This window comes from Polypterus senegalus, chromosome 12 (genome assembly GCF_016835505.1).
Source record: "Polypterus senegalus isolate Bchr_013 chromosome 12, ASM1683550v1, whole genome shotgun sequence".
Lineage (NCBI taxonomy): Eukaryota > Metazoa > Chordata > Cladistia > Polypteriformes > Polypteridae > Polypterus > Polypterus senegalus.
In genome coordinates, this window is record NC_053165.1 from 49868711 (window position 1) to 49940799 (window position 72089).

At 37.7% G+C, this 72089-nt stretch overlaps 3 protein-coding genes across 3 annotated transcripts in view; 2 read left to right on the top strand and 1 right to left on the bottom strand.

The window, feature by feature from the left end:
• The first annotated feature begins 10391 nt into the window (after positions 1-10391).
• rpl32 (ribosomal protein L32) lies at positions 10392-15942 on the top strand. Its single transcript, XM_039771126.1, has 4 exons — positions 10392-10496; positions 14438-14538; positions 15159-15340; positions 15753-15942. Exons 2-4 carry the CDS (start codon positions 14443-14445, stop codon positions 15880-15882), a joined length of 408 nt encoding a protein of 135 aa, XP_039627060.1. The 5' UTR covers positions 10392-10496; positions 14438-14442; the 3' UTR covers positions 15883-15942.
• A 927-nt stretch (positions 15943-16869) lies between these two features.
• cand2 (cullin-associated and neddylation-dissociated 2 (putative)) lies at positions 16870-48192 on the bottom strand. The gene is made up of 15 exons (XM_039771125.1): positions 47829-48192; positions 43296-43439; positions 42635-42789; positions 41158-41281; positions 40262-40518; positions 36426-36531; positions 35861-36006; positions 32658-32950; positions 28195-28336; positions 26541-28031; positions 23365-23460; positions 19935-20104; positions 19083-19247; positions 18352-18459; positions 16870-17346 (listed from the first exon to the last, which is right to left on the bottom strand). The coding sequence occupies exons 1-15, from the start codon at positions 47894-47896 to the stop codon at positions 17119-17121; spliced, it is 3693 nt and encodes a 1230-aa protein (XP_039627059.1). The 5' UTR covers positions 47897-48192; the 3' UTR covers positions 16870-17118.
• Positions 48193-51009: 2817 nt separating this feature from the next.
• Positions 51010-72089, top strand: part of sec13 (SEC13 homolog, nuclear pore and COPII coat complex component) — a 22843-nt gene continuing 1763 nt past the window's right edge. Inside the window, exons 1-8 of the mRNA XM_039771710.1 lie at positions 51010-51211; positions 56725-56769; positions 57011-57126; positions 60701-60852; positions 63835-63968; positions 65997-66130; positions 67835-67955; positions 69695-69841. Of these exons, the coding sequence (XP_039627644.1) occupies positions 51209-51211; positions 56725-56769; positions 57011-57126; positions 60701-60852; positions 63835-63968; positions 65997-66130; positions 67835-67955; positions 69695-69841 (852 nt within the window). The 5' untranslated portion in view covers positions 51010-51208. The remainder of the gene's footprint in view (positions 51212-56724; positions 56770-57010; positions 57127-60700; positions 60853-63834; positions 63969-65996; positions 66131-67834; positions 67956-69694; positions 69842-72089) is intronic.

A 72089-nucleotide genomic window follows, 5' to 3' on the forward strand; every position in this document is an offset into this window, starting at 1 on the left:
TCAGCCAGCCACAACCCTAAACTGGATTAGCCATACTTGAGAATATTACGTTGTTACTATGCAATGCTGCTCTTCATTTGTTTGGTTGAAAGTGTGGCAGAGTGGCTAAAGAGTTGGACTGAAAAGCACCCATCTGAATGTTCTACTCTCACTATTTAATCATTGTGATACACTAAGCCTGACATGACTAGAATTGTCAAAATGTGGAAACACTGTAGATGGACCACATGGTTATTGCCACTATCTTACAGGTCCAGAGCACACTTCAGATGGATCAGTTATTACTTATGTATATTGCTGTGAATGACAAATAGTAATTAATACTTCATTATTCCTGCGTGTGTTTAATGTCAATTCTTCATTTTGTAGAATCCTTTTATGGCGCTTTTCCACTGCATAGTACGGCACGACACGGTTCAGTTCAGCTCACTTTTGGGGGGTTTTCCACTGGGAACAGTACCTGGTACCTGGTCCTTTTTTTAGTACCACCTCAGCCGAGGTTCCAAGCGCGCCGAACCGTTACCAAAATGTGACGTGTAAACTCTGCTGGTCACTGATTGGCCAGAGAAAATCGTCATTACTGTGTCACTGAACTTGCGACATGAGACACAACAGACCCGCTAGATTTTTAGCACAGCCAGCGAAGGTTCGGACGCACCATTTTGTTTTAACCTAAAATGGCTGTTTCGTGGTCTGTTGAGGAAGTACAGACATTCCTCTCGTTGGTAGCCGAGGAGCGGATCCAGCGAGAGCTGGATGGGGCGACGCGGAATGAAAAAGTTTTTCAGGAGGTCGCTAAGCTCTTGGGCGCACGGCTACCATCGGACTTACAAACAGTGTAGGGTCAAGTTAAAAAAAATAAGAGCGACTACAGGAGTATAAAGGACCACAACAGCCGGAGTGGTTCAAACAGGCGCTCGTGGAAGTGGTTCGACCGAATGGACGCAATCTACGGAGCTAAACCAGCGAACAATGGAAGGGATGGTGTCCTGGACTCGGCCACGCCATTGTTGGACTCGGCCACACCATTGTTGTTGGAGAACACGATCGAGGATGGTACGTTGTGTTAATATAACGTTTGAAATCTTAACTTTACTGATTTTATTGACCGTTGATTCTTATTTTATATCGCAATTTGACTGTAAAATCATGGCCTAATGAAGCACGAAGTCCTAGTAGTTAACATTTATCAGTGGTAGTGCTATTGTTCATGATGTTCATGTTTTTTTTTTTGGTGTGTTGCAGTAATTTGTGCTGATTAGACAAACTGCGTTTCAGACTCATTGTCCACGATCGATTCACTTGCACTTTTTTCTCCATGCAACGACGACTCCTCTTCCCAAGCGGTGCTAGCAGCATCTCCACCACACCCGCCAACACCATCACCGTCAACCTCCAGCGGCACGACGACACCACAGCGTGTGGTAACGGGTATGATACAAATTAGATATTTCATATATCATAGTATGTACAAATAGGATATCACAATATAGGATATATATCCTTATATACCGTGTCTCATGAATTCCTGTTGCTTACCATAAATAGTATAATATTACCATATAATGCCATAAATACTGTAAATTTAATTGAGTAAAATCAAAATAATTAAAAAAATAATTTCTCCCATTTTTACTCCAATTCTCTACGCTTTGGTCCAGGCAAGAGGAAACGGAGCCTGCACCATCAGGAACATCTTGCTGCATTGAGAGAGATGCAGGTGGCAGACATTCAGCGTTTTCTTTGGCTGCCATCAGCCTCTTTTGAAACAAACTCCTTCGTCTTGCTGTTAAAAACATCCACATGCCGAGAATGAAGAACACCATTCCGTCGATATGCTCCATTGTTGTGTGTTTGTTTGTGGCGCGTTTACGATGATGTCACGGCAGTAGAGGTGGCGCAACTATAACGACACGTGAATAATCCCGCCCACTCTAAAGCGGTACTAAACTGCAGTCGAAACGCAAACCAAGCCGAACTGAGCCGAACCAAGGTGAGCTGTACTGAACCATGCTGTGCCGTACTATGCAGTGGAAAAGCGCCTTTAGCAAGGAGTGGCTTCAGAGGGCTGAACAGCCTAAACACAGAGATGTAATAACATCACAGATGAAGATTTTCAAATATCTGTTAGAAGTTTCGAAAATATAATCCCAAAATGAATGAGTCCAGCTGTATAAATAGATTCTTTAAAGAAGACTGAACTAAAATCATAACCCTCTGTTTGGATTTTGAATGTTGTCCCATCATATGCCCATGTAGGTTTTTTCCCCAGGGGTACAAGATTTCTTTGCACCTCAGACACATGTAGATTAGATTTATTGCTGACTCTAAATGGGCCTGGTATTTGTGAGTCAAGATGTTTGTGAGTGGACCTTGTGGTGTTCTGGTGTCCCATCCAGAGTGTGATCAGTCAGGATGGACTCTGAACCGGATAGACTTAATCTTTCTAGAATCTCTGATACACCAGGTCAAGGACTGATAATCTAAATAATAAAGGCCATGTTATATTAGATTACTTTTCCTGCAATTTTCAGTGGTAGCCTTCATTTTCATAATCTTAGTGAGTTGGAGGAGGTCAGTGGTGTGCTCCTGTGAAGCAGTCATGTAATGTGACATACCCAGTGACCTGGGTTTGATTTTGTCTTTAGTCATAAGGGTTGGCTCTGCGTGCATGAGAGCTGACAACTAATGAATGCACAGCTGGAATTATACTGCATAGGATGAAGTAACAAGGAATGAGAAACATGGGTGTTTTGGAAAATATACAGAAGAGAAGCTCGTCTGTCTGATGTCTTGTGTTTTATGTACCATGACAGAATTGAAAAAGAACAAAAACAGCAGCATTTGGGGCTGAACTCTTGTTACCTGTTGAACCTGTTAACTCCTTGTAATGTGATGGCTCTGCCAAGCAGCATGTTATTGGCTTTCCATAAAAGTGCTGAACTGGATTGTGCTGGAAGATCAGGAGTCAGCTGGTAAAAGTGACATGCCCAATGATTTTCAGCCATTTAAATTAACATGCTCCAGTGATGAGATCAGCAAATCTGACAAACCCAACAACTAGAAGTTGCATAATGAGACATTAGTTTAACTTATATAAAAATGTGGCCCACAGAGCGGTTGAAAGAAGAATTTTCATGGACTGAACAGACAAATTAAGAATACAACCATCCATTTTCTAACACATTTCATCTAGACGAGGGTCAGTCAGGGGAATCAGTCAACTGCAGGACCTGCACATTAATACCAGGCCAATTTAATTTCTCCATTTCACCCACGATGTATGTCTTTGGGAGGTAAAAACTGAAAATCTACACAGATGTGGGAAGAATGTGCAAACTCCACACAGGCAGTGTCACTAGAATACCACTGGGCTAAATAAATAAGGAATTATTTGCCCACCCATTTACTGGACCCTCTTAAACCACATTCAGGATCATGGGGAGCCAAAGCAGATTAATGGAGAGACAGAATTGTTTTTGCGATTATTTTTGAAATCATGGATTTTAACCAGATTTGACTGAATTATGAAAAAGCAAACAGACAGGATTGCATTTTAAAACATGCAGACAAAATCGGAAGCAAAATAAACAATGTGGTGTGGGGGTCTAAATGAAGAATGTGGAAAATTATCTGCTTCATGAAAGTCAGGTTAGGTTGAGGAGCTTGCACTGCTACAGCGGGTTGCCTCACCCACCACATAACAAAATAGCTTGGAATCCCAGTTAGCAACCCCTCAGGCAGACACACAGTCCAGTCGCACCCTCCGGAAATTCATGAATGCTTCATAAATGACTTTGCCTTCAAATCTGACATACTAATTCTGTCTAATCCTATATATTATATTTAGCAATGGTATTCAATTGTTTCCTTCTTTTTTGACACACCTTGTGACAAAAACCTTTGACACACTTTGTGCACTGAGTGTGATGCTAATGTTTGTGTTTCTGTTAAACCAATCTATTAATCCGACAGTCTGTTCATTAATAAATTAACCAATTGCAGTCTCTAAACTAATTCAATTCATTTTACTTTATTCTTGCATGCACTTTTCATTGAATGCAGATTCATAATTTCATCATAACTGCACATAAAGATTTGAAAAATTGAAGAATATAGAAGAATGCTATATAATTGTAACTGTTTATCACAGAGTGTTTTATTCTAGTAGAAATTCAGTTGTTACTCAAGAAATAGCAAAGCTGACAAAGAGACAGAACACTGTGTCAGTAAGCCAGAGCCACATATTAAGAAAGAGGCTGAGCAGAAATGAGCACTGACAACAACCTAGTAAGTCTCCAGAGGAAATACAAACTGATACTCTTGGAGTTTATGAATCACATGTGTAATCATCTATCTGCTATATAATCAAACACTAAGGTCTGTGTCCAGTCCCTCTTTTGATCTCATTGGTCAGTTAGCTTTGTTGAAATGACAGTAAAAGAAGTGCGAGCATCAGACGCACAAGGAGTAAAGGCTTATTAGGCACACTAAGAGCATTGCTTTCAAAGATGGCAAGTATAAAACCAAACATGAGGTGAAGAAAAGTGACCTCGAAAATAATGAGAAACCAACTTTACAGGAATGCGCTCGAGAAAGGGAGTACCGGTTAAGAGATGGTCACACACATGCAAATACAGAGGAAAGGCGGTAAAGGCATAGAGTATAGGGCAACAGGTAGCAGATACATTATTTTTTATTCTATGCCCTGTCTTCAATAGATACCGTGGCTAGAAATATAATAGGATGTGCATAAAAGGAACTGCCAAAAAAGTGTAGGCTTCAGTAAAACCCGCAGGTGATTTAGGGAAGCGATCCACCAGAATACCCAAAAAAAAAAAATAACAAAATTAACCCATAATACATAGATAGTGTCACAAGTGTGTGCATAGGGAGCGTCTACAAGATTCTATCAGGTGACACCTCCACCTCAAGTGCCTGAGATATGAAGCAGTAATGCCTCATCTTTTTAATCTGCCGACCGTCAAGAGACGATTTTTGATGTTGCTTCTGGGCTTCACCTGGGAGTCCTGTCTCTTCTTCTTGAATTTAAAGAACAACAACACTGGAAGTCAGCATTCACTGATGAACCAACCACCCGAAAGAAACTTATCTAAATGAGGACCTTGAATTTGAAATGTGCTGGCTTGTATAGCCTAGAAATGGATAAATGAGGAGAGAGAGGTTGGGAGCATGCACTGATACAGCACATTGCCACACCCACCACACAACAAACCACCTCAGGATCCCAAATCAGACCCGAGTGCAGCTGGTGCCATCTCAGTACCACACTAGTTTGAATGCAACAGTGTGAGGTCTGTGCAGTGGATGGAGTTCCAGTCCTGCCACCAACCCCCAAATTTTCCCTTGTAAGTTGGAGGACCTGCTTGTAGGGCTGGATGCAGGTTAACATCGTACCCAGGACGGAGCAATTGCAGGTTAAGGGCCTTTCTCAGGGGACCAATGGAGTGGAATCACCTCTGGGATTCAAACCAACAACCTTCCGATTGCTGGAGCAGATCCCTCACCTCAGGACCACCATTCCGCCTTGAAATGGATAATAGATGGCCAATAATTTTGTTGGACTTTGCTTTCCTTTTCATCTTTTTTTTCTTTCACTAAAGGGGGTATCTGAACAACCCTTTATAATCTTCTGATCTTTTTTATTTTACTGTAGATAGATAGATAGATAGATAGATAGATAGATAGATAGATAGATAGATAGATAGATAGATAGATACTCACTATAAAGACACTTAAGACACTGCCCTCTGGTGGCACCTTGTGATACTGCCACTGTGAATACTCTATCCTTCATTTTTTTTATGTTTGTACAGTAATGGCTGAGAGAGATTTTTAATCTAATTTCTTCATGGAAAAGAAAGATAACAAGCTTTCTTCTAGAATGGCCATCTATGGAATCAACAGAAAACAATCTAAAAACCTCCATGAAAAAAATCTCACGTTTCGTGTGTTGCATAATCCACAATTCAAGTCACCCAGACGTATACTCACAACTGATAAAATGCATGTATTTTTTGTTAAAATACTGTTACTGGTTCGAGCATTTGAACAAAAGCCCTGCATATTCCCCTCATTCACTGGTCATAAATCCTCTCCTTAAGTCAAAAGCTTGACCCCATGTGAACGTGTTTCCTCCGTGTGCAATGCTATGATTTTCTGGAAGTATTTTTTAGCAATATTTTACCAAAAAAGAAAATGATTTTGGTCATCACTAAAGACTAAATGAGGTAAGTAACATATAGAAAAATCTAATTTTTGGGTGTAAAGCTCCTGTAAGTGTTCTGTTGTTGTCTTGAACAGGACCCCAAAATGGATGCTTCATCTTTAAGCATGGACCTAGCATAGATGAAATTTTGTTCAAATCATTAATGATAATGACAGTGTTATAATTTACAATAATAATTTCTGCATATATCCGAGAGTTCTTTTTAATTTTTGAAACATTTTCAGTTATTTATTTAGTGTTATGAAGCTATAAACACAGACGCTTGAAAGTTCTTATGTCTAATGTGAGAGTGGGACACTTCATACCAAGTTTCTTTGTTAAATCCTTGTCTTAAGTACAATGGAACTGTATACAGTATAATAATGTTTCATTGATAATGTATGTTTTCCATTAAAAAAAAAAAGACAAATATGTTTCATTTTTATATTTTTGATCGCAGCAAAACCTTACATGTCATTACAGGTTGAGGAACAAAAAAGGAGAAACTGCTTTAAACACTTCTTTCATTTGTCACCTTATACAGTATATATGAGTTTAGAATCAAGAAAGACAGCTAAAAACTCTTTGAGTAAAGTCCCTAGAACGGAGCAAAATGTTCATCACTCACCTTAGAAGTGGCTTTTTGTCCATCCTCAGCTTTGCACTAGATTGAGATAATGACAGAACAAAAATTAATTTCCTGTTGGTATTTTTATTTTTTTTTTTCTGGCCAGAAGTTCAAACCGCTGCAAGCCAGGGTGACAAACAGTTTTACGTAAGGAAGTGTGCTGAGAGAGAAGGTGTCACCTGACTTTGAGTAAATGATTAGCACCACGGTCTTTTTTATTGTTACCTTAGTTCTCATACACAACTGCCCATGCCAATTATGGCTTCAGCCTCTGCTCCTCCCTTCTTGCATTCCTGTTTCTTCATCTAGTGGCTGTACAGGTTCACTACTATAAGTACTTAGGGGTCCACATCAATGACTGGCTGGACTGGTCTTGTAACACAGAGGAACTGTAGAAGAAAGTGCAAAGCAGACTTTTGTTTTTCTAGGAGACTGTGCTCCTTTAATGTGGGTAGTGACATCCTTTACATCCTCTACAAATCTATGATGGCCAGTGAGATTATGAGCTAGGTATTGTCACATTTGCTTTGTTTCTATGCTTCACTGATTACCCTTCCCATGTACAATATGTGTTACTTCTCTAAAATAAAAGCCATTGTGAGTTTTATACCTGAACCACAGGCTCTGTGGTGTCCTTAATAATGCTTCACAGCTTTTACAACTTCTCTGTCATTATCATGTTTTGCAACAGTGAGCAACACGTAAGCCACAATGCAAGAAATTTTCTGTCTCCCAAATAAGAGTAAAATTAGTCACAATACTGTTCATATTGTCCATATGTATTTTGCATCCCTCAATTTTCCTTTTTCTTCCATTTCTTTGACTCCTTTGACTTTAATTATGTGTATGGGGCATGACCAATCTTAAGGATTACTCAGGCAGGCCTGAGGTCACTGCACTGTGCGTAGCAAATAAATTCTTGTAGGAATAATAATAATAATACATTTTATATATTTGTAGGTACCTTTCTAAACAATCAAGGACACTGAACAATAGGCAAAACACAGATTATAAAAAAATAAAATAAAAAAGTTAAAATCAGACAGAGCAATTGTAATCAAAGAGAAAAAGCAGTCTTAAACAAATGAGTTTTAAGTTTAGATTTGAAAATCTAAGCTCAGATGGTAGTGAGTTCCAAAGCTGGGGAGCAGAGCAACTTAATGCTCTGCTCCCCATAGTGGTAAGATGGACGAAAGGGACAGTGAAGTGGATGTAGGAAGAGGATCTAAGGGTACAGGAGGGAATGGCAACATGGAGGAGGTCAGACAGATATGGAGAGGCAAGGTTGTGAATAGTCTTAAAAGTTAGTAGAAGAATTTTGAATTGAATTTAGAACTGAACTGGAAGGCAATGAAGCTGCTGGAAAATGGGAGTGATATGGTGAATAGAGGAGGTCCTAGTAATGATGCGGGCAGCTGAATTCTGGACCAGTTGAAGCTTATAAAGAGATTTGTGAGAAAGACCTAAGAAAAGGGAATTACAATAATCCAGACGAGAAGTGACAAGGCTATGAACAAGGATAGCAGTGGTGTGGGGAGTGAGGGAGGGGTGAATACAATAAAGTGCAACTCGACAAAGCAGGTTGAATGGATGTAGATAGATAGATAGATAGATAGATAGATAGATAGATAGATAGATAGATAGATAGATAGATAGATAGATAGATAGATAGATCTCTATTTGTTCCAAAGTGAAATTTGTTTTTTTTTACAGAAGCAAGGAGCCCCCACCTTGTTTCTTGACACATTTCTGCTGAATGGTTTGTTGGTTGAAAGTCCTCAGTGTTAGTGTGTCAGAGAGAGGATGTTCTGCATTGTTCATGATGGCACTCATTTTGTTTTCATTCTCTCCACCAGTACTACTTCCACGGGGTCCAGAGTGTGTGTCGCAAAACTGAGCCAGTCTTCTTAATTAGCTTGTTGATTTGGTGGTGAAGTGATGTTACTAACCCAACATACCACATCATAGGAAATTGCACTGGCCATCACAGAGTTATAGAAAATATGAAGGATGTGACTAACTTAATGTGGTTGGTGACATCCTTCATATATTCTACAACTCTGAAATGCAGTCTCTAAAGAAAAAGCAGTCTGCTTTGCCCTTTCTTCTGTAGTTCCTCTATGCTAATCTAGCCTCTTATTTTGGTGGACCCCCAAGTATTTGTAGAATTGCACCACCTCTACATCCACTCCCTGTATAGTGACCAAACACAGCGGCTCTTTGGAATGATGGAATTCAATGACCAGTTCCATGGTTTTGCTGATGTTCAGTTGCAGACCATTTGTTCAAAAAAGTTCTCTGCCTGAGTCCTATCCTCTGTTTCATTCTCCTTATCAATATGGCCCTTGAGTGTATAATCATCAGAACCATCCTGCAAGTGACATGACCGGGTTTTATATTTATATTCTGAGAGGTGCATAGGATGAAGAGAAAAGGTGACAGGACTGAAACTTCTCATGTTTCAGTGTTGCTCATATCCATGTCAAGGACGCAGTCCTTGAGTCTCACAAAGTGTAGTTTACCCGACAGATGTTCTGTTATCTAGGACACAATAGGCTCATCCATCTAAGCTTAATCTTTAACAGGAATGGCTGGATGGTATTGAAGTCACTGGAGACATCAAAAAACATAATCCCCACCATGTTATCAGCTTTGTCCAGGTGAGAGTAAGCAAAGTGGGGCAGACAGACAGGTGTCTCTTGCACTCTTATCTTTTTTTGATTGCCACCCTCCAGGTGCCAATCCAGGTGCTGTACCATAAGAGGATTCATACAGTCCAGAACCAGCCTCTCAAATGTCTTCATGATGTTAGATGTGCGTGCCACTGGTCTGTAGTATGTATCTACAGACATTTTGATAAAATACCTTAAAGTATAAACATTTTTCATTGCCCTGATATTTTGTTGTAAAGATTTTAGCTTTTTTGAGCAGCATAGTGGCACAGTGATCATCACAGCTTCCTCACACGACCAGCATCCTAGGTGATGGATGCTAGTGAGATTGGCACCAGTTCCTTGTGAGCCTAAATTGGACTAAGCAGATCAAAGAATGTTAAATTTGCTTTTGATGAATCCTAGAAAATGTGCTAAGCAAACTGACTGATTGGTTATATAGCTGCAATGCTTATAGAGAAAGGTGTTATATACAGCACCTTCTAGTAATTATTTAAATAATCACTGTATAAATGTCATTCCTGCATGGATTTAAGTACAGATAATCTGTACGTCTTCTGTCTTCACGTTAATATATTTACAGCAATTCGTATGCAGGTATTGCATCAATTTTAAAATACAGTAGAGTAGAGATATCAGACGAACTGCTTTAAATTAAGCAAAGGTGTGAGACTAAACGTGTCCACAAGGTGGCAATTACGGCGCAGCGACCTATCAGGTCCTAAAAGGGAGAAAATGCCCCTGCAAATATTAACAATCAGCACGCATTATTAAAATAAAACTAACAAACATTACTACTTTACCATATTTATATCCTAAATTTGAATTGACTCTGAAACTCGTATACCGAGAACGAGGAAGACGTGACGTATTGTTTTACAGCCAGTGAAGTACCTTATCCGTTCCCAGAATGCCCTTCGCTCTCTCTTTCTCTGTGAAGTCTTCCGGCAAGGCAGACTTCTTTTTGGTGAGTAATGATAATCGAAAAGCATCTAACTTAAAATTACTGTTTTCTGATATTTAAATGGTGACATGTTATTTCTTAACATTTTAGCAAGCAAACCTGAGTGTTTTTATTATGATGTTTGTATTAATTTAATTGAAAAGCACAATCCAATTTTGGGGGTGCAAGGCCCTCTGGCTAACACCGGCCTTGTTTTAGTCGTTTTCACGTGAAAGCATGCTTAACCAAAACAGGCCAAATTGTTCATTTGTTTAGATTTTGCTTCTGTTTAATTGACATTGGTTAACGTTATTTTTGGTATGCTAATGTTTCGTTGTCTTGTTAAACGGTGGCATTATTATTATTTGTATCAAATACATGCTTGTGTGTCTAGTTGGCGTTTAAAATGATATGTATGGTCTGTTAAGTTACTTAAAACACGCCTTTACTTTTTGGCAGGCTAATATTAAATTTGGTGTAACTGGAAGTTATTTTAGATATTCCATGGCATGTTTTAATAAAATGTGCAAGTTGGGGAAGCTGTTTGAGTACAGTATAGCTGTTTTGACATGGTGCATCACGGCACTCGAGTGTTTCAACAACGAAGTGCTGATCTTCGAAGTGACTCGTTCAGTCCGTGCGAAGATTGGAGATAAGCCGGACCAGCTTACACACGTGTGCCGTACCGATTCCCACAGCTCCCGTGCCAAACAGATAAAAAAACAGTAGGCGGCCTTCCAGTTTTATATTGTGTTATTATGTTGTGTTTTTCACTGGCATTTCCTCTAAATGTTTCCATGCATTTTCGAAAGGTGACAATGTCTACAGAGCAGCTATGTTATAGTGTCTTTTGGGATATCGTCTGCAGCCTTCTGGTGAAGTCACTGAACTTTAAACCCCAGGGCTGGCAGTTCATTCATTGTTCCTCATTTGTTTTGTGACCTCCCCGAAGAAAATGTTTAAGTTGACAGCCACTTTTTAAAACTGTAATGTAGTTATGTTTGCAGAAGCAGTAGAGCATCCCCTAATTCTCGATAGAAGTGTGCCGTCAAAGGTACTGGGAAATGTTCTTTGTGATTGCATTTACACAAACAGGGCGTTCTTCAACTAATTTCACGTAAAGCAAAAAAAAAGAACTTTACAAACCTGCGTATTTACAGTAAAACGCCATGCCACATTGGTAGTAATGAGTGAAGCAGCATACCCTAGCGTGTTGTATGCATTGCACAAGTATTCAGTTTTGCTTTGCTGTACATTTTTTGACTGAACCAGCCCTAAACACACACAAGGTACCACCAGAGTGAATATTTTCATATATGTCCATGTTACGTTCAAGTGTTATGAGGATTGTTATTTGCTTTGAGAGTCCTAATTTTAGGTTATTAGAGGCAAAGGGTAAACTGGACTGTGTGTTCAGAATTTTTTTTTTTTTTTAATAACATGAGCTGCCTTGTAAAATGATTACTTTGGTATTGCTCACAACATCATGAGATGTGCATGTCAACCTGCTCTTTATTAAAAAAAGATTATAAATGTATTTTCCTCCAATTTTCATATACAAGGTGATTGTGTTGCACATCAGTTATACACAAATCTGTCATGGGCTATATTCATGCTGCTACATTTTCATTTAAAAATGATTTTTAAACCAAAACGATCTCCATCCATTCAAATGTTTTCACATCATTTACAAAATTATCTCTGTCCACAGTAAAATAATGTAAAGTTCAAAAACTGGGTTCACAAGTGATCTTGGCATTTATCACAGAACTGTGTGCAGCGTTCAAACTGTACAGAACACTGTTTAGTAGCATGTAGGTAAGTAACGCATCAAGCATCATAGAAAGCAATTCTGCTGTGCCCACTATGCTGGAATATGAGTTTCTTCAATCAAGGTTGAGCAATCTGGTAATGAACAGGACCCAATCAGAGCAGGTGGACTGGGCGGTCTCATGGTCTGGAATCCCTACAGATTTTATTTTTTCTCCAGCCGTCTGGAGTTTTTTCTGTCCCCCCTGGCCATTGAACCTTACTCCTATTCGATGTTAATTAATGTTGATTTATTTTGTCTTATAATTGTGTCTTTCATTTTCCTATTCTTTAATATGTAAAGCACTTTGAGCTACTGTTTGTATGAAAATGTGCTATATAAATAAATGTTGTTGTTGTAGGTGTCATGTAATACGCTTGAACCGGTCTGAACCCGAATAGAGACCGTGTTTTCAAAATGCTTCATTTTCTCTTTTTCACACCACGACCCAAAGGTTACATTTTGAGAAGTGAATGACTCTGAAGAGTGATTTCAGAAGTAGCTCTCTTCATGGGTTGAAGATGTCAGGGTAGTCTGGATGGCACTCAGAAACAGACTTTTGCTACTTTCCATTTACCTTGAATGTCGGAGCTGGGAATGGTGTCAAACCTGAGTTGAATGTATTCCAGAAAAAACTTTCAGAAAACTAATATGTATAGATAGCTCCAGGAAAACCTTTACTGTGCTTGCTCTTTTGGTTGATAACATGTTGCCTGGTATTTTGCGCATCCAAACACACTAGCCCATCCATCCATTATTCAACCTGCTATATCCCCATGTCCAAATATATAAGATGGACAGTACTGTTGTACAACTGATTTAATGAGACACTAGTAGCCAGGAGTGCTGAATACAGCATAAAACTACAGCTTTGACGTATTGTTGATGCACAGTACAATCATCTTGGGTTTTGAAGTTGGGGTTTGTTGCAACTCTTCTGACTTCCCAAGTAGGGAATCCAATTTGTGGGGTCATTACATTTGCAAATGCCTACTTGGAAATTCTAACTTCCCACTTCAAATAGAACACTGCATTTCTACACAAACATAGCAGTATGGATACACTGTATGTATAATTACATGTGTATGACTGGTTGGCAACGTTTTCATTTTTCTTTAATATGCCTGGGATTTTATCAACAAACTGAATGACAATTAAGTTTAATAAATGGGTGATAGAAAATACGTTGTATAATTTCTTGTATTAGGAATTTGTTAGTTTTTGCATACCCCTTAGGGTCAGAGTGCAGGGTCAGCCATCGTACAGCTCTCCTGGAGCCAAGTGCAGGTTAAGGGCCTTGCTCAAGCGCCCAGCAGTGTACGCTCTCATTTGGCAGTAATGGGGATTCGACCCAGCAACCTTCCAGATACCATCTTAGATCCTTGGCCTCCGAACCATCAGTTTACTCCACTCAAAGAATGAATTGTATTATGTAGGTTGCTCTAAAACAGGGACCTTCACAAGTTTAGCAGTTGATCAGGCAAATAAAATGGAATGCTATTTTTTATCGTTAATTGTAGTGTATTGCATACACGAGGTTGTAGAAAAAAATGGGTTTTCAAAGTTCACTGCTCAAGAGATGAACTACTATCCAAGAAGACTGCAAGATTTTTTTCCTGTTACTCTTAATTGGTATCTTGTTTCTGTTTGTAAATGATCTCTTTGCTTATTGACCTTCCTTGTTTAGATGTTTCCAACCTTGTTCAAAAAGATGTCATTTATTAGATTGAGAATTAGATCAAGAATTTCAGTAAAATGTTGACTATACAAGATACATCAGTGTTATAAAGCAAGAGACATGAACAGTTTGGTTAGTTTTTTGGATGAGAGTGAAATTCCTTTGCGTTGGTATTTTCACTTATTTCTCTCCGCCTGTTGAGTTTGTAAGTTTTGTCAGTGCAGGTTGTGAATTTTTTAAGAAGTCACAAGTATTAAGAAATACGCAAGTGTGTAGACTGGCCTGGTCAGTGGTAAATGATTGACTGTTGATCTCACATTTCAAGTTTTTCTTTTTCTGTAGTCCTTTATGGCAATTTGCAAATTTTGTAGCTAAATACTATGAAGCCAAAGCTAAGTGTTGTATGAAGCAAATATATTCTTAATACGCAGTTTATTTTCCACAAGTAGTAATCTTTATTGTATACTTTGTTTTTAGGCACCATGCCTGCCCTTCGACCTTTAACCAAGCCTAAGATCGTCAAGAAGCGTACAAAGAAGTTTATCCGCCATCAGTCAGATCGATATGTCAAGATTAAGGTAAATGCAAAAAAAGATTTAATGTAAATTTAGTCAGTTTTTCAAATCCTTTTTGCAATTAAAATTGTTGTGCATGTGGATCTGGACTACTGAAGTCTTTATATTGGGTTATTATGTTTGGTTGATTAAAAGTGTTTTCTCACTAGCAGTCCACCTCAGGTGGCTGCTTACCTTTTTCAATTCAGACTCTTAAGTGTCAAAATAGTACAGCAATTACTCAGGAACAACTGTAGCGGGGGAGAATGTTTGCATGACTTGATTTTTGAATGCACAATTTCTAAATGAGCACCCAGTAATTAAGGATTTTTTTACAGTAGTTGTCCAAGTAATATGCATGTCCCTCAGTAACTGACTGTGGTTAGTTAGAAGAAAGGTTTAATACACAGGTGTTGCTTTATAGAAATATCTGAACAATTCTGTGTTCTGTATGATGATCTTGTATTGTCTATGGGTAACTGGATTGACTTCACACAAGGTAGCAAACTTGGTTGATCTGCTACCATAAAAAGGGCGTTTGCTTGATATTTTGTAAATTTAATTGAGATGTTGAAAAAGAAAGTAATTACAGTGAAATTGTACTAATATAAATACAAATAATAATTTGTTCTGTTTTCATTTAGAAAAATTGGCGTAAACCTAGAGGTATTGACAACAGGGTACGCAGAAGATTCAAGGGTCAAATTTTGATGCCAAATATTGGTTATGGTAGCAACAAGAAGACCAAGCATATGCTGCCCAGCGGTTTCAGGAAATTCCTGGTTCATAACATTAAGGAACTTGAGGTTCTACTGATGAGCAACAAGTAAGTTCACATTGAAATTTTTTTTTATATACAGTAAAACTATAATCGAATAACAATTTTATAATAATGATAAAAATTCTTCTGCACATTAATTTCCTTATTTGAGACGTTGCTTGCCTCCTTGGCCTGTACTTAAAAGATCCATAATTCCTTTTGGGTTTTAATCCTTGGGGGTTTTAGCAATGCAAGGAAATTCCCATTCCTTCTCTTGTTCTTTAAATAACCGGATGATGGAAGTTAAATTGCAACATATGTAAAACAAGCCATGGGAGTGGGGTTATGTGGGTATATTCGGTGTAATCTGGAATATTTGGACATTGCATTTATCGTTCATCTCCGAGTATTGTTTTTTGTTACAGGATGCATGTATATTCAAAAAGTGTTGTTAATTAAAACAAATTTGTTTTTTCAGGTCATACTGTGCTGAGATTGCCCACAATGTCTCCTCAAAGAACCGAAAAGCTATTGTTGAGAGAGCTGCACAACTTGCCATCAAGGTCACAAATCCAAATGCTAGACTACGCAGTGAAGAGAATGAATAAACTAGCATTTATCTCCCTTGATTTGTTGTTGGCCATTTGTTGAATAAAAACTGAAACTTAGTTTTCTGTTTTTGGGGGCTTTATTTACATTGAAAAAAGAATGAAAGTGGCATATAAGGGCCCCATTTGTTCTTAGTATGTTGGGACTTTAACTTGCTAAAATACAATCTGTTCTAAATATCTGCTAAAAGTTATTAATTACATACCTGTCGCAGAGCTTGAAGCTATTTTCCTTCTTGCAAATTGAAATACCAAACATAGATGAGGAATTGAAGAGAGTTCCCATAGTGCTCCTGATATTGATTGTACATCCCTAGCCTTTCATCTCAGTGCACACTTGTACATTTTGTCATTGTGTATGCTTGTTCATTTTATATCCCTATCTAGAATATATTTTGTAGAGTGCAGCAGGTTTTAAATAGTTAATTTATAGGTTTTCTGCCACATCAGATTTGGGTATGACTTGAGAGTATTTAATTATTCATCTGGTGCTGCTAGTTGATGAAGTGGTTTGGTTTTTGAAACCTCATCCTGTAACCTTTCAAAGACATGGCCTGCTTTTGCTCCTTTTAGAGCTGGCTTTTTGGTTAAGCTGACGGTTGATGTCTTGTGTGTTCTGTTTATTGCGAGTATTCTTACCAACTCCCTATTTGGATCACAATAAAGTATATGAAAAGCCTGTAGTCGCATAGAACACTTTAATAAACCCTTGTCTTAGTGGATATTCAAGACATGCATTTTTTGTAGCTTTGCATAGGAGTTTCTGTGCATTCTTATTTCTGGGTTTTTTGGGTTTTTTTTTTCTTTGGTAATGTTTAATTTTATTTTTTAAATTAAGACTTGCATGGTGAGAAATAGTGGTATCTCACTTGTATGGTTGCTCCTGCATCATGTGTGGTCAGATTTGTTTATGGATTAAAATATTTAAGAGAGACATTGGTTATGTAAGTATATTTGGCATATCTTACAAAACAGAGGGTAGATGGCTTGAAAATGCAAATATTTTTAATGTTAAATCTTTTGCAGTTCAGCTAAGATAATACAGTGAAAATGTAGCTGATTAAAATTAACACATTTACTACAATTCAGTTTCTTAAACATATAGTCCTCACTGTTAAAAATGTCAAAGTAACTTAGTAAGTTTGCATTTTTTTTTGTTCTATTTACTATAGCAAATTAAATAAAAGAGAAGGCAGTCTTCAATGCAGGTTTTTTTTATGGTGATGGCCAAAGCAGTTAGCTTGCATCCATTATTTCTGCACCTTTTGAAATTACATTGTCTTTCTGCACACTTTCAAAGATAGAAGCCATCTCTGTATTGGTTCTGATCAATGATGTGAACTCTGACATGATGGGGCTTTTTTCCACCTCTGCAATAGTTAGCAACACTGCCACAGCTCTCATAGCAGATCGTCTTAACTCGTCTTGCTTTTCAAACTCTTGTTTCACTGAGCCAGCTTTTACCTGCAATGAAAAATAAATAAGTAGAATTTTGGAAAATTGTGTATACTTTAGAATATACACCAAGTAGTGATGCCCTTCCATAATAAAGTGGACAAGAATATCCAATAATTGTAGCTTTGTGTTCATGGTGCGGTTACCGCATGTTAAACTGGTCTTCAGGGAGGGGCCAGACAAAGCAATGCAAAAGTAATACTTTATATTTGACTGACATTGTTTATATCCAAGGTGACCTGCAGGTTCAGCAATCATTGCAACATTCAGTTTGGAGAGTAAGAGAGTTGAGCTTTTATACAAGAGGGAGTCAAGCTAAACTTAGAATATGGGATTTATTAGAAAATGGAGTGAACCTTAGAAAAACTTTACAGGTTCACCTCCCTTTTTCTTTTTGCCTGTGCTTATGAAGTATGGGTAATTACTGAATCATTACCATTATGCATACAAATAGCCAAAATTAGATTCCTGTGTAAGGTTATTGAGCTTGCTTTCCTTAAAATGACTGGGAGCTAAGCAATATAGGAGTAAAGGGATGCAAATTTAAGAGGCTCCTGTGGAGGTGACCTGGGCATGGAGTGAGGACACAACCCACTGGGAAAAGTTGAAGACAACTGGAGATGACAGCATGACATAACTACCCTGCCATATTACCAGTGCGTCCCTCACTAAGACCAGAAGGTGGAGTGTGGCAGTTGTGAAACAGGTAAAAATAGTTATCAAAAGTCTTTACAAAATATCTGGAAATTTGAAAGAGTTTACAGTGAATTACTATATAAGTATATTGTGGGCTTTTATGTTTTAACTTGTACCTTATGGTCCATATTAGCAGTAGGCAGGGGTTAAAAAACATTGCAGTTCTGCTTATCTCACCACTGACCCTGTGTGACCCTGAACAAGTCTCTTCACCTGCCTGTGTTCCAATTGGATGGGAAAAAAAACCACAATTGTATCTCAAGTGTTTTAAGTCACTTTGGATAAAAGCATCGGTAAATGAATAAATGTATTGCTTACCTTGGTGGTGCAGGTGGCCCTCAGTGGCTCTATTAACCTATCCAGCCTTTGCAGGACAGCACTTGGACACAGGGTAGCCAAACGAGCTAACATGATAAACGTGAGCATCTTGAAAGAGAGGAGATATAAAATATATGTACATTTTTATTAAACATCTGCATATCATGGTGTAAAATTGTATAAATAAAACTTAAGATGCCATCACTACATGATGTTGTAAATGTGAATATTGGTTCCCTTATATAAGCTACACACGCACAAGTTTCAAAATGCAAAATGTCACATTTACCAAATGAGTGGGTTTGTTTGAACTAAACATTTGTGAGTTTTCTGTGAGTGCCACTTGTGCAAAACACCGTTTGAACTCCTGGAAAATCATCCATCTTTTAACAAAGTACTGACCAAATATTTCATATGGCAAAATCCATTCTAAATTTTTTTTCTTTCCCTAATTCAAATGAGAATAATGTAAACTTTTAATGCACACTTGATTTAATATTGTTTGCTGTGAAAAATAATGGAAGTACTGTAATCCAAAATGACCATTTTCTTTAATATAAGATACAACTGATAGTTCGACCCAGGTCTGCAATTTTCTTTGGAAATTACATTGGTGGGAGGCTAACCACTTGAACAAATGCAAAACCGTATTAACCCTGGGCCACAGGATTCTTCAGAAGCTTGTAACTTGTAGACAGTAAAAATAAAAGTCAAGAGGTAATGGTCATTACCCTGATATCATAGTGGTCTTTCAGTCCATCTTCCAGGTGGTTAAGATACTCAAAAATGTCAAGTCGATCCAGACAGCTGTCTAATAAGGTATACATGCACTCAAAAGCAGCCTTCCTGACATCCAGTCCATCATCTACGGTGTGTTTGAAGGGGCCCATCTCCACCTACGTAAAAAACAAACACCACATTATGAATTAACAAGCTCCTGACCATCAGATATTTAGACATCTTATTAGCCACAGTTACTTAAGCTTAGGCCAACAGAGATTCATGTTGCAATTTAGCTGGGAAACGTAATGTTCTGTTCTTTCTAAATCTACTTTGTTTTTTTTTTGTCAACTGGTCATTGCATGAACTCCTCCGTTTTTTATTTTGGTCACCTTAATACTTAATGTTGCCAGGATGTGCCTTTACATGTGCACATGCACACGTGATGTGATCCTGAGCCGAGTGCTCTGCTATCATCAGAACCTTGTTAAAGAGAAGCTCTTCAGCAAGAGAACATTTACTGTAGCAACTTCTCAAGTTTTTTTTAGTTGGCGTTTTTGAACTTTAAGCCTGACTTTGCTCTGTTATTTTAAATGTCAGTCTTTGTGATCCGTGTGTTCATCGACGGGCTCACTAATCTGATGCCTCGCTCAAATGTACATGTAAAATATAATAACCTTTTGTCCTTCTTTTAAAATATTATGGCCCTTCTATTTTTTTTATTCAATTTAATTATATTGAAGTATGTAATAGAAAGAAGTAAATATAAAGAGAATCCAGTCCTGGGCAAAGCTGAAATATTCCAATTCCAAGCTACTAGTTTTTCAACATATAACAATATTGTCCGTTTCCATGTCACATACCTCTCGTATAAGCTCCTTCCGTATTTTGGTTTCATTGTATAAGTGGGGCAGGACTTTGTCCAGGAGATCACGGATTAAAGAAGGCTTGTTATGAGCCGCTGAGTTAAACATCACCAAAGCCACTCTTCGTACATTCAGATCAGAATCTTGAAGAGTCTTCAGGAAGTCCCCTGGTAAAAAATGATTAATCATGCAACAGCAGCCAAGACATAATGTATGTTTACAATTATGGTTGACTGAAGACCGTAACATAATTAAGTATGGTGCCTCATTGGGCATAATTCATGCCAGCACCCCCATACTCCATGAACCAGCATTAGAATAAGTGGTCTTTCAAAATGAATGCATTTTGATATTGTAAGGTCTCATAAACTCTTACTAAGGTCACACAATTGGCTTGTGATACACCAAGCTCTGTCTGAACAATTATCAATCCTACGGATAAGGATGAAAAAGATCAGTTGGGTGGATACATTATCTAATGAAAAAGTGCTGGAAAGGACTGGCGAAGAAAAGGAGCATTCTTGAAATAGTGAGGAAAAGATGACGACAACAAAACTGGATGGGACATGTGCTATAAGAGGCAATGGATTGTTGAAAACAGTGCTGGAGGAGGAAGGCCAAGCAAGACATACGTAGTTATCCGCAAAATGATAAATTATACCAAGAAATGAAAAAAGAACTGGACAGAGTAAAATGGAGAAACTGATGATTAAAAGACCTGCATTATGGCAGATAACCAAAAAGGAAGAACTATTGAAAGACTCAGAGTACAGTAGGACCACCTTCTGTGCTGCATTCGAAAAACATTTTTCATTTGAACCTTTTGGATTAGCAAGGTTAACTTCACGTTAAGGTTAGGGCTGATGAGACTTTAGTATCTGTATACGATAATTCTTTGGAAGAACAATATTTCTTAACTGAATAAGAATCATTCATGAAATTAGAAGTGTAACTTCATAAAGATGATATACTTCATTTCTCTACCATCCTGTATGGGGGATGCTTTAGCCTTTTCAACTGACAGCTTTCAGGTAAATGACCGGGGACCTGAAAGACACATCAAGATAGCCAGGAGTGAAGTGTATTCTGGGAAAGCTGAGAGACAAAGCAGGACTTTAAAATGTTTTGTATATCCAGTCAGTTTGCAGTTTAGTGCAGCTTTTGATTCCCATGGGCTTGTGTGATAACTTTTCTGTGTTTTGAGAAACTGTAAAACTGTTAGCCACTTTACTAGCAGACAGTACGTTCACTTAATTTGGGCAGAAAAGGAGAAGAGAGTGGGTGCCTTTTATTAGTACTTTTCTCTCTATTATATAAAAAAAAAATCTTGGGAGGGAGACTAGGGAGATGAGACGAGATGTTCTGAGAAGACAATCTGACGTCACGCGAGACAAGGCGGTGAGACAACATTTAAAACAAGTTCACGAACATCTAACCTAGCAGTTGTTGGAATGCTTTTGGCAGACATACTTCATGTGCTCCAAGCTCTTAAAATAATGACAAGCGACAAGCAGAACACACAGCTTGCCAGCAGATGATCCGACCTCTTCTCCTTAGCGTGCGTTCAGCCCTAACCCCCCTTCACAACGTGAGTGGCAGAGACGCTAAGTGGCAAAAGGACAGCTACTGTACAGGCTTTTAAGTGATTGACGCGCAGTGCGACAAGCAGAACAGAAAGACAGCAGCTAAATGTACGCCATCTCTTTAGCGTGCGTTCAGCCGTCTCCCCTTCACAACCCGAGCAGCCTCATATGTCCTGCGAGAAAGAGATTTAACCACGCCAGGGCCAGAAATAAAAGACAAGCCTGTTTTTACAAAAGTTTTAAAGTAAAAGTGAAAATAATGCATATGTAACAATTCTCATGAAAATAACAATCTCTTTAAATTGTATATCCGGTAAACCAAACCCGGGGGGGTGGGTGAGCGAAGTGAGCAGGGGGCGGAGCAAGACATTTGCCTTTTCACTTTTGAATTAAGGATTAATAACTAAGGCCACCTGGGAACTGTCATCTGGGACTGAGTGAAGCCTGCATAAACCCACCATGACTGTATACTTCTTTGTATTGCTTATATTTACTGCCATTGATTGTTATGCAAATAAATACAGTATAATTTTTAAGTAAAAACATAAACTCAATGTCTCTGTTCAATTATTGATTACTTGAGTCTAGCTGCAGTCCCCTAAAGCAGTGGTCTCCAACTCTGGTCCTGGAGGGCTGCAGATTTTCATTCTAACCCTTTTCTTTATTGGTGACCATATTTTGCTGCTAACTAACTCATTTTCCTTTGATTTTAATTGTTTTTTTTTTTTTAAAGATTTGTTCCCATGGATTTTTTCATCATTCCTCTCAATTGCTTCATTTCGTTCCTTAAATGGCACCCAAACAGAAATGAAATGTGAAGTGCGTGAGCCAACTAAAAAACAACTAAGTCAAGGCCTCAAACTCCAACTAATTTCACTCCAACCAGTTGCTTAATTAGGCACAGAGTCTTGTTGTTAATTAAACCCGTTCTTTAATTCCATGGCTTGTTGGTGCTCTCATTGTGCAACAGCAGACATTTCTGAATTGTGTATTTTATTTTTTCTAAGAGCTCTGTTACAATGTTTGGGGACCTGAGCAGATCAACATTCGGTTCTTTTCTATTATCGTGATGCAAATCGTATTGTCGTGATGCACCCAAAGGGGACATTAACATTAGGGACCTATAGGTAAATATGGTCCACCCCCACTAAGTTTAAGGTTAGTATTTGTGGTTGGGGTAGGCCAGTCTAATAATTTAAGACAGTGGGGGCAGCGGCCCCACCAATTTGCGTCACAATAATAGAAAAGTACCCAACATTCCTTTCCTCATTTTCAGATATTGTATGATGGTCACAGTTTGCTCGTCATGTTTTGGCTCATTTTGTATCTCATTATTGTTTGGAAGCTAATTAAGGTAAAATAATCAATTCAGGGGGCTGGGTCTTCAAGATCAAGTCAATTGAAATGAATTCAACAGAACTTAATTCTAATTAAGAAAAGAGTTTGAATGAAAATCTGCAGCCATCGTGGCAACTCCAAGGCTGGAGTTGGGGACCCCTGCCCTAAAGGGTATGAAGGACACTTTGTGTAATACTCTAATGGTGGTAAACTGAGCTGAAGTTAAGAAAAGACAGTCCCAGTCAGCAAGCAGCCTGCCATTAGAGCTCCCTTGGGCTGAATATGCAGGTTACAATAAGGACAGAGGGACAGGCCAAAGGTTACAGATAACAATTACATGGCTGGTTTTGAGATTTCTTCTTATGCTCCATTAAGAAAAGAACCTAAGAGGTTAGCTGGTACCTTTCAGATTAGGTGCATGTCATATAACATGATAAAACACATCCTCATTTTTGTATCACATTAACAATATAGGAGTGAATACCAGATATTAAAACCATACATACCAATGCAGTCCTTCAGAAGAGCATCTATTGACTGAGGCTGGTCCACAATGGTAAACTTTACTGCAATAACTACAGTGCTGCGAGCATAAGGTGACCCTGAAACGGATACAATAAATTCAGTTGAAGGCACTGGAGGTCTTCCACAGAATTCATATTATCTAAATCCATTCAAAAATAATCGAGCCTACTTAATCCAATTCAGGGTGATGGTTGTCGGCAATAATGGGTACAAGGAAGGAAATCAACTTTAGAAAGGACATCAAGCCATCACAGGCCACACTCACTCTTATGAGGCCAATTCAGAGTCACTAATTAACCTAACTGTCCAGTCACTGGGATGTGGGAAGAAAACTGGACAGTACACAGAGTCTCCAGACAGCAGACAATGCCTGAGCGATGTTCAGATATCTTCTCCATAGTTCATGTATTCTAACCTTTCTAAACTTTCACTAGTTTTCATCCTAATATATTAGAGATTGGGTTACTGGAAGACTGCAGATTGACCTGGAATGAGCATGGGTTAAAGTATCCATGAATGCCACCTTCTATATTATGGTGTCCTATTCTGCCAGATGGGCTCTGACTCAAACAGCTCTAATTTAAAATGGGTGAATAATTTTACCATTTCCTATATTCACGAAGATCTTTAGAGGTTTAAAATAAAATAAAACATAATGTGTGTGGCATGGTAACAACAACATTTGTCTATTTGCGCTTTATTAATGTACTACAGGGTTACAAGCCAAAAATTCTAAATGAATATAACATTTACGGCAAGAGGGTATGTATCTGAAACCTGGAAAAACAATTATGGCATTAAAGCCTCCCTTCATCTGCCATGTGGAGAAGTTTTGTTAATCAAAGTGTCAGACACACAGGCTTAGGGGGTGTCTCACGGGTGCAAGGTCGATATTACAGAGAAGAAGCTGACTATAACACTGATTCCAATCCAGTTCTCATTTGCTTTAGAATGGAGGAGAACTATCTGGAGGACCAATGATATCACTTCTACCCAGGATGACAATTGCTTTGCCCCTTCCACTTCCGCCTCAACTTAAACCACCTGACCCAGGAAGTCCCAGTCATTGTGTACCAAACCCTTGATGGTTTGGCACAGAAATCGTTGGACAGCTTAAACTTAACCTTATGATTGATGTACCCTTTCATTTTTTTTTATTTATTTTTCTTATAGCTACCAAAAACTGGACATTAAATAGTGTGACTTGTTAGTATCCCAACTTTTCATTTAGATTTAGATTCCTTTAGATTCCATACTGAAATACGATAAAATCTGAACGTTTGACGACGTGTGAATACTTTTTACAAATATCTCACAACTTCTTTGAATGTATGTAACCAAAAAGAGAAAATTAATTATTTGATTTTATGATTTGTGAACCTAATTATGTTTAATTTAGCTGAAGCAAGGACGGTTCTTTCAGGCAGGGACCTCAAGTGATTGTAACAGATGCACATATCTGCACATATCTACACTGGTCACAGATAATGAAAGAATGTGCTAAATTGGGGTCTTGGAGGGCCTAATCTGTGCATAGCATATGCAAATAGCTCAGTTATCCATACCTGGAATTGATCACAAATAGCTCACTGAACATGTCAAAAGCGTGGGTATTTAGGACGTCTCAAGAAGCCTTGAGCTAGAACCCCATCGGCACTGATGTGTTGCCGACTGTGTGCCAAGAACCATGCAGTCATCAACGACTCCCAATGAAGGAATGAACTACAAATACACTGTTCCAATGGCTGCATTTGAGTCTATAAATGATTATACTACAATGTACACTCACCGGCCATTCATTACGTACAGTATTTCAACTGCTTGTTAACACAAATATTAAATCAGCCAATCACATGGCAGCAACTCAATGCATTTTGGCATGTAGACATTGCCATGACAACCTGCTCAAGTTCAAACCGAGCGTCAGAACCAAAAGAAAGGTGACTTTGAACATGGCAAGGCTGTTGGTGTCATGAGTATTTCACAAACTGCTGATCTACCTGGATTTTCATGGACAACCACCTCTAGCGTTTGATGGTTTGAAAAAGTGAGCAGCACTTCTCTGGGTGAAAATGCCTTGTTGATGCCAGAGGTCAGAGGAGAATGACCAGACTGGTTCAAGCTGATAGAAAGGCAACAGTACCTCAAATAACCACTCGTTACAACTGAGGTATGCAGAAGAGTATCTCTGAACGCACAACACATTGAACTATGAAGCAGATGGGCCACAGCAGCAGGAGACCATGTCGGGTGCCACTCCTGGTAGCTAAAAACAGGCAACTGAGGCTACAATTCACACAGGCTCACAAAAAGTAGACAACAGAACACTGGAAAAATGTTTCCTGGTCTGATGAGTCTCGATTTCTATTGAGATATTCGGATGGTAGGGTCTGAATTTGGTGTCAACAACATGAAAGCATGGATCCATCCTGCCTTGTAAGAACGGTTCAGGCCAGTGGTGTTCGTGTGATGGTGTGGGGGATATTTTCTTGGCACACTTTGGGCCTCTTAGTGCCAACTGAGCATTGTTTAAATGCCGCAGCCTACCTGACTCTTGTTGCTGACCATTTCTATCCCTTTATGACTGCGGCATACCCATCTTCTGATGGCTACTTCCAGCAGGATAACGTGCCATGTAACAAAGCTCAAATCATCTCAAACTAGTTTCCTGAACGTGACAATGAGTCCACTGTACTAAAATGGCCTCCACAGTCACCAGATCTCAAACCTAGAGCACCTTTGGGATGTGGTGGAATAGGTCCTTATTAGGAGCAAAATCTGCATTTTAAAGAAGGTTATTTTAACTGTATACATCCTTTCTTTTGTACCACATTTCTCTTAATATTTCCACCATGGTTACTGCATGGGTATATATACAGGTTTAAACTATGAGCGACATTTCTAAAAAGAAAACACCTCCAGGAAGTACTGTATGTGCCCCATACTGGACAGAAAGTGTCAAGCATAAAACTGAGGTGTGATTCATGCCATTGTGCTTATTCTGAAATATTTCAGTTTGTTTTTCAACTCCAGAACATCAAGCCTTTTGGGTAAACACAAACACAATTTAGTGTGCATACAGTACTTGATTTTTGGATTACTATCAGCCCAATAGGAATACAAATCTCATCGCTAAAAGACCTTGTAATACTGATACCTGATGACAGATGCTTCTTCAGTCTAGGCAGTAACTGAGAAGGATTTACATGGGTCAGTTTTCCCAAACATTCAGCAACTACGTTTCGTGTTCCTTCTTCTGCACTCTCACAGTGTTTGAACAGCAAGGTCCATATGTTCTCCACATGTGGCATTAGACTGTCTGCAGAAGATGAGCTGATGACCTCTTTTAAAGAGTGAAGTAACAGATACTGCTTTTTGGGCTGGTTTCCTATTTCCTTTAGCATGAATGGAAGGTACTCATTCAAATTTCCAACACAAATGTTGCCTAAAGCATAAGATGCTGCTGATTTTACATCTTCATCTATAGAAGAAAATGCTTCAAGAAGGACAGTTTTCAGCTCCTTGTGACCACCAAGATTCAAGCCTCGACCTATTTCCGCAAGACAGAGAAAAGCCAGAGTTTTTACTGCATCTGATGACTTAGGGTTTTTCACTTCCTGAATAAACCGACTGACAATATTAGAGGCTTCCTTTGGACACGAAGCAGACAGGACGGCTACACATTTAGCTACAGAGTAGTAAGCCTGCCTGTGCATAACAGTCAGGCTTCCAGACTGCACTGGCCCAGTTAGGTTTTGTAAAAGCTCACTAAAGCCCATACTACCTGCTTGTGCAACAACCAACACTTGAAAAAAGTCCAAGATAGCATTTAAGGCTCCTCCTTGCAGTAATGGAGAATGTACCAAGTGGAATATCTCGGGTAAAATTGAACCACTTATCTTAGAAAAGGAAGAAGGATAGGCCCTAGCTAAACAGGTAAGAAGCGAGACAGCCATTTGTGAAATGTGCATATCACTTTCATCAATCAAAGGCAGAAGTTCACTTAAAATTGACTCAATCATATTAGGTTTTAGGCAGCTACCATAGTTTTTGATTATGGTGTCCAATGCCATTAAAGTGTTCATTTTTAAAGCACGGTTATTTTTTCTCAAAAATGAAGACAGAATAGGAACTCCTTCAGGCAAAACTGTCTTGAGGTCGATTTTTAGAGGAGAACCCGCAATCAGTATTAGAGCTTTTACAGCTGTAAGTCTTGTTATTTCATTTTTGAGGCGATCAATAAATATCTGTAGAGTAGGAGTCAAATCGCCACCAAGATGATCCCCCAGGTTGCAGACTATCTGGCCCATACACGAGATGGCACGTTCCTTAACTTCCTGGTCTATGTCAGCGGCTTTTAGTCTCTTTAAGGTACTTGAAAAAATGTCTTTCACAAACGGCTTTGCATCAAACATGGACTTTTCTATGGGACGAATAACCTTGACAATCTGCTGGGTAACCAGGAGCGCCTCAGAGGTGATCTTATAGAAGGGATCTTCAATGCAGGTCACCACAGGATACAAGATGGCCTTAATATGTGGGTGGAAATCCTCAGGACGGTGACTACAGAGCATTACATTTAGAAAGGCCAAAGTGTCAATCTTCATGTTAGAGGAACTTGACTTGTCAGATAAAGAATACACTATGCCTGCAAAATAAATAAATCAATCAATCAGTCAACTTGTTTACATAGCTATGTGAAGGCCGACGTACCTAATGTGCAGTTTTTAAAACTTCTAGAACAGGCATCTTTTAAATTTATGACACAGAGAGAAGCCAAAGGGGATTCACACAGTTTAATTTCTAATTACCTGGTATTAATGCTGGTATGTGATCAGAGAGTGCTCCTGGCAGAACGCTGGCAAGCTCCGTAAGTAAACTAAAGCAGCCTTGTCTTGACTTCACACTCTTCTCCTTTAACTGTTTGTGTAAAGCTTTCACCACTTTTGGAACCTGTTAAAAAGAATTTAAAAGCAATGACATCATTTTCTCACAAGTAAAATAGTTTTTATGTATACATTCTTTTTAAATACTCTAAAGCTGGTGCCATTTAGGTCACTACTTAAGAGTAATACTGTGAAGCATAGTTTAGACATTCAGGAACAGAATATAATGGCCGACATACAGCATGCTCACTTGTTCAAATCACATTCTACATATTATTTTTCCTATAAATACATCTGTACTTATAACACATCCATAATTTAAAAAGAATAGATTAGAATTCAGATGTTGGACCTCTGCCATTTGTTAGTAAGATTTCTTGAATGCCAACACTGCATACTCCCACAGGCCAGAAGGTGTTAAACTTGTTCTTGAAAAAGCAAAACATTAGAACAGAACACTCTAGACGAGAGCAGGCCATTCAGCCTAACAAAGCTCGCCAGTCCTGTCTACTTATTTCTTCTAAAAAAAACATCAAGTCGAGTTTTAAAAGTCCCTAACGCCTTACTGTCTACCACACTACTTGGTAGCTTATTTTAAGTGTCTATCTTTCTTTGTGTAAGAAAAAACTTCCTAATGTTTGTGCGAAGTTTACTCTTAACAAGTTTCCAACTGTGTCCCCGTGTTCTTGATGAACTCATTTTAAAATAACAGTCTCGATCCACTGGACTAATTCCTTTCATAATTTTAAACACTTCAATCATGTCACATCTTAATCTTCTTTTGCTTAAACTGTAAAGGCTCAAATCTTAGAATCTTTCCTCATAATTCATCCCCTGTAGACCTGGAGTCAGCCTCGTCGTTCTTCTCTGGACCTTTTCTAGCGCTGCTATGTCCTTTTTGTAGCCTGGAGACTAAAACTGCACACAATACTCAAGATGAGGCCTCACCAGTGCATTATAAAGGTTGAGTCGAACCTCTTTGGACTTGGACTCCACACACCAAGCCGCTATATAACTTAACATTCTGTTTGCCTTCTTAATGGCGTCTGAACACTGTCGGGAAGTCAATAGCTTAGAGTCCACTATGACTTCTAAATCCTTCTCATAAGGTGTACTGTATTCTCAATTTTCCAATCGCCCATTGTGTATTCATAGCAAAGTGGGTAAAACTCAATGCAGACAACATGTACTCCTGTCAACCAAGAGGTGGCAGGCTAATACTTGAAAGTTCTGTGTCAGCTATATTTAAAAAGGAACATTGTTTCTTAACCAAAGTGCTCCCTTAACACTCAACGCTTGTTGGAACTGTCCTGCCCTGTCAATAGCCATCATAATTACTACTTCAGTCATCTTCTCCTAAAAGTACATCACTACATACACTCTATTCAGCCTGTAAACCAAAACGTCTATACGTTTACCTTGTAGCAGCTTCCAAATCAAGCAATGCTATTTGGATGTCAAAATCCAAACAGGGGCAACTCTGATGTTGCTAACAGGAATTATAAGCTAAGAAGCTGTAGGCTCACACCAAAAAGAGACAACAGCTGCTCCAGAAATGATGCAATGTGGCTTTAAACATCCAACAATTCATTTGAATGAAAATTGTTAAGAGATATTTACCAGTATTTCAATAAGCAACCTATAAAAACATAGTTATGCCTAGGTGCTTACAAATCAAGATAAATGAAACAATAAACACCAACACAAATGCTGTTTAAAACTCTATATAAAATACAATATTAAATTTTAACAGCATAAAACAGAAAACAATATCACATATAGAGTTTTAAGAGGACATTGAAACTTGAAAGTGTTTTAAATTCTTGTTAAAAACAATCACTGCTGCAGAACTCCGGGCAGACTGCGGCTGCGAGTTCCATTGGCGAGGCCAAAAGGCTAATAATGTCTACATAGCTGAATATACACAGAATGCATGGTTGGATGTCAGGAATTATACTAGTTTATGTCAATGGAAGATGTATTCTAGACAGGTCTGCTATATGGCCAGGTTTCTACTTCTTCTCCAAACCATCAGCTTGAAGCTCAAGCCTTTGATATCACAAATGAGGGGTTTATTGCTTTAAGGCGTCTTAATAGATGATAAAAATCTGTTTGACCTAGTAATATAGATAATGACAGATTTCTTCAAGTGCAGACACCGAGGATTTTGCACGAAGCTATGTGAATGAAAAGGGAAGGGCCTTTTTTTAAAAATCCAAACCTTGGTTTTATGTGCCTTTTCATGCATTTACTGATTAATGATGTAAAATGCTGAGTTTGAAGAGGTCAGGAATGACTGCCCTGAACAACAGCACTGATATTGTTCTGGTAATGACAGAAACCATATCATATTAACCTGCATTTAACACTAAAATGTTGTGTCATGGGGCGGCACGGTGGCGCAGTGGCAGCGCTGCTGCTTCGCAGTTAGGAGACCCGGGTTCGCTTCCTGGGTCCTCCCTGCGTGGAGTTTGCATGTTCTCCCCATGTCTGCATGGGTTTCCTCCAGGCACTCCGGTTTCCTCCCACAGACATGCAGGTTAGGTGGATTGGCGATTCTAAATTGGCCCTAGTGTGTGCTTGGTGTGTGGGTGTGTTTGTGTGTGTCCTGCAGTGGGTTGGCACCCTGCCCAGGATTGGTTCCTGCCTTGTGCCCTGTTTTGGCTGGGATTGGCTCCAGCAGACCCCCGTGACCCTGTATTCGGATTCAGCGGGTTAGAAAATGGATGGATGGATGGATGTTGTGTCATTTGTCTTTAACTAGCTAATACAAATTTATCTGAAAATAAACAGTACAAAGATATTTATATTACATAGTGAATTGTATGGTGCTTCGAAGTACATTAATCTAGAAATATATGCCTTTATGCAATAAGAAACAGAATTTAGTGACTTACTCAGAATATCAATGTAAATCACTTTTTAGATTATAACGTTTGTCACACACGTGCACATGGGAGACAGCTGAAGGGCTTAAATAAGTATAATGGTACACCGGACCAGGGGTTGGCACTGTCTACTAACACCTCCTCTCTTTCTCTGAGGAAATTGAAGAAATTTGGTATGCCAACCAAAATTCTCACCAATTTCTACAGGGGTACAATAGAAAATGTTATCACCTGCTCTATTATTGTATGGCACCGTAACTGCTCTTTACAGGAAAGGAAGGCACTTCAGTGTGTAATTAAAACTGCACAGCACATTTCTGAAGCAACCTTCCCCTCCCTACAAGACATTTACACCAGCAGGGTCATCAGGAGGGCGAACAAAACCTAATTAAAGACAATACACATCCTCAACACACGCACTTTTCATGTTGCTTCCCTCAGGAAGGCGCTACAGGAGTGTGAAATCACGCACCACAAGACTGAGGCATACTTTTTTTCCCACGAACAATTAGACTCTTGAACAATGCTAAAAGTTAAAGTCAATCTAAACCATAATTCATAGCCTCATAATTGTACTGATTGCTGAGGTACTGTATGTCATCAGGCACTATGCAATTTATCTTGTAATCTTATAATTGTAATTGCTATTTATGTTTATATCTCTTTTGTCTTTTCTGTCTTTGCATATGAGGGTGAGCCAGCAAAGTAAGGATTTCATGACATGGTTTTAACATGTGTTTTTTACTGTGTATATGACAATAAACTTCTTGTATATCTCTCCTCCTCTACCGAGCCACAGAGGGAAATCCGGCCTGACTGTCCTCACCTCACTTCCGGTTCCACACTCCAGAGACACACCCCTTCCTGTAAAGCCACTATAAAAACACCATCTGGACCATTATACCTCAGTTCTATTCTGAACTCAGTCTGTAAAGATCACTTATCTATGTTATTTTTGCTTTTTTACAAGTATATGGGGTGGATAGCCCAAATGTTCATATTTCTCTTTGTGATTATTTCCATACCTCAAAGTGCTTGTTTCCAGTTCAGTTGGCCATTCTAACTGGAACATTCTGCATTCATTACATTTTTTCAGAATTCATCCATCCATCCATTATCCAATCCGCTAAATCCTAACACAGGGTCACTGAAGCCAATCCCAGCCAACACAGGGCGCCAGCCCACCACAGGGCACACACACACACACACACTAGGGACAATTTAAATTCACCAATGCACCTAACCTGCACGTCTTTGGACTGTGAGAGGAAACCGGAGCACCCAGACAAAACCCACACAGACATGGGGAGAACATGCAAACTCCACACAGGAAGGGCCCGGCAAGTGAACCCAGGTCTCCTTATTGCGAGGCTGCAGTGCTACCACTGCGCCATGGTGCTGCCCTTTTTTCAGCATATCTTTTTAAATTTACCTTAGTGCATTAGATACTGTTAACATTTTTAATGTAACACATGTCTTTTGTATAGAAACTGTACTAACTTGGTTCTTAAGCATTTTAAGGGAAACATCTTCTTTATTCATGATGCCAGTTAATTCTACCCCTCTCTTAAGGGGCTTGGTTTGTTTCAGTAAGGAGATATAAGCAAGGAAGATGTCTGCCTTAACATTCTCTTCACGCTCCTTGAATCGGCTGATGAGGACAGGTGCCACAGTCTTATAGAACTCCTGCACCAGGTCACGCCGTGTGCTCACCACTGCCTCCAGGCACTTAACTGAAGAACGACGCACCTTCCAGCTCATGTCATCTTCATCACTATACTCATCATCTGTCTCTGAAGTGAAAATAAGAAGCATTAGATTGAAATAATTAAAACTGCGAATGAAGATACATACTATAATATTGTTGTTGATGTCCATTCCTTCATGTGGTACCACAGATAACTAGCAACTGCCAGGTTGAACATGGATTACCCAACAATAAAATACTTGATGAGCTGGCTGGGGAAACTCCTGTGTCATAATCATGAGCTGAAAAATCACCTTAGGTCATTAAAGCTAGGGTGCCCCCCCATAAACGACACACACCACCTTTACATCTGAGTAATGAGACCAATGAGTGAGGGCTATGGTGTAATTGACATAGCCTGCCAAATAAACTATCCATCCATCCATCCATTTTCTAACCCGCTGAATCCGAATACAGGGTCACGGGGGTCTGCTGGAGCCAAACCCAGCCAACACAGGGCACAAGGCAGGGAACCAATCCTGGGCAGGGTGCCAACCCACCGCAGGACACACACACAAACACACCCACACACCAAGCACACACTAGGGCCAATTTAGAATCGCCAATCCACCTAACCTGCATGTCTTTTGGATTGTGGGAGGAAACCGGAGCGCCCGGAGGAAACCCACGCAGACACGGGGAGAACATGCAAACTCCACGCAGGGAGGACCCGGAAGCGAACCCGGGTCTCCTAACTGCGAGGCAGCAGCGCTACCACTGCGCCACCGTGCCGCCCCCAAATAAACTAGTCCCACCATTATTAAACCATAATCCCCTCATGACAAACCAACCTTAACATTGTAGAGATGATTGCAAAAAGTAGAGAAGTTGCTGAGAAGCTTGCATGAAGGAAAGAGGAAACTGTATGCTTACAAGAAACTAAATTGATATTCAAGAGTTTTATAATGGCTATGCTTGTTTATTATTTTTTTCTATGGGAAAGAGGGCTTAGAAAGGAGTTGAGACTGTTGCCTCAGCTCAACTTCATGATATAGTCATGGTGCATAGAATGTCAGACAGATTGATGTCAATAAAGATCAACTTAAGACACCACATACTTATATGGTGTCATGATAGGTGCGAAAAAATCATCTGCAATAAATCTGAAAAGGATCATTTCTGGGATGACAAGAAGAATATGCAGGACAATTAGAGATACGAGAACACCCTTATCAGTTGCAACTTTAATATTTAATGGACATGTGGGAAAGGGGAAAATTCACACTACGGTTTCATGGTGGTCAAAGATAAAGCACTGTAAACAATGATACGCAACATGGAATTTGCAGAAGTAAATAACTTCATCATAGCAAACACTTCTGCAAGAAGACGCAGAATGATTATGAATTAATCTGCCAATAAGATGCAAAAATTGTAAAGAATTCTACAATCATCACATCACCCAGCACTAACCCATGTATTCTGGTGAGGCATTAAAGACAGTTGGGAAGAAGAGAAGCCAAACTGACACTAAGCGCATTAAATAAGGGAAAGCATCATGAGGGACTGAAAAACCAATCACACTAGAAACCACCCCCTCTCCAAGACCGATAAGTAAACCTGGTGGTGGAATTAAAACATGAAAGCCATCCTCAATGAAAAGAAAGCTGTCTACAAGAGATGGTACCAAACTAAAAGGAAAAAAAAAGAAGCAGTATCTGGTAAAGAAGAAAGAAACAGATAATGCAACTGCAGCAGCAAATGCCGAATACTACAAAATCTCGACACACCACAAGGAAAGACCAATCAAGGCCAGACATCATGCCACATTGTACACTGGTGACATCAAACAGATCAACAAGGTAAGTGAAAGCTTATTAACAGATAATATTGTCATCAAGGTGAAATCAGAGAATGTTTCCACATCCCATAATCCTACCTGCAGACTCAGCTTCTGGGATGGTATGTGAATATAGTCATTCCTAATCGTGGTTTACATCACAAAAATGTAAAACAAGAAAGCAATGGGACTGGATACTGTTACAGAACTCTGGAAGTTCAATATCAGAACTCTGGTAATTTCTTGGGGGATAGTGGCACCCTATGGTTCATGAACATTAACACTGAGCACCACCTTGCCTTCATTCACCTCGAAAAAACCTTTGACTGGGTTCAACATGATCAACATCATCTGGTATTCACTCAGAAAGAGAAATGTCTCATACAAGTATGTAAAGTGGATACAGGTGCTGCACAAGGGAACAGTAGCAGATGTACAATGGGATACACCAATAATCAGCACTTGCATTACAAAAAACATTTAGCTAATCCCACGATGGATCTTGCTCTATACAAATGATATCATGATTGCTGCCAAGATGTGTGAAGGGCTCCAGGCAAGGGCCCCACTATGTAAGAAGTGACTTAAACAATTCAGTCCAAAGTTGACAGACTTAGACTACCTGAAATGTTGATACCAGCACAATGGAAACAAACAATTGACCATGAAAATGACCCCTTTCAAGTGCCAAATCTTCCAATATCATAGACAATGTTAAGAGATGAATATCAAATTCATGAGATTGAAGCAACAGACAAGAAACACTAACAAATGCTTCATGTGATGAAATGAAGATGTTTAGATGGAGCTAGGACAAGATTCCAAATAATATGCCAAGGAACAAGCTAGAAGTACTTTGAATAACAGAAAAGGCCATGGAAGTCTGCCTTTTTGGTACAGACACGCATTAAAGAAGGAGCCACAGTGGAATCAAATCAAAGACAAGAGAGGTGTGAAGGAATTTGGCTTTAAACTCAGGGACACCCAGAGCCATGATGAATGGAGGCTGTTGAATCACAAGTGGAACCTGCACTGTGGGCAAAATTCAAGGAGGAAGAGTTTATTTATGTACAGTATACTTGTTCTTTACTACCTGTCTGCAAAATGATATAAATACATGAAAAGAAAACATTAGTACTCTTGCCAGGTTGAATTGTTTCCAAATCATTAGTTCACCTTGATCTTCTTCACCACCATCATCTATGTCCATTGCCTCCTCCTCATCATCATCAGTTTCATAGTTATAATTAGGATCATAAGTAATATATTTAAGGCACAATTTAATTACAGTTGAAATGTGAGGAGACATTTCTTTTGGGCATCTGAAAGACATAACAGTTAAGGATTTGGTCATTTTCTTTGTTTCCTCAACCTGTAACTGAAAGAAGTAGAGCAGATGTGCTATCATTACATAATACAGTAAAGTAATTTAAAAAACAGTACAAAATCAGGTCAAAGAAACAGGGTTTTCTTTTTATTTGTAATTTAGACCTGGCACCTAAAGTGCAATGAAAAGACTTACTGATTCTACACATATACTGGTCCTCAAAAAAGGTATACCATTAAGTTTTATAGAAGAGAATACTGATTCTACAATCTGCAGAGAACTGCATCCAACAAGAGATCAATGCACTTTCAATCACACAATTATTTTAATTGTCTTAATTATTTAGTGAGAAAACATTTGGTAGAAGAGATACAGATAGATGAAAAGAATGGAGAGAACAATCCTTAAAAGTACCTGCGCACAAATGACTCAAAAGCTTGGAAACAGTATTCTCTCAGTTCATCATCTTCCACATCGCAGTACTTGACAATAATTGGAACAATTTTCTCCAGGTGCTCACCTACAGAAATGTAAGAAACATGTGCAATGTACTGTGGTTAAAGTTAAAGGTAAATGTAATAGCAGTGACACCACCTGAAACTGTCGTGCTTTTTGGTGCTGTCCAATTATTTTGTATCCTTAAAATTATTTCCTTACTAAAATCTTGTTTTATTTTTCTACTGAAAGTAGTTCAAGACATCAACAGAGGTTACAAACAGTTGATTAGTATGATCTATTGGTGTAAAAGAAATAACAGTTTAGTTTGTATTGTCGTTACATATGTTTTGTAAACTGTTATTAGGTATTATTAATCATGTAATGGTTCCTTCATTTATAAATTCAAACATAATCTTACAACAGCAAATATCAGATATTTGATCAAGTGACTAGTAGACAAACCATATTTGAAAAATCCTTTCACAAAAGCAGCGTTTAAAGAGATGCTATAAATGAAAGTATCCTGAGTAATCTCATAGCCTGCTGGTTCATATAGCACTGATACTATGATGTTTAGGTTTTAATTTTGATATTATTAATTAAGCATTATTTATTTTTTAATTACTATGAAAAAGTTCAATGAAAATATTTTGTATATGCAAATGCTATCATTAGTGTTCATCAGCAACATTTGTCAAAGCGTATTTGGGGGCAAATATGTTGTCTTTGCTGGTGACCTTGTTTGCTAAATATTTTCATGTAAATTTGCCATTTGGTTGGTTTAAACATTTTTCCCAGAGCTCCATAATGCCTTGCAAGGCCAGCATGAGATCTGTAGCAGCCGTATGCATGCAAAATTAGCCATGCGGCCTGGTGACAAATCCTTCCTCCTCCCCAAGTCAGAAAGCACATGAAGACCGCATGAAATAATAACCCTGATAAGAATTAAGCAGGCTTAGAAAATGGTATGGTATGATATGGTAAACATTTATTACTATTTACAAGGTGTTTCTATCTTCTTGATTGAAAAACAAATTCCAAAGCATATATATATATATACTCAGCAAAAAAAGAAACGTCCCTTTTTCAGGACTGTGTATTTCAACAATAATGTTTTACAAATCCAAATAACTTTACAGATCTTTATTGTAAAGGGTTTAAACAATGTTTTCCATGCATGTTCAATTAACCATAATCAATTAATTAACATGCACCTGTGGAATGGTCGTTAAGACCTTACTTAACAGCTTACAGAAAGTAGGCATTTAAGGTCACAGTTCTAAAAACGCAGGACACTAAAGAGACTTGTCTACCGACTGTGAAAAACACCCAAAGAAAGATGCCCAGGGTCCCTGCTCATCTGCGTGAACGTGCATTAGGCATGCTGCAGGGAGGCATGAGGACTGCTGATGTGGCGAGGGCAATAAATTGCCATGTCCGCACTGTGAGACGCCTAAGACAGCGCTACCGGGAGACAGGAAGGACAGCTGATCATCCTCGCAGTGGAAGACCACGTGTAGCAACACCTGCACAGGATCGGTACATCCGAATATCACACCTGCGTGACAGGTACAGAATGGCCACAACAACTGCCCGAGTCACACCAGGAACACACAATCAATCCCTCCATCAGTGCTCAGACTGTCCGCAATAGGCTGAGAGAGGCTGGACTGAGGGCTTGTAGGCCTGTTGTAAGGCAGGTCCTTACCAGACATCACCAGCAACAACGCCGCCTATGGGCACAAACCCACCTTCGCTGGACCAGACAGGAGTGGCAAAAAGTGCTCTTCACTGATGAGTCACGGTTTTGTCTCACCAGGGGTGATGGACGGATTCGTGTTTATCGTCGAAGGAATTGAGCACGTCTGGGACCTGTTGGATCGCAGGGTGAGGGCTAGGGCCATTCCCCCCAGAAATGTCCAGGAACTTGCAGGTGCCTTGGTGGAAGAGTGGGGTAACATCTCACAGCAAGAACTGACAAATCTGGTCCAGTCCATGAGGAGGAGATGCACTGCAGTACTTCAAGCAGCTGGTGGCCACAGCAGATACTGACTGGTACTTTTGATTTTGAGCCTCCCTTCATTCAGGGACACATTGTGAAACATTTTTAGTTTATGTCTTATGGTGTTGACTCTTTTAGTGTTCATACAAATATTTACACATTAAGTTTACTGAAAGTAAAAACAGTTGAAAGTCAGAGGACTATATATATATAGATATGTGTGTGTGTGTGTGTGTGTTTTACCTATTGCTAGTTGCGACCATTTGTTGGTTATCACTGACACCTCACAGCTCCAGTCACATTTTTGGCCACGATAATCAGACCAGCAAAGTTGGCAGACACTTCCCTAACCCTCAGGGATGCTTAAAAGACCACTACACCATTACAATTAACTCAAAATAGTTTAGTTTAACCTATCAAATTTGCTTTAATGCATTTCACCAAGGTCTACAAAGTTCCAGAACATTTCCTTGATTTTGCCAAATGAACTCTGTACAGTTTGCTTATCACTAGTTATGATAAATTAAATAATATATGATGTTTATGTATTATTCTTTTTAAAGGTTTTACTGAATCCCACTCAAGCCTATAACACATTTATTTAAATTTAGAACCCACCCTATAATTATAAATTCCATTTGAGGACAAATAAAGCATAATCTAATCTAATCTAATCTACAAAGTAATTCACACATGAAATTCAGGCTCAACTCTTCAAATAATACTAAATATTCTTAATCAACCTTCTATCCAATTTAACATTTATGACTATATCTACTTTTCCTGTTCTTGCTCATTCATGTTTGGTGTGAAAGTGAGTTTTGAATACTAGTGCTGGGTAGAGCATTCACTATAAAACACTGATTTTATTTATGTGTATTATAATGATACACCATACAATTTTAAACAAAACAATATATTTGTCATATTTTAGACTAAAAGCAATGATTTGTTTGTCGTTTGACTGTGTTATAAATTATTTTGTAGCAATAATGTATGCATTGACATGTCTATGCTTAACAAACTGAATGCATATCCATATTATTCATTTGGGTGTTTATTTAGAAGCAAATGCGTGGTCTAAAACAATCATAAAAACTGTGCCAAGTTTAAAAAACTTCTTATAATTAAACAATGAAAATGTTTGGGAAAAAAATGCTGCTACATGCAATTTATACTCAAATTTATGTATTGTACAAAAGAAAAATGTGGTTGATCATTTTCAGTGATTATTGTTGTTTTTCTTGGTGTTTACTTGGTAGTTTTTTTTTTGTTTCGTCACTAATGTATATGATGTTTTTTTTGTAGAATTATGTGGATGAAAGTCACTTTGGTATCCTCACCTACAATTCTGAGAACAAACAATCAATGCAATGTAATAAACATTGTTAAATGACTTGTTAATGAGTCTTAAAATGCATCTTTTTGAAAACAGGACATTCTCTACATTTTGTAGATGCATATTGTTTTACTCTTTTGTATTGGAAGCATTTTCTACAAGTAACAAAATAAGGCCATATCTCTCTATTGGATATTAGGATCTACTGCACACTATTAGTTATAGTATGTCATCATTCCCTTATTTTAATCTAACATAAGAAAACTGGGATTTGCATGTTATGACAGTTGTTATTTTGCCCTTTTAATCCTCATCAATCAGATATAAATTAACTGGTTAGGTTCATTTTATTGAATCTTGGATCTTTAATGGTTTATATTTATTTACACAGTCTACTATATTACCTTCTGTAAAAGTAAACCCAAAGGTGACTTCACTAATTCTAATTAAAAAGTGTCCATGCGTACTTACCAATCCTGTGTCCAGCCTGTCTACTGATAGCAGCTACGCATTGTATGTATGTGCGTGTTGTTGATGTGGATGCATTTTTGGAGAGTTCTGCAAGGAGATGTTCCATTAGCTCACTGAAGATGGTGTCATTACAGCTGGTGACCAGATGGCTTAGAGCGATGATGGCTCTCTTCCTAACTGCCAGCCGGGAGCTGGTAAGTTGAGGGAGCAAGCAGCTTAGGATGGAGGAGTGATAGGCAACTAGAGTTCCCCCTAATCTACATCAAGAGATTGAATAAGTTAAAATATAAGTTGCTCTGAATAAAATATCACAAAGATTTCATGAGCACAAAATTGTAAAAATAGCTTTCCCACATCCAGCATAATATAAAACAACCTTTCAGTAATATTCAAATAAGGAGCTACTGGCACTTTTCACTTATTAAAATGTAAATAAACATGTCAGCAAGAAACAGTGCAAGAAAACAGTTGATCAAAATAAGTTCTATATTTTGTGTGCATTCATTAAGAAATCATTTTAAACAGTGTTTTTAAGAATTTCAGATTAATTAATAAATAAAACAGTCCAGTTAATATGCATTTGTGTGCTATCATTCAAAGAAGATAAATGTTTCAGTATTGTAGCTGGCATGCAATTCAGGTTTTCATTTATTTCCGTAAGGCGGTTCTCTGATACAAAAGAAATGTTTTCCATCCTACCTTACTCCATTTAAAACAACTGAATGTATATATTTTATAAACAACTTTGGAACATATTTAGTAAATGAGCACGGTAATTTTAAATTTTAATGTTTGACGGTTGACTACCTGAGCCCAATGAATTCTTTAGATTATTTGTGAAATTACCAAACTCCTCCCTGCTTGTTTCACAGACTCTCCCATTGCACTGTGTTTACCTGCTCAGCATGTCAGCCAGGATATCTAGTGCCTCCAGCTGCACAGATACATCTTCCTGTTTTCCAATTGCGCCTGTCAATTGTGCAGCAATTTTTTTGCACACATTTGTAGTCAGAGCCGAGCCTACAAAAGAAAGGGAAAATAATGAAGTATAGGTGACATTTCATTATTCCTTTGAAAGCACATTAAAAAAAAAAACAACAACATTCCTGTTGGGGCTGTGCCTATAATTTCCTACCTTCACTTACTCCAACAATCTTGGTATCTCATTAACATCTATATGCATATTATACAACATGCTCCTTTAAGGCTTAAAAACATTACATTATTCAAAGAAATGTTATTTTGACAAATTATATATATATACCAGTCAGTCATTGACCAACCCGCTATATCCTAACACAGGGTCACGGGGTCTGCTGGGGCCAATCCCAGCCAACACAGGGAACAAGACAGGAACAAATTCCGGGCAGGGTGCCAGCCCACTGCATGACACACACACACACATACACACAGCAGGGACAATTTAGGATCGCCAATGCACCTAACCTGCATGTCTTTGGACTGTGGGAGGAAACTGGAGCACCCAAGCAGACACGGGGAGAACATGCAAATTCCACGCAGGGAGGACCCGGGAAATGCGAGGCAGCAGCGCTACCACTGCACCACCGTGCTGCCCTGTATATACCATATATGTATATATATATATATATATATATATATGTGTATATAAATATATATATATATGTATATATATATATATGTGTGTATATATATATATATATATATGTGTGTATATATATATATATATATATATATATATATATACTGTATCTTCAGGCAATATATATTGCCTCAACTTAAACATTTAACCAAGGCTTTCCAAGTAATAGACAGACACATGTATATGTATATATTGTTTATTTATTATATTCATTATTCACAGCACCTTGAACAATATCACATTCGATTTTATTACAACATTGATTCAAAGTGGATTTAATTTGGATTTTTTTTGTAACTAAACAACAGAAAAAGATTTTAATGTAAAAGTGAAAACTCTGCAAAGTGGTCCAACTTAATACTGTGTGACCATTAGCTTAATCTTATTCACCGTATTCGGCCTGTTCTTAGTCGTTTCTAAGAATGAATTTAATAATTCTGTGAGCTTTTCACCATATTAAATTAAAAACTAATGTAACCACAAACATGCAGCAACAGCAGTATGAGGTATATTATCTTGGAAAAGTGAAAAACGTAGATGGTAGCATTATGTTTGTATAGAGAAGTCCATAGATGAACAAAGCTGCAGTTGACTGTTAATTGTTAAAAAAAATCACAAATAGACTAAATTGGTGCACAAAGCCCCTGGGTCCTGTACTAAAAGAGGAAAAAGGAATCAGATTAGACACTAATTGGCATACCCATGTTTTAGACAGGTGTAGATTATCATTCCCCAAAACATGCTGTGCTTACCCGTGGATGGTGGTGGGAGCTCAGCAATAACTGTTTTAAGACCTATGTTGGAGATGTCACGTAGTTGTTCTTTATCTGATAGCATGTTAGTGCAAAGTGTATCCACAATAGTTTCTACCTGATACTCCTTCACCTTGCTGATAAGTGGGCCCAGGCTGTGGACAGAAACAAACGTTATGAAAAGCAAACAGGACTCTCCACAGCCCTGATGGTTTTTTTTTCCTTTCAGGAAATCCTGGCTATTGTGTGGCTGTAGGCAAACACATTTTACTCTGTAGTGACCACATTAAGCACCTGTAACAGAGCACAAAGACTGAAAAAATAGCTTTCCCAAAATTAAACCTATATTGTCTGTATATTTCAAAGCTTTAAAGTCATCATGGCTGCACACTGTTTGTAAAATAGATTGATGTTTGATCACATTGGTATAATTTAAATGAGATAGATAGATAGATAGATAGATAGATAGATAGATAGATAGATAGATAGATAGATAGATAGATAGATAGATAGATAGATAGATAGATAGATAGATAGATAGATAGATAGATAACCACTAAATAAATACCATTAAATAAATAACACTAACTATATAGTCACTATTTCTTTAATCAACTACATACTATCATAACATTTAGATGAAAATGTCTGATCATCTTACCATTTCACTGCCAAATTCTGCACTTCTCCATTCTTGTCCTGTAGTAGCTTCAGCAGCATGCTGACCACTTTCTTTTCACTATCTTCATCTAGCTTGATTGAGTCTTTCTGGAGCTCAATCATCAGATCATTGGTGGCCATAAACCTGTAAAAAGCAATGTCATCTACAGAATGTAATCTCTGTCTGAATCAATACATACATCTACTTTCTGAGCCCATTTTTTATTGTCTTGGAGGTTTAACAGTTTCCCTACCAGTATTGTATGGACAGAAAAAAATAACTCTAAAACAGTGCTAGTCCATCAGAGGACATGCTGACATTGTGATAATATATTCTTGCTGCTTCATCCTGTAATGCATGTCTTGACAATATGGGGGGACTTGGGATGACATTAATAATGCATAGCAATGCATAAAACATTAGACAACACAATCTAGGAACATCAAGACTTAAACCGTTTTGTATACCTCTCAGATAGTCTTGGATTTAAAACAAGTCTTAACCCTTTAACAGCAGTATTTGGAGTAATACCAGAAGGGAGGAAAGTTTACTTGGAAACATCTGTTGTACTCTCCTATACATTATCACACTTCTTCACAGAGGCCTGTTCTGCTCGACTGAAAGAATCACAATCTCTTTATCTATAACCCAATAGGAAAGTAATGCTCTATACTGTTTCAAATTTGAAAAATAAAATTCTCCTTACAAGAGAATCTGCTCACAATTTTTTCAGATCTTGGCAAGATCTCATTAATGTAATTCATTCTAATGAAACTTTTTTCTTATTTGTTAAATTATTTTATTTAAGAGAATCATTGTAGATGGGGCACAGTAACTGTATGGCTCTCTTCATTGTGTGAATATTGATTGCTGACTTTCATGGATTGTTTCTGGAATGTACTGTTACACTTGCTACGTTGTTTTAACTTGATTGAGATACGATTTGTTTCATAAAAAAAAAACTAACAAATAAATAAATAAATAAAAGTACACCTTATAAGAAAGAATAATTAAAAAGGCCTAAAGGATATCAGGTATAAATTAGCAGAGGTTATTCTTAAGCTTTACAACTCACTTGTGACTTGTCTGCAGTTTCTAACACAAATAAGTTATAACCTCACTAAAGAATGTCCAGAGAAGACCAAACACACTGAGTCTAAGGAGACCAGCTATAAGAAATGATTAAATGAGCTAGGTTAAAGACAGACATGTTCATAATAATTCAGGAAATTAGAATGGTGGATACCAACTGTTATTTTAAAATGAGTCTTTCAATTCTAATACTGGGAAGCAGACTGGAGCTGATTAAGGGTACATCTCTCACAAACACTAGAATTGTTTTCTTTACACCGAGAACCATATATACAGTACGTGGTAGTGTACTGGGCAGTAGATTTTGAGGGGCTTCATCATAATAAACCAGGAGTAACAAGCCATGTAGGGCTGAATATTCTGTTCTCAAGAAAATGTTTATGATATTTTGTATATACATACTGTGCAACCGTAAACATGATATATTTTAATCTATAAAATCTAGATTCAATCTAATAAATTAACCATATTGTATTTTACACATTCCATTGATGCATTATTTGATCAGTTTTTAGGGTAGTTTGGAAAAAGTGGGAACAGAAGAGAAGAACTGAATTAAGCAAATACTTAATACTGATGAATTAACAGAAGGGTAATTGTTCACTGCTTCTTTATTTTTTGTGCCTTTCAACACATACATTACCACAATAAACTAAAAGAGCACAGACTTCATGTACTGTGATGTACTGGTTAAGTTACTGGACTGCAAACTTTGGGTTTGGAGGTTTAAATCCTGTCACTGACACTTGTGTGACCCTCAGCAAGTCACCCCACCTGCCTGGGCACCAATTGGAAAAACAAGAAGAATGTAACCAGTTGTATCTTGGCACATGTGTGCTTGGGAAACAACGTACAGGTTACCCTGGACCAACTGAGGGTGCTATGCAATAATGGTATCTCTTCTTCTTTCCCCTCTGCAGGGGAAGATTGACTTGCCACCATCTATGATGTCACTTCCAGGGCCAGCCCATCTGTGTCCGCCTCTTTCTCCCAAAAATCACTAGAAATGAAACCACCTCCATCTTGGGGCAGACTCGACCTAAACAACAGGACTAGTGTGACCTTGCGTTAACCCACATTTTCTTTAGTGCCTTTTGCACTCTTTACAATATAGGGGATTTGCCATCGGGTGCCCCAGACCCTTCATGAGCTCTTTTGTGCTTTATTACAATCCCAGATGTTGTAAGTTACCTTGGATAAAAGGTGTCAGTCAAATAAATAAATGAACAAAAGACAGTTATTACAAAATGCAAAAACAATGCTCAGTTAGCATAAAATGAACAGGAATGTTAAAAATAAATAATACAACCCTGAAAAAAGTTTAAACAATAATGCAAATCTACTGGAAAAAGACTAATGTGAGAAATGCATGCTAAATAAAAATGACTTAAAAAGCAAAAGAAAAAAAATGCAAGATTTAATTTGATTTACAACAATTTGTAAATAATGTTTGAGTACTACAGGCAATTACTTATGACACTGAAATGTCTGTTTGGGTATGACACACAATCTTGAGAAAGTGGCACTCATGCTTTGATTTCAGCTGAAAATTCAAATGAGCCATTTGAGATGCCATTTTATTTAGGTTATACTCCAAATAGACACTGCTAGTGTGGAGATTTCTACACCTTGAGGCAAGCCAATCAAACCACTGATAAGTAGCAGGAATACTAGGAAATATGATGAGGAATTGTTAATCCATTAACATACATCACCCTTAATTTCTTTAAAACATGATTTCACTCAAGAGGATACAAGTTTGGCTAGAGGAGCACCACTAACAAGATTACTGTCATGGCAGAATGTGTCCATCATCGTGAAAGGAATAGTGGCTAAGATTAGTGAATTCCTGATAAAGCGGTACTGGCTTGGAATCTGATGATGATTTTTTTTTTTTAAATCAAAATGAATCATTTGGTATTCTTAATTTTTTCTGTTTAAAACTGAAAATGAAATTTCCAAAAAATCATTCTGTCCATGAACACTTTTAATTTCATACAGGATATGTTTATTCAGTATAAAATAAATGACTATGTCCTAAATTACATAATAATGACACTTCATAAAGTTGGCGTAAAAAAAAAAAAACTAAATTAAGCTTGCTAGACTGTTGGCATTTACAGAATGTTCTCATCGATTTAGTATCTGTGTAAAGCTAATCTAAACCTTTTAGACATTATATACTAATTAACTGTAGCCTAATGGCTAGGTCTGAGTGCACAAGGTTGCCTATTCAATCCCCATCCCTAATTTACTGCATGACATTGAATGATTTAATCTGCACGGTACTTGTAAAATGATCTTTGGACTATTAAATGATCTTTGGATGATAAGTAATTAGAAAGGTACTATATAAAATAAAGCTCATTAATTTATTAATTTATTAATTCATTTGCCTATAGTGGCTATTGTATTTAACTATATACTTTAATTGTTCTGCTTTAGCAACAACTCTCTGCTAGACCCAGTGTGGATCATTTAAACTACCTACAGTAAGTAGTCATGCTGCAGAAATAAAGAATCCTTATACTACTATTGGTTTGGATAAAGGAAAATGTTAAATAAACTGTTATTTTAATGCTTCCATCATAATATTGCCTCCACTGTAACGAAAAAGGTCTTTAGATTTGTTTTACACAAAGCACATAAATTTAGCAATACCTGCGCCTTTCATATTGGTCATTCATGTAGTGCCTGTCATGTCTATCTATAATATGTATGCATCTTTCTAGCCCATATTTTCATCATCCATCATAGAGTTTAGGACAGAATGACATAGTTTAAAGGTAAAACGTTACTAAATGAATGCAGTAATTTAAAACGCATTCAGTTTTACCAAGCAAACCCAATACATTCAAGGTATCCCATTATCTCTCTACATAGTGTAATATTACGCTCCTTTTAATTGTTCTGACTTTGTATTTATTTTACTGGCTGTTCATCTTGTATTTAGTGCATTCCACATGCCATTTCATAGGTTGATGTTGTACTGTAAAGTGTTTGGCTACTCAAAGGGCTATACAGAAGTATTTACTATAAAAAGTGTTCTATAATAATACAGACTTTTTTCGGAAAATGATTCACAACGCTACTGTTGAAGAACTAAAAATGACTGGGTCTGTAGTTACAACAAAACATCTTACAATCCTCGCACAATCAGAAGATATTTTCTTTCACCTCAAGTGACTCATAATTCATTTACAAGCAGGGTTGCTCACTTTTCCCTGAAATTCCACGAGCTGCACAGCAAATTATATGGATTGTACGTTAGTGATATAAATATGACGGAGGCGCTGTGCCCCACCTCCCCATATAGAGAAACTCTGAAATGTAGCGGTCGTGTATGGGTACTGGAAGGGGGGCTCCACGTCCAAGCCCCTGCTGTACAAAAACATCCCTCATGTTCATGCAAAGTAAACCACCGCTGAACAGCCCTCTTACCTAAAATCTTTGTCAGTGGATGTCATTTTTTCCAGCAGATTGGAGATAAGATATGACACATTGGCCATCTTGCTGTTTTTTTCAGTGTTGCTGCTTCCTAGCTAACTATTTTAACTGTAATGATAATGATGATACGTTTTATAACTGAAAATAACACCGGCGGCGTTTATATTAATTAACGGGCTAAACAAACCGTCAGTGACGCTTTATTTTAAGAAGTCGCAGAAGAACCTGATACTTTGTAGTCGGATGATAAAAATAGAATTGCATGTGCAGAGTTGGGTGGCACGCCACCTGATGGCTGCAATGTGGCCATCAAGCGTGTTTACTCGGAACTGATCTGAGGGTTCTCGCGGTCGTCTTGTGGCGGCACGCGCCAAGTTACACGACAAGACACAGGCGCGCAGTGATGATCAGATACCAAGCACATGCGCACACTAAATAGGGTTGGGAGCATGCGGCCATCATTTTATCAGCATTCTTGAGAAGGGTATCACTGCCATAGACATAAATAGATAGACATTCACGGCATTCACTGTGATACGTCAGCGTGTCCGCCATATTGCGAGTGGCAAAAGTGCCATTTAAAGTTTCCCAAACTCGGTCCTGGGAACCCCCTGCGGCTGCAGGTTTTTGTTCCAACCAGCTTTTGTTTTTAATTGGGCTCCTGGGCTAATTACGTGAACTGTTATTTCCTAAACTCTTTGTTTCGGGAATAATATAGAAATTACAAAACTAAGTTTGGTAAATATATATATATATATATATATATATATATATATATATATATATATATATATATATATATATATATATATATATATATTAAAATGTAACAAGCAGTTATATAGGAATAATGTTTTTTTTTTCTTTTAAACAGTATTTTCATACTTTTCTAGGTGTTCTAATTGTTTAATTAATCCATTATTTACTAATTAGTGGGTCTAACACGAAAGTAGCAGCCTTTGATTATTCAGTGTTGTTTGCCTAGGTGGGGCGGCACGGCAGTTAGGAGACCCGGGTTCGCTTCTCGGGTCCTCCCTGCTTGGAATTTGCATGTTCTCCCAGTGTCTGCGTGGGTTTCCTCCCACAGTCCAAAGACATGCAGGTTAGGTGGATTGGCGATTCTAAATTGGCCCTAGTGTGTGCTTGGTGTGTGGGTGTGTTTGTGTGTGTCCTGCGGTGGGTTGGCACCCTGCCCAGGATTGGTTCCTGCCTTGTGCCCTGTGTTGGCTGGGATTGGCTCCAGCAGACCCCCGTGACCCTGTGTTCGGATTCAGCGGGTTGGAAAATGGATGGATGGTTTGCCTAGGTGTCTTCTCTGCTCATTTTTAATTGTCGTTAATAAGATACAACGAAGGGGAAAAACTGCACAGAGAAATGGCAAAATATAATGAAATCAACAAAAGAGAGTTAAGCATTTAAATCTATAGAAAAAGCTGAAATATTTCTAAATGTCTTATAAATGTAAAAATCATGCTACTGTGCTTTTCTGAATGTAGAATAAGAGAAAAAAAAAATACCAGCTAATTACATGAGCTCAGTGTTATCAGGTGTTGTCATTGATTAGGAATCTGGTTGGAACAAAAACCTGCAGCCACAGGGTAAGTTTGGGAAACACTGATTTAAACAAATACAGGTAGACATGGAAACCGGGTTTTCTGATAAATAAACAGTAACGTTTAAGACAGTATTGTTTAAATACAACAGATTTTGGTGAATCATTTAAATGCAATTATTTATATCCATTGATAAACTTCTTCTTCTTTCGGCTGCTCCCGTTAGAGGTTGTCACAGAGGATCATCTTCTTCCATATCTTTCTGTCCTCTGCCTCTTGTTCTGTTAATCCATTTATACACTAATAATGGCAATTATTAAATATTATTATTATTATTATTATTAAATAATTCCTCCCATATAAATAACATTTCTTGGACTGCTTTCTTCCATCTCCGAAACATTTCTAGACTTCGTCCTGTTCTTACACAACACAGTACTGAAGTATTGGTTAATGCCCGAGTCACTTCACATATAGATTACTGTAATGCTATTCTATCTGGCATCCCACAAAAATGTATCCATCGCTTACAACTTCTTCAAAATTGTGCTGCAAGGATAATAACCTGCTGTTCTAAATCCACTGAACATATTACACCGATTCTCTCTCAACTTTACTGGCTCCCTGTTAACTACAGAATACAATACACAATACTACTCTTAACATTTAAAACTGTCCACAGTCTTGCTCTCCCCTACCTCATTGATCTCCTACAGACTTGCACTCCCTCACTCAGATCAGATCCTGTAATTTTAGAGTATTCAGTCTGGCAATATGGTGCAGCCTTAGTTTGTGGAAGACAGACACAACTAAAGACATGAACATAAAATGATGGTTGTCAATTTCAGACTGTGTTTCCTCAATGTGCTCCTTGAGAAACAAACACATCCTCTGAACCAATCTCAGCCAGAACAAACTGATTGATCAAAGATACATTGACGGCTTGCCCTAATGTCGACTGTCGGATAACACGCTCAATTACTTTGACCACCTTGACTGTACCCTATGAAAGAATCATCAAACCTCCTTTGTTTTTTAATGTGAGCAAGTGGTAGCTTTGATCATATGATGCCGGTACAGCATCTGTTACCAAATTAGCACGGCACACATCACAGGACAGCTTTCTCAAAATCCTGTCTAAGGGCTACCTGACCTCCCACTGCTTCCGGAGGTGGATTTCTTTGGGAAACCTTCAAAGTTTGAGAAATGTTAACAGCTAGCAACAATCTACATGGTTAGTGACTAAATATGTTTAGCCAAAACGTTGTTTGGAGGCTCACTTGGGCACATAAATGCATAGCTTTGCTAGCTTAGCTTGGCGTAGCTAAAGTTAAGATTATAAAATGGGATTTTCTAATAGCCAAATATAACCTAAACAATTTTTCATCCTTACCTATGCAATGCAATCCCCCCGGGATCTGGTTTGGAGCGTACAGTAGTTTGTACAATCCCAAGCAGCAAATGCTTGAGGCATCTTTATCCATTACTTGACTCCACAGCAATGCCACTCGCAATATGGCGGCGACGTTGACGTACGATGCTGCTGGTCATGCGGCGTCTAGTAATTCTATGTCTATGTTTGGCTCTCTGGTTGGGAACTGAGTCTGATGCGTTGTCAGTTGTACTCGGGCTCGTGGAGCTGTAACTCTGGCGGAAGTAAGAGGGAAAACGAGAGCTAGGAGTTGCCACGTCTGAGGCAATTAGGTGTTCGCTTCTGGAAAAAAGTGGCAAAAAAGTACACCCAGTTTATCAGAGTCATTTTTAATAGAAACGGGACTGATTCGTCGTACATCAGGATCTGTTTCCGAGCTTGATACAGCTATGGTGAGTCAAACCGCTTGGCGCACTTTACCTTTGTTAAACGGGTTCTCTGGCGTTTCTCCTTCCTAAACATACTGTCGGTATCCAGATGTTTCACTGTTTTGTTTTAATCCTTAAAACACAAGGGTTATAAGTGCCTCGTATTAAACAAAAAGTGTATTGATGTACATGAATGTAGCGATTACGCTACAGACTTCATTCATTTAAGTCCTCATTCATTGCCACGTCTAGCTGTCATGTTGGACTTTTGGAGCCGGCAGTACAACTTCCGATTTGCATTCTGTTATTGATTATATGTATATGTGTGTATACAACACGAAGATTACAATATCCGATTGTTAATACAATTAAATTGAATTTCCCAGGAAACTTTCATTAGTAGCTAATGAGAAATTACATATTTTGTTTTACATTTTGACATTTACATATTTGGCTGACGCCTTTATCCAAGGCGACTTACAACATTTATGAATCAACTGGTTACAGTTGTCTTTCAAAACTTCGACTTTTTAATTAATCAGTGATATTTCATCAATTACAAATAAGTGCCCATTTCCGTGAGTTGTTTTAATTTTCTAATGTAATTTTGTCTATAATTACGTACTGAGGTCCGCTTAAGGCAAGGGTCATGAGTAACGGAGGCAGTGGTTGGTTTAAAATCAACACATCAAGTAGAATTAATATACAGAAAATGTATTTCCCCTTTTACATTTTCTGTTAAAATGGTTTTCCTCATTTAATATGTTTAATAAGAAAGTTAGATTTATTAATAAAAATGTTGTCTAAAGCTTTTTAATTATCTGTTTTTTAAGTCATGTTTACATGACAACCCAATAAAGACAGAATTATTTAAACTAACCAGCAAATTAAAAACGTATGTCCTGTATTATTATTATTATTATTATTAAATCTGTTTTATCCAGACAATTAGTATGAAGTTAATTACTTAGTGTTTGTAAATTCTGACTTTGCCCGATGCATTGGGAAGCATGCCTGGCAGATGTTGAGCCCCAGTTCAGTTCCAAGCTGCACTCTTAATAATACTGTTTATTAATTGCCTCTTTGCTGGGTTGTATGGTTCCTTGTAGAGCCATTACTTGATAAAAAAAAAAAAAACTGGTCCTTTGCATTTTAAAAAGGTTCCTGATACATACATGTATGTGCACAAAGCGGATCTTTAATGAATAGGAGTTTACCTAGCAGGTTAGTGAAGATCAAGAAAACCTGAACTTAGTTTGTGTTTTTGTATGCAGCAATAGTACTTTTAAAAATCAGGAATCCAGTGGTATTTCACAAGTCTGTTTTGTCTATTCCTGATTATTCATGGAACCTGTTAAGGATCTGAATAAAAGATTCTTTCTGGAACATTCAAGTGGATGGTTCTTTTGGAAAACAAAAATGGGTTCACCATGGCGTTGCTCTAAAGAACCAGCTTGGCACCTTTATTTTCAAGAGTGTGGGGTGGCTTCTCAGTAAAACGTAAATCAGCTCCCAGTGCTGAATTCAATTTCTTCTGGGAGTGGTTCTTTCTCTTGTAAGTTAAAAGTTTAGCTTTTAGGATGTCCCGAGTCTCTAAACTGCCTCAGTATTGGTATGTGTGTGTGAGTCCTACAATGAATTGGAAAAGGCCCATCTGGTGTTGGCTACTCCTTGCACCTCATGATCTATGAGCTGTTGCTCCCTGATGTAGAGTTACACAAGTTCAGAATATCAATATTTGCTCATAAATTTCAGTTGTCCTCCTATGAATCTGTGTGGGTGAGTTGATGACAGTTCCCTGCAACTGACAGACATTTTGTCCTTAGTTGGTTCCTTGCTTGTTTCCAACACTTCACTGGATCTACTTCACTGCGACCAGAGCTGTGGAGTTGGTACACAAAACGTTTGATTTTGATTCTTAAATTTATGGAACCAACTACTCTAACTCCGACTCCTAATCCATCTTAATAAAAGGACAAGTGTCTGTGTTTTGTATGTGTCTGTTCAGGGTTATGTCTCTGTTACATGCCATTGATATGGGATTCATAAAAGCAGTTCTAATGTTTGTGATGCACATGCATTTTATTACTACAAATGTTTGATGCTCCATCTGCAATGTAATGCAATGCATTTCGTTACTGCCTGCATTACAAACTACATTCCAGTAGATGGTACCCACCAAATGTTAATGCGGAATACACAGAGGTGTATGTTGTATTACTTACATTTCAATTCCTCTTAGACGGGTAGCAGAGCTTGTTAGACTTAATGTATTTACTGTCTTGATTGTAAGTACACAACATAGAAGACATAAGGTATTCATCAGCCACTAACACTTTTGAATGAAAATGCAGCAAGGGTCTTTTTAAATGTGACGCTCATTCTTGTAAGTGCATTCTTTTTGGAACCAGTAAAACTACTAATTTAGATAGATATATAGATACTTTATTAATCCCAAGGGGACATTCACATAATCCAGCAGCAGTATACTGATACAAAAAACAATATTAAATAGTAATAAAAATGCATGTGAAAGCAGACAATAACTTTGAGTAATGATAGCATTTTTTTGCATATTTTTCACATAGTTTTTACCATCATCATCTTCAATGGCGAACTGACACAGATAACATTTCCCATCTGTTTTGATTGTGAAGTGTTAATAAACAGCTGGATTTGTTAAAAGGTTGTGAATTTGTGCATGGATTTAAATTACCATAAATGCAAATCAGTTTACAATATTAATAAAAATATTCCCTGAAAAGAAACATAGTTTAATCGAATTAGCATATGTGAAATTGGAAATGTTGACACATTATATTACAATTCACATTTAGCTGGAATCGGTACATTTTTACCGACTCTAATTCCATAGACCCCCACCTGTGACCTCGACCTAAGGGATTGAAAGTCACATGTACAAGTAAGTCAAGATTTTGCACTATAAACATATTTTACCATTTATTCCATAATTAACAAAACATTATTTAGTGTTGGATGAGGAGATTATGGTTTTCTTTTAAATATATATTTAACATTCCCTAATTTTAAATAATCAGTTTATTAATAATTAAAATTCCTAAATTAAAACATATGTGATTACCCACAAATCCCTTAAGGGAATACTCCACCCAAAAATAATATTTTGTTTACATGTTACTTACCCCATGTAGTTTGTAGTGATGACTGAGAGAATTTTTCATCTCATGTTTTCATGGAGAAAGGACATAACAAACGTTCTAGTAAAATGGGGCCCTATAATAACCAACGTTGAACAATAGTGAACAGTGTAAAAAACATCCATAGAGAAAAGAAAAAAAATTCTAATAACTCATGTTGCATAATCCTTATGTCTGTTATACATTTGTATGCTCAAAACATGCAAAACATTTTTTTCCTAAAATATTATACAGTGCATCCGGAAAGTATTCACAGCGCATCACTTTTTCCACATTTTGTTATGTTACAGCCTTATTCCAAAATGGATTAAATTCATTTTTTTCCTCAGAATTCTACACACAACACCCCATAATGACAACGTGAAAAAAGTTTACTTGAGGTTTTTTCATATTTATTAAAAATAAAAAAACTGAGATTTCACATGTACATAAGTATTCACAGCCTTTGCCATGAAGCTCCAAATTGAGCTTCGGTGCATCCTGTTTCCCCTGATCATCCTTGAGATGTTTCTGCAGCTTCATTGGAGTCCACCTGTGGTAAATTCAGTTGATTGGACATGATTTGGAAAGGCACACACCTGTCTATATAAGGTCCACAGTTGACAGTTCATGTCAGAGCACAAACCAAGCATGAAGTCAAAGGAATTGTCTCGAGGCACAAATCTGGGGAAGGTTACAGAAAAATTTCTGCTGCTTTGAAGGTCCCAATGAGCACAGTGGCCTCCATCATCCGTAAGTGGAAGAAGTTGAAACCACCAGGACTCTTCCTAGAGCTGGCCGGCCATCTAAACTGAGCGATCCAGGGAGAAGGGCCTTTGTCAGGGAGGTGATCAAGAACCTGATGGTCACTCTGTCAGAGCTCCAGAGGTCCTCTGTGGAGGGAGGAGAAACTTCCAGAAGGACAACCATCTCTGCAGCAATCCACCAATCAGGCCTGTATGGTAGAGTGGCCAGATGGAAGCCACTCCTTAGTAAAAGGCACATGGCAGCCCACCTGGAGTTTGCCAAAAGGCACCTGAAGGACTCTCAGACCATGAGAAACAAAATTCTCTGGTCTGATGAGACAAAGATTGAACTCTTTGGTGTGAATGCCAGGCATCACGTTTGGAGGAAACCAGGCACCACTCATCACCAGGCCAATACCATCCCTACAGTGAAGCATGGTGGTGGCAGCATCATGCTCTGGGGATGTTTTTCAGCGGCAGGAACTGGGAGACTAGTCAGGATAAAAGGAAAGATGACTACAGCAATGTACAGAGACATCCTGGATGAAAACCTGCTCCAGAGCGCTCTTGACCTCAGACTGGGGCGACGGTTCATCTTTCAGCAGGACAACGACCCTAAGCACACAGCCAAGATATCAAAGGAGTGGCTTCAGGACAACTCTGTGAATGTCCTTGAGTGGCCCAGCCAGAGCCCAGACTTGAATCCGATTGAACATCTCTGGAGAGATCTTAAAATGGCTGTGCACCGACGCTTCCCATCCAACCTGATGGAGCTTGAGAGGTGCTGCAAAGAGGAATGGGCGAAACTGGCCAAGGGTAGGTGTGCCAAGCTTGTGGCATCATATTCAAAAAGACTTGAGGCTGGAATTGCTGCCAAAGGTGCATCGACAAAGTATTGAGCAAAGACTGTGAATGCTTATGTACATGTGATTTCTGAGTTTTTTTATTTTTAATAAATTTGCAAAAACCTCAAGTAAACTTTTTTCACGTTGTCATTATGGGGAGTTGTGTGTAGAATTCTGAGGAAAAAAATAATTTAATCCATTTTGGAATAAGGCTGTAACATAACAAAATGTGGAAAAAGTGATGCGCTGTGAATACTTTCCGGATGCACTGTAAATACTTCTGGAAAACCTAGGGTGCAACATAAACTTGGGATGCGTATTCCCATAATTCTGTGATTTTGAGTTGAAGATGCACCTCTCCACCTCATTCATTGGCCAAAAATCCTATCTTCAATTTATTTATTTTTTCTTTTTTTCATGCATGTTTTTCACATTCTTTGCATTGTTCAAGATTGGTTCCTGTTCAATCATAAGCTTTGTTCTTCCTCCACAAAAACATAAAGTTTAAAGTGTTTCTCAGCCACCACTACAAACTACATTGCATAAATAACATGTAAAAGAAATATCATTTTTGGGTGACTTAAGCCTAGTATAGGTGAGTGTGCCCTCTTGTGGTCTCTCCATTCATTCACATATAGTTACCAAATTGTGTATTGGATAGGCTTAGGAATGTTAAGGAAAAAAAAAACACACACACAGAAAATGAATATTGTACATTTTGCAGGTCTTATTTTTTTAATTAATTTTTTTCATATGTATAATCTTAGCTCATATTCTTCCCTTTTTAGGTGTCTGTAATTAACACAGTTGACACATCCCATGAGGACATGATTGTAAGTATTAAGTAATCAGCATTTGAGATTTATAGAGAAGTTTGCGCGATATGTGCATTATTTATTTTAATGAATTAATAAATTATTAATAAATTAATATTTTCTGATATTTAGAGGTGTCAAGTTTTGTACTTCAGTAAGAGGAAAATGTATATCGATCAAGAAGTCAGTCAAATGTTTTCACAGAAGTTCTTATTTAGTGGGTGTTCTCATTATTTCATAATTTCTCTTACTTTTATAGCATGATGCCCAGATGGATTATTATGGTACTCGACTTGCCACATGTTCTTCTGACCGATCAGTTAAAATATTTGATGTTAAGAATGGAGGACAGATCCTCGTAGCAGACTTAAGAGGGTAAGTGCAATTGCAATTGCAATTGCAGAGCCAGTTGGTTGATGACTTTTATATTCAGTCGTGTATTTATCTTGTTATATTTGCCATGCTATGTATGCATGGAATACAAACAAGAATTGATGAATTTTAGTTTAAGCAAAATCAGAAAAAAACAAAATATTATTAATACTTGCTGGCTTTTTTCCCAAAAATTACATGTTGCAAACTGATAAGCACATGCAAATAATAATTTAGCTATACTATGTACTTATAGTAATAACCATATAAACTTATATACTTTGGGGAAGGCTTGGGTATCCACGTTAAAAGGTCTTAATTATTGCGAAGATTTAATTCAGTATTAAACAGTATGCAGCTGCATAGTTACAGTATATGTGCAGTAGAAGTTCATTGTGTCTATTTTGTTCTTTATTACAATAAGATATTGCAGGACATGCACAATTCTATAAAAGTATAGTTTCTTATCTGTATTTTTTATGGAGTTTTGGATATTGTTTGCTGTTGTCCAGTGTTCGCTATTCTTCTTCTTTTGGCTGCTCCCTTTAGCGGTTGCCACAGTGGATCATCTTCTTCCATATCTTTCTGTCCTCTGCATCTTGTTCTGTTACACCCTCGCCTGCATGTCCTCTCTCACCACATACATAAACCTTTTCTTAGGCCTTCCTCTTTTCCTCTTACCTGGCAGCTCTATCCTTCGCATCCTTCTTCCAATATACTCAGCATCTCTCCTCTGCACATGTCCAAACCAACACAATCTCGCCTCTCTGACTTTGTCTCCCAACCGTCCAACTGGAGTTGACCCTCTAATGTACTCATTTCTAATCCTATCCATCCTCGTGACACCGAATGCAAATCTTAGCATCTTTAATTCTGCTACCTCCAGCTCTGTCTTCTGCTTTCTGGTCAGTGCCACTGTCTCCAACCCATATAACATAGCTGGTCTTACTGCCGTCCTGTAGACCTTCCCTTTCACTCTTGCTGATACCTATCTGTCACAAATTACTCCTGACACTCTTCTCCACCCATTCCACCCTGCCTGCACTCTTTTTTTCAACTCTCTTCCACAATCCCCATTACTCTGTACTGTTGATCCCAAGTAAACTCATCCACCTTTGCCAACTCTACTCCTTGCATCCTCACCATTCCACTGACATTCCTCTCATTTACACACATGTATTCTGTCTTGTTCCTACTGACCTTCATATCTTTCCTCTCTAGAGCATATCTCCACCTCTCCAGGGTCTCCGCAACCTTCTCCCTACTATCACATTGTCATCAGCAAACATCATAGTCCAAGGGGACTCCTTTCTAATCTCATTTGTCAACCTGTCCATCACCATTGCAAATAACAAAGGTCTCAGGCTGATCCCTGATGTAATCCCACCTCCACCTGAATGCATCCATCACTCCAACGACAGACCTCACCACGGTCACACTTCCCTCACCATGGTCACACTTCCCTCGTACATATCCTGTACAACTCTTACATACAACTCTGCCACTCTTGACTTCCTCATCAAATACCACAACTCCTCTCGAGGCACCCTGTCATATGCTTTCTCCAGGCCCACAAAGACACAATGCAACTCCTTCTGGCCTTCTCTATACTTCTCCATCAGCATCCTCAGAGACGGCATCACATCTGTGGTGCTCTTTCTTGGCATGAAACCATACTGCTGCTCACTAATTATCACCTCACTTCTTAACCTAGCTTCCATTACTCTTTCCCATAACTTCATGCTGTGGCTCATCAGTTTTATTCCCCTGTAGTTACTGCAGTCCTGCACATCCCCCTTATTCTTAAATATCCGCAACACTACACTTCTTCTCCACTCCTCAGGCATCCTCTCACTTTCCAAGATTCCATTAATTAAGAATTAATTCCTTCTTGCTAATCCGTTGCACTTCCTGATTGATCTCCACATCATCCAACCTCTTCTCTCTCTCTCTCTCTCTCTCTCTCTCTCTCTCTCTCTCTCTCATTTTTTTCATTCATCAGCCTCTCAAAGTACTCTTTTTCCATCTGCTCAACACACTCTCCTCGCTTGTGAGTACGTTTCCATTTTTATCCTTTATCACCCTAACCTGTTGCACATCTTCCCCAGCTCGGTCCCTCTGTCTAGCCAATCAGTACAGGTCCTTTTCTGCCTCCTGATCCTTGGCTCTGCCCTCACTCTCTTTCTCTTCTTGATCACCAACGTCATCCTACAGACCACCATCCTATGCTGCCTAACTACACTTTCCCCTGCTACCACTTTGCAGTCTTCAATCTCCTTCAGATTGACTCTTCTGCATAGAATGTAATCTGCCTGTGTGCATCTTCCTCCACTCTTATACGTAACCCTATGTTCCTCCCTCTTCTTAAAATACGTATTCACCACAGCCAAGTGCATTCTTTTGGCAAAATCCATTATCATCTGACCTTCTTCATTCCTGTCCTTGACACCATTATTACACATCACCTCCTCTTCTCCTCTGTTCCCTTCACCAGCATGTCCATTGAAATCCACCCCAATCACCACTTTCTATCCCTTGGGTACACTGCTCATCATTTCATCCAACTCACTCCAAAAATCTTCTTTCTCCTTCATTGAACATTGGCATATGCACTAACAACATTTATCATCACACCTCCAATATCCAGCTTCATAATCATTACTCTGTCTGACACTCTTTTCACCTCCAAAACACTCTTGACATACTGTTCCTTCAGAATAACCCCTACTCCATTTCTCCTCCCATCCACACCATGATAGAACAATTTCAATCCACCTCCGATCCACCTGACCTTACTCCCGTTCCATTTAGTCTCTAGCATGCACAATATATCAACCTTCCTTCTCTCCATCATATCTACCAACATTGAAAGTTACTCCCCTCAGTTCCACTCTCTTTACTTTCTTCCTCTCCTCCTGCCTCCTGACACGTCTCCCTCCTATTCTTTTTCTTCTTCGGCCAACAGTAGCCCAATTTCTGCCAGCACCCTGTTGGCCAACAGTACTGGTGTGGTCGTCGTTGTTAACCCGGGGCTCAACTGATTCGGTATGGAAATTTGTATTGTTGTCCGCATATGGATTTGGCAAAATTTTACACCGGATGCCCTTCCTGAAGTTACCCTCCCCATTTATCCGGGCTTGGGACCAGCACAAACAAACACACTGGTTTGTGCATCCCCTGTGGCTGGGTTGTGCAGTGTTCATCAATGTAGGAAGATTTTTCAGCCATCACTACAAACTACAATGGGGAAAGTAACATATAAAAATAATATATAATTTTTGAGCAGAGTATTCCTTTAATGATGTATTATATTTCACAATGGTGTTAACAATGTACTGAAACACATTACATTATGAGGAGGTGTATTTATAAGACGTAGTAAAGGCAACACCACAGCCAACTAGAGGAGAAATACAGAAACAAAAAATTGAGAGTTGCTCTTTCGTAACATTAGTGTACAGTAGCACACAGTGTTGTTATGGGGAGACAAGAATTTATTTCAGAGTTTAAGATTATTATAAGGATTTTGAAAAATTAAAAAGTCATGTCTATATTTACTGTTTTTTTCTTTAACTAGTCACGAAGGACCAGTATGGCAAGTAGCATGGGCTCATCCAATGTATGGCAATATACTGTCATCTTGTTCCTATGACAGAAAAGTCATCATTTGGAAGGAAGAAAATGGAACTTGGGACAAGATGTATGAATACACTGGGCATGATTCTTCAGGTATTTTACTGTGGAAACTTAGTATTAATGACATTTCAATTTGAGGTGAAGACAATAAGTAGGATTTCTGTCTGGTGATGCTTTCATTTCTTTGACTTCCAGTGGTTACCATAATTACAGAGACAGTGAGGTAAAGATTGCCTTTTTTCAGTTAATATTTGAGATAAAAAGATGTAGTGAGAAGTCAATCAAAATGACACCTTTTATTGGCTAACTAAAAAGATTACAATACGCAAGATTTTGAAGCAACTCAGGCCCCTTCTTCAGGCAAGATGCAGTGTTTTATAATGGCTAACATGGTACAGCACCCTAGTACTACAGATAAAAAGATGGAAACTGGTAGAACAACAGAATGCCACCAAATAATTCTAGAGATAAATAAAGTACTGTTTTTCTGCAGTATTGGTTTAACCTATTAGATTAATATCACTTCATCAAAATTGGTTGCCACACTAGTCTGTAGTTATTCAAATAGTCAATTTTTTCTTAGGCATGGAGATTAAATTATTTCAGGCTGCCCAATCCCCAAGAGAAACAGTGTGTTACTCCTCCTCTATAACTGGCAATTAAATATCTACTGAACATTTTTAATGAGGAATATTTAATTAACCCTTTAATGATGGTGTTTTGATGTCTAAATACAAATTTTGTGAATAAAAGCCCATTCCCAGAATGAACTAATATGCAACCAGCTCTGTTTTCTGTGTATTAAGCTTGGTGCCTTTCATGTAAATCTTTAAAAAGCCATTCTACATTTACCCAAACCAATACCTTCATATTATGGCTTTGTTGCTTGTGAGCACTTCGCAATATGTGTATGAAAAGCTGCCTTTTAGTTGCCTGAGACTTTATATATGTTCTCCCTGAAATGATCTGTCTTTATTCGTCAGCCAGTCACTTACAAGGCACAAGGTAAAGTACATCCCTGTGTGTTAACAGAGAACCTACTTTAACTGGTATCTTAAGATACACTGAATGGTGAAAACAAAATAACTGCTTTATTCAGGTCTCTTATATACTTGTAGCTTCTCGCATTCAATTAAACTACTCAAATAAAAGTATTATTCACTATTAGATTGATAGATACTTTATTAATCCCCAAGGGGAAATTCACATAATCCAACTGCAGCATACTGATAAAAATAAATAAATAAATAAATAAACAGTGATAAAAATGCAAGTATAACAGACAGTAACTTTGTATAATGTTAACATTTACCCCCCGGGTGGAATTGAAGAGTCGCATAGTGTGGGGGAGGAACGATCTCCTCAGTCTGTCAGTGCAGCAGGACGGTGGCAGCAGTCTGTCGCTGAAGCTGCTCCTCTGTCTGGAAATGATACTGTTTAGTGGATGCAGTGGATTCTCCATGATTGACAAGAGCCTGCTCAGCGCCCGTCACTCTGCCACGGATGTCAAACTGTCCAGCTCCGTGCCTACAATAGAGCCTGCCTTCCTCACCAGTTTGTCTAGGCGTGAGGTGTCCATCTTCTTTATGCTGCCTCCCCAGCACACCACCACATAGAAAAGGGCGCTCGCCACAACCGTCTGTGCAGTCAACAACCTCCTCAATGTTCTCACTATGTGACCCCTGCAGGATATCCCAGTCCATAGTTCCAAAGCAGTCTCTCAGAGCCTGCTCTGCCTCAGGGGACCACTTCCTGAATGAGCGTGTGGTTGTAGGTAGCTCCCTCACTCTTGGTTTGTAGTGTAATTAGAAGAAAAATTGGTTGTATCCTTTAACCTAAAATTACTTTGCTGCATTGGTCAACATTTGAATTGTTTCATTTCTGGCTAAATGCAATAGGGCACTTATGTCTGTCGTATAATTTTTGTTTTGGCTTTTTCCCTCTTGGTTTAGCAAGTGTACATGGTTTCCTTCAGGCAATCAGATATTGGTTTTAAGATGCATTGAGCTGGTAGCCTGAATTTACACTACCAAGCTTCCAAACTTTCTATGAATGATTTACTTGGGCGTTAGTTAGGGGTTAATGTTCAGTTAAGTGAACAAGTTCACTTTTTATTTAGCATGCTTTGTATTCTTAACTAATTCTTTCTCTCAAATTTTCCATTTTCATTTTTGTCTTTCACATTTGTTTTATTTGATGACAAAAATGAAAAAAAAGTAATTCATTTTCATAAGTATTTATAGTGAGGAAAAATCATGTGATCAATACCTTATGGCGAATGATTGGACTTGCTATGTAATTGGCACAATATGTCCAAAAATTGTGACAGTGCTTCTGAATGTTACTTCAATTTAGGATTAGATAATTTAAATACAATGATAATGTCACAATATGTGGTCTTGATATGATTTAGATTTTTTTTTAATGTTTTGCAGTATAATTGTGATTCAGTTTCACTTTTTTAAAATTTATCTTTATTTTCTACTTGTCTGAAATCATATCTGTAGGTAGAAAATATGTTGGTCATTTTACATCTTAAAAAAAAAAAAGAAAGGTGACTCCCGTCATGATTAGTCAAAAGTACCAACAACACACCTGTGAATACTGCAGCCAAATATGACAAGTGTTTTCAAGATTTCAGCTGCTGTTTTTTTTTTTTAACAGCATTGCTAACATTTACAACATGCCATCTGTAGGAAATAGGTGCATCATACGGAAGTACTAATAAATTGCATTGTTTCTGCATTCCCATAGATTGCACAGAGTAAATCCTGGTATTTTTCTTTGGTGACCAAATTGAGAAATACCCCACTGAATTGTTTCCCCCTGTCAGCATTATCACTATATTAAAATTGTTCCATTTGACTAGCATTAATACTGCTTGGACAATTTAACTGTGTCAATGTAATCAATCTGATCTTCTTTTCCCAGATGGTTTAAACATAAACATTGACATTAATCCAATATTTGGTTATGTTTATTAAGATAGTTTCTGTGCTTACATGCACTTATCTATATTTAATGTGTATACCTTTTTATAGTTACTAAATTAAAGCTAAATTATTTTATTTGCAGTAAATTCTGTTTGTTGGGGACCATATGAGTTTGGACTGATTCTTGCATGTGGTAGCTCTGATGGTGCAATCTCCTTGCTTACCTTTACTGGAGATGGACAATGGGAAATCAAGAAGATTGCCAATGCACATACGGTAAGTGCTTAGATTTAACTAATATTGGAGTCTGGAGTTTTTGTACTTTCTTCCATTTTCTTAGGTGAAGACTACATATCCTTGTGTGAGAAGCTAATACTTATTTTAGACATCAAGTATGGTAGTTTGTAGTTGGTGGCAAGTTCTTATAGGTCCAGAGTTTTTAGTTTACATTCTTGCCAAGGTGTTTTCTGCATGGATATTGCACATGCATTCTTGATTACAATTTACTCCAAAGAGGCAACATTTTTGCTGCTGTCAATGACAAAATATGGCCAGAGTTTGGACCATCTGCAAGAGATATTCCTCCACAATGGAATTTTGTAGCTCATCTCTTGACTGTGAAATGTGAAGTTGCCCTGGTAAATGTTCATTAGACAAGAACCAATCTCCAAAGATGTACTGTTATTTTTTTTTCTTATCCATGCTTACTTGATTGTGAAGCAAGTCACACATACTAAAGACTACAAATACTAGAATCTAGTAATTCACAATATCTTAATAAATACACAGGCAAATCTTTGGGTACTCTCTACATCAGTGCCTTCAAAATCCCCCTTTGTGGTTTAGGTTCGAAAGCTTCTGAATGCGCTTCATATTAAAACTAAACGTACAATATTAAATGTGGAAAGTTTTCTAAACATTAAAAAAGATAAAGTTTTTTTTTACTATTTTTAAAAGAGGAAATACATTTTTAAATGTGTCTGTCTTTCCAAAAGCTGTACATTTTTATAATCTGTGTATACAGAGGTTGCATTAGTCTTATTATGTAATATATACACTCACTCATGTGCATGTAGCAATCCACTGCACAACAGAAAATAAGCATAACTTGCATGTCTTTGCGATGTGGGAGGAAAATCAAAGTGCTCAGAGAAAAACAGTCTACACAGAAACAAGAACACGAAAGTTCAATGCATAGAGGCATCTTTAACCCTTGCCCATCTTTTCTACCTCGAACCTGTTAGAAATATAAATGAACACCTTAAACAGATAATTTAAATTTGTGTAGTTATGTAACCAGCAAAGTGGTACTGTTATTAAATTATCAAAAAAAGTTGTGTTTAATATAGCTGTGCCTTGGTAATCGTATTATATCAAAGAGAAAAATTACAAATAATTTTTAAGATGAACCATTTACACTAAATGCTGTGAGCACATTAGGCCGAGTAGAGAGGCAAGATTTTAAATTGAGGATGTTGCTGTATCAAATGTCACTGATACTACTTTGATGTTTCAAAAGAAAGTTTTATTATTGATTGCTAGGTATTTATTAACACAAATGGTTTGTGAAACAGCATTTTCATTCTTTATACATTCAAAAGCATATTTTAGTTGTTTATTTGCAATATTTAAAAAAAGTAAAAATGGTGACTATTTAACCTAAGAATCTCTTATGTATTTTCCACTATATCATAGTGCTGTAACAAATTTTAAAAAAGTCAGAAAAACTATTTCAGTTTTGACTTAAGTGATATTTTATCGCTCAACTGTGAAGATGAAAATGCTAACCTTTTTGAATTCATAATCCAGAGAACGTCAACTGTTGTTTTTCTTAATTAGGATTTTTAAATGTCTCTTGTATATAGGAGTGTTGCGTTTTTCCATTATCTTTGTCATAATCTTATAGCGTAATAGACAATATTTTATAGACATTTAGCACTAGTACTATCAAATCGTTGTCTGATTCATATTGCACACTAAGCATATTAAAGTTCTAATTCTTGAAGATAATGAAGTTAACCTTGGCTTCTATTTAAAATATACCCATTATATTTATTTATGAACATGATTCTTCCTTGGATTTGATTTGATTTAATGTTTGCTGAACAATTTGTGTTTAAAATATTTTGGAGAGATTTACATTAAGCTGTTTCTTTTATGTGTATATGCTAGTTGTTTTTTTTGTTCCCCTGTTTTTATCTGTCCTGATTCTTTATAATTATTACAAGGGAAATTTGAAAGAAAAGTAAAAAAAAAAAAAAAACCACTGTAATGTATTCATTGATACTATGTTTTAATTCTTAGATTGGCTGCAATGCAGTTAGCTGGGCTCCTGCTGTTGTACCTAGTAGTCTTATTGACCAGCCGTCTGGACAGAAGCCAAACTACATCAAAAGATTTGTCTCTGGAGGTTGCGACAATCTGGTCAAATTATGGAAGTAAGTTTTACATTTGAGTGTTGTTAAATGTTTGGTTTTGAAAATTATGTTCGTTCTATCTATCTATCTATCTATCTATCTATGATTTAGCATGTAACACATCTGCATTCATTTTATCAGATTTTGTAAATATTCTAGCTGCTTGGGACTGAATAAAAACATTATGGTTTTCTTTATCTGGTAAAGTGAAATTAGCATATTAAAAAATAACTACATGACACACAATAGCTGGTAGTAAATGCAAAAATGATTGAAAATATATAAATTTACCAGATTAACATGTATATTTCTTACAAAAATTTTTATAGCATTGAGTAACACCCATTATAAAACACATACTGTACATTATTTCCGTAGCATTGCAAACATTTCAAATGCATCAAAGTAGTTAGTAAAAGCTTGTTACTTTTAAAGCACGAATGTAAAGCAGACTTTCCTGATTTTAGTCTTGGACTAGTTTTGCAGTCCATAAATCTGAGTTGGATTAAATGGGTCTGACAATGTTATATTAGGTCAGCCAATTTAGATATTCTTCTTTAAAACAAACAAAAAAAAAAAAACCTGGATTTTCAGTTTCTTTCTTTTGTATTGAATTTCTGTGAAATTTTTCAGACTTGTCCTTAATGTACATGCTGTTACTAGAAACTTTTCATGTTTGGTCTTTTCAAAATATCTAAATATGGTGTTTAATGAAGACTTCATGATAAACTTACTAATGGGTGCAAATACAACTATATTTTCTGTTCTACACTGGGTTACTCCTTGCAACTGTATGTGAGTTTAATTAGTTTGCCACTTAGATAAACAGGACAAAAACAATTGTTGTAAAGGAAAATACGTGATAAAATAAAAAAGAGCTTTAAGAAAATATTAGAAACCCAAACTACATACATTTGTGAATTTATCAGGTTAATTGAATACTCCAAGCAAATCTGGCATTTTGTTTATTTTTTTACTCCATGAGTTTTGTAGTGATGACTGAAAAATGAAGAACAGCGATTTTATAAATATGTACAGTATATACCGTATATAAAATAGATGATAGAATGGTGGTCTATGATGACCAAACCTGAACTATAGCTAACAATATCAAAAATGCCCATTAAAAAATCTATATGCCCACAACATGCAAAATGCATGTGTTTCTTGCTAAAATATTGGTAAATAAATGCTTCCTGAAAAATCGGCACCAGCCATGAACAGGCAACACAGCTTGCATTGGAATTGAGCTTGTGTATTGGAGGTCCACCTCTCCCCCTCATTCATTGGTCAAGAGTCCTGTCTTCAATTCATAAGCTCAGTCCCATGCAGATTGCATTTCCTGTTTACACCCAGCACTGATTCTGTTTTAAACCATTTTACCTCATTGTACATGTAAAAAATATTAAGCTTTCTTGGTCATCCCTGCTAAACACTTGGGACAAAATTTTTGGGCAGAGCATGTCTTTAAATAAAATTCAAGGTGTAATTAAGCAAAGATTGACATTGGTTGTTAAAAAAGAAATTGGTTGACCTGAAAAGTGTAGGCATAGTTTTTTGTTAGGGCCAAAATGGGAAAAAGTAATTCCTGCTCAAATTTTTTTTTTTCCATTTGCTTTAGTGGTATAGACTAAAAATGTTATAAAAATGACATGCAATCCAATTTATTATTCCTTGTTATCTGCATATGCATTTCACATTGCAATGTTTGTATTTTCTTTATAGGGAAGAAGATGGTCAGTGGAAAGAAGATCAAAAACTAGAGGCGCACAGTGATTGGGTTAGAGATGTAGCTTGGGCTCCTTCAATAGGTCTTCCTACAAGCACAATTGCCAGTTGTTCACAGGCATGTATCCGCACGTTACTGTGCTTTTCTAACACAGTTTTCTCATTTACTAAAAGCACAATATAAAGAGTTTTAATTGAGACATTTTGTTACTTTATATCTTTGTCAGAATGCTTTTTTCAGCAGTATCATCACTTTTTTTTTTTTTAAATATTAATAAGAATGGCATGCTTAGAAATACCTACTATGACCGCTGTGCATATTATTGTGCAGTTTTTTGTGTCTTCCCAGAATGCAGATCCTTCACAATGCTGTGCATGTCCTTGGTGTTCTCAAGCACTAAGAATGTGCTTTTATTACTCCTGATAGAAACCGTGCATTAAGTAACATGGTAACAAACAAAGACATTTGTGAACTATACTGCTTTTTTATTTGACAGGTTGATCTTTTAAAGTGTATAATTTGTAGAAGAAATGAAAAGACAGGGAAAAAAGTTGTTTTGCTTTTTTTTGTCATAAAAATATAAGACAACATTAATTATGTGAAGGTTTGTGTTGCATTAAAATGACTCCATCATCACCACTACCAAAAAAATCTAAGATAAATATAAAAGGCAAACACTTTATCCTGTTTAATTTATTGATGTATGTTGCAATGACATGAAAATAGTAATTATTACTTTCCTTTAAGCAGTTAGTTTACAAATTGCAAAAGTACTAACTTAAACAGAGGTGGGCCTTGGGTGATAATGCATTACAATAAAGAGAACAGTGCCAGCGTACAACTTAATATGTTTGAATACATGCTACTCCAGAAAGAACGAAAATGAGAAATTGCTACTATAGAGCTTTTTTTTTTATCATGGATGAGGACAACTTAGGCTCCAGTGTTTTCATTCTCCCAAACATTCAATTTAGAGGTCGCAGTACATATAAATATCATAGAATGTCCACACAAATTATCTGGAAATGTTTAAAGTCAACATGAGCAGTGCACGGTCTTGGATTTGACACCCAGGTCTCTGCAGCTGTAAGGCAGCATTAATGACCACTGCATCCCTGTTCTTGCCAGGGTCATCTATGGATCAAAAAGCATTATGTAGTTTAAGTGATAATGCCAGGTAGAGTACATCATCAAAAGGCATTACATTACTACACTGCATTACATATTTTACATCACTGCATTACATATATATAATTAACATGTGATAAAATACCCAAAATGCTACATTGAGAAATACAAGAAAGATCATGTAGGTGTGCTTATCAAAAAGAGCTATGCAAACCTAACACCACTGCATTGCAAAATTACAAAATCTGGCACAGTACCCAAAGTCAAAATAACAGTAGTGAAGAAATTATGCAAAGCAAGGGATTCAAAACCATTTCAGAAGCACTGTTTCTCAATGAAAGACCTTTAAAGTAAGCAGCACAGCTGGAGAATACACTGCCTTTATGACAAGCTGTAGCTGAGAAAAAGTCACAACAGAGAAGGCTTTCAAAAAAAATCTCCAACTACAGTTTGTGAAGAAAAAAATAGTTCCATTTTGTAGTGTTTCATCAGTTCTGAGAGTATACTGTACATCTTTACCATGGGGAGTAAATGGATTTGATCACTTTTAATGTCAACAAATCCTTAATATGCGTTCATGGTATTTATGTGTATTGTGTTTGTTTTCTCTGTAATGGCATAGAACAATAGGGTTAATTGTAAAATATTGGATCCTAAATGGTGACATACATTTACTGTAATTATTTTTTGGATTCATTGTGTTCATTTGTTTATTTTTTTTTTAATAGGATGGCAGAGTATTTATCTGGACCTGTGACGATCCAGCAGGGAATGCTTGGACAGTTAAGCTTCTACACAAATTCAATGATGTTGTTTGGCATGTTAGTTGGTCCATCACTGGTAACATTCTTGCTGTGTCTGGAGGAGACAACAAGGTTAGGGTATTTGCAAGATGCAATCTTTTATGCTGTTTTTGGTATATTTTCATGCAGGCTATGGCTAATCCTGGCAATTACACATCATGCGTTGAAAAATGAGCAGCATCAGCTATTAAAGACTTTTTGTGCCTTGCACATTTCATCCTTCTACACACTACATACATACTAAACCGTTGTCGGGCAAGTGCGCCTCGGAATTTTCTAGGGCCGCCGCGAAAACTTTTGTAAAATATTTAAAATTGCTAGTGTTTTTGAACTTTTGGTTGATTAAAAAGATAATGTTTAAAAAAATATTTTATGTTGGAAAAACAGATAACGGAACACTTACAGAAATGAAGTCTAAGAAACTCAAGAGACTTCAGATGATCGACAAGGAAATACGCGTCTGTCTTTCGAAAATTGATCCTTGCATCAATCTCATATGTGCTGAAAAACAATTTCAACGTTCACATTAATTAAATTTAAGATTTATACTTTGATTCCTTTATTAATAACATGTCTTTCAAACTTGGAAAATTAACTGTTTTTATTGGCGATTGTCTATAGATTGTGTCGTCACAACTTTATTTATGGGCAGTCCCTCAGGTGCGGCGTTAAAGAAAAGTTTTGGACTTAGTGTGCCGCAACTCGAAAAAGGTTGCCTTTCACTGTACATAAACTCTTTTTCTTTTTTTTTTGGTGAGGGGTTTGCAAACATAGTCGCATGTGTTTTAGTACACTTAGTAGGTTTGCTGTTCCAGAGAGCAAATAAAAAACAAATAAATAAATATATAAATATTGTGACAGATAAGGGGGGTACTATCGCTCCCTTGAACCCTCAGACTATATGCCATACACCAGATAAAAGTCCAATAAGTTGACTTTTTATTAATCAACAGTGCACAAAGCACCCACCTCTCCACAATACTTATTAATCACAACAGTAAATCAATAATCAATTCTCCACCACTCCCAGACGCATTGCCACCCTTCCACCCAGCTCAGCTCGTTGTCTGGGATCTCCCACAGTCCTTTTATAGTCCCTGACCCAGAAGTGTTTCTCAACCTTCAGTCCATGTGACTCCTTATCACTTCCGGGTCAGATAAAAAGTCCTATTCTTCATCCCGGAAGTACGTCACTTCCGCTGTCGCTTTGCCTATGACGTACTACCGAGTTACAGGGCACAAATGAGTCTCTGGGCCTCCCTGCAGCATCCTTAATTGGCCCCTGTGGTATCCAGCAGGGCTGGAAAGGAAAACTCCATCATCCATGATTCCCTGCTGGTATCCGGGGCACCTCCGTGCTGCAGGGAGAGCTCCATCTGGCAGCCTGGGGGTATTGGGGGTATATATATATACAGTGAATCCTCGTTTATCGAGGTTAATCCGTTCCAGACTCTGCCGCGATAAATGAATTTTCGCGAAGTAGGATTCTTTATTTATAAATCAAATATTTTCGCAGTTAGAGTATAGAAAACCTGTTTACGACCTTCTAAATACGTTTTTTACCATTATTAGAGCCCTCTAGACATGAAACAACACCCTTTAGTCACCATTACACTCGTATTACTCAATATATTAGACAAAATAAGAGAAAATAAGACATATTAGACGTTACAAATATCATATTACTAGGCGCACTCGCCTTTTAAGGCGACCGACTTTTATCTTCAATTATTGTGCGCTCCATGTGTACATCAGGCATGTAAGTGTAGAGAATGAGAACATCAAAGTGTCCATTCATAACATCATTTTTTTTTTGTCCCCTCAAGTGCCTGTCCAAAGTCGTACAATGTCAGCCTGAATCTGTACCGCTAAAGACGGAGTTTCATGCACTAAATAAGCTATAGATGAGAATAAGCAAGCACCATCTCCCCTGATATTTACTACGCGGTGAGGCATTTGTACTCCATCAACATTAATTATTTCCAGAGACATAATTTTTTCTAATTTTCCAGCGCATCGCGCACAAAAGCAAGGGAACGATGAGAGCACCAGAACTCTGCTCACATCGTGTCGCTTCATACCTCAAGCCGCAAGTAGTAAGGTCTGTAATAAGCGGAATACCACTACGCTTTGCACTCATGGGACGGAAGGACAATCCCGAACGCTTTTCTATAGTAGATTATTGTACTGTACATTTAATTGCACACAACCACTAACCTATGAAGGCACGACCTCAGTAGGAGAGTCTTCAGAGGTGGTGCAGTATCTTCAGCAGGTGCGTTGTTGTTTTCTTCCGCTAAAGAAGTACTAGGAGTAGGCA

What these genes read in the sequence shown, in the direction of transcription:
- rpl32 (XM_039771126.1), top strand. Translation starts at nt 14,443, where the DNA reads ATGCCTGCCCTTCGACCTTTAACCAAGCCTAAGATCGTCAAGAAGCGT. An exon ending in ATCGATATGTCAAGATTAAG is followed by an intron (nt 14,539 to 15,158) that starts GTAAATGCAAAA and finishes GTTTTCATTTAG; the next exon opens with AAAAATTGGCGTAAACCTAG. An exon ending in GTTCTACTGATGAGCAACAA is followed by an intron (nt 15,341 to 15,752) that starts GTAAGTTCACAT and finishes TTGTTTTTTCAG; the next exon opens with GTCATACTGTGCTGAGATTG.
- cand2 (XM_039771125.1), bottom strand. Translation starts at nt 47,896, where the DNA reads ATGGCCAATGTGTCATATCTTATCTCCAATCTGCTGGAAAAAATGACA. An exon ending in CATACCAGCATTAATACCAG is followed by an intron (nt 28,032 to 28,194) that starts GTAATTAGAAAT and finishes TTTATTTTGCAG; the next exon opens with GCATAGTGTATTCTTTATCT. An exon ending in GAAGAAGCATCTGTCATCAG is followed by an intron (nt 23,461 to 26,540) that starts GTATCAGTATTA and finishes TATCCGTTTCAG; the next exon opens with GGTCACCTTATGCTCGCAGC.